This window comes from Sturnus vulgaris, chromosome 2 (genome assembly GCF_052056855.1).
Source record: "Sturnus vulgaris isolate bStuVul1 chromosome 2, bStuVul1.hap1, whole genome shotgun sequence".
Classification (NCBI taxonomy): Eukaryota; Metazoa; Chordata; class Aves; order Passeriformes; family Sturnidae; genus Sturnus; species Sturnus vulgaris.
Window position 1 is genome coordinate 58,716,177 of NC_142244.1, and position 61,249 is coordinate 58,777,425.

Consider the following 61,249-nt stretch of genomic DNA (forward strand, 5'->3'; position numbering starts at 1 on the left):
TTAAGGTGGGTAGCTAGAGAGCTCTGTCCACATCTCTTTCCCCCCTGGCTGTGTGCCTCCTACTCAGACTTGCTTGCTGGAGGTGTCTGCTCCTTGCTGTTGACAATATTAGGCTCCTAATTCAGATTAAGCTTCACTTAGGGTGTTGACCTTGGGCCCTGGTCCAGCTCACACAGGACATGTTTGGCTTTCTGGGCTGCAAGTGCACATTACTGGGTCATGTTGAGCTTCTCCTCTCAACCAACACCCCAAGTCCTTCTCCTCAGGGCTGCTCTCAGTCCACTCTCTTCCCAGCCTTACTTGTCCTTAGGGCTGCCCTGACCTTTGTGGGGGACCTTGCCCTTGCTGAACTTAATGATTTTCACACTGATCCATCTCTCAAGCCTGTCAAGGTCCCTCTGGATAGCATTTGTCAGGTACAGAGTGGTTGTCACAAAGTAGAAGATGTGCACTGTGGTGAACTCTGCTCCAGCATATTCCAGAATGAATACCAAGCAGCTGGAGCGACACAACTGAAGAGTCACTGCCTGTGCCACTTCTCTTTGCCCACTCCAAACCTCTCAGTCTCCCATCAGTGGGATGCAGCAGCTTGAAATCTGCAGAGGGAGAATTCCTGGAAATCTTGGCTCTTGCCTTGCCCTGCCCTGAAGCTTGTCCCAGCAGCCCTACTTTTGCTTGCCAGGCATTTGTATAAATAGGATTAACATCCACAGTTAGACTTAGCTAGGTTGCAAATTACACAGGCTATCAAGGCTTGTGCTTCAGGGCATACACTGATTACCATCGGAGGGGCAAAAATGAGTTTTTCCAATAACAGAATATTGCATGATTGACTGGGAACATTACAGGGCAGAGTGGATTAGCCTTTGCCATCAGTATCAGTTATATGTCATTACCACATCAAAGCACCAGCCCGCTCCCATTCGGGCAGCTGGGTCTCAAGGAGTAGGGCTGGTTGTTAAACCCGACACAGATTTTGAAGCTGTTCATAAAATGTGCCTCCAGCAAGCTCTGCTCCCTGCTTCTGCTTGCCTGCCTCCTGGGCTGCACACCTTCCACTGCTCAGAGGAGCCTGCCCACCTCTCCTTTGCTTCCTGGGGTTTCCTGGCTCAGGTGGGATCACCGTGCATCAGCAGATCTGGAATCACTGCAATAGGAGGCTGGGAGGCACCTTCACTTACAGGTGTGCTGACACCATCCTCATGGTGTTTCCAGAGGCTCGCAAGAGGAATTGAAGTCTCTTTTACCTTTCTATTATGGATGAACAGCTTTTCCCACTTTCAGATAATTTCATTTCCTTCATCTTGGCAGCAAATGATTGTCTCATTTAAATGGAAGAGCTAGAACTGACAGAAAATCTAAAATAAGAAATATAATTAGCAGCAAAACTTTTAATTCTCCTTTCTAAGCCATTTCTAAATGTGTTAGTGCTTATTTATTGAACCTGGCATGGCATCTAGACAGCTCCTTTTAGTGCTAATAGGGTTGATTACTGGGTTGAATACTACAGTTTTGAGGAAATGGCTGCTCAGTATTCAGAGATGCCAAGTTCCCTCGACACAGAAATACCCACCTTTCTTTACAGAAAATGTGTTTTATTCAGCACAAATATATTAAAATAAGGCTATCACAGGAGCCACAGATGTCACAGATGTCATGCCAGCAGCCCATACACGAGGTGTGTGGCTGTGAGATGCCAGGGCTCGGCCTTTCTGGGCTAAAAACTCCTTCCAGCTTGGGCAGGACAGTGCCAGCCTTTGTGGTGGGAACTGGGCTGGGGTTTGCTCCAGATCATTGGCTTGGCTCTGGTACCAGGGGCACCCTGGGAGTGGCAGGACTCCCGACAGTGATCCACGGGGAGATTTGGAGAGAAGGATTAGGGGAGAGAGCAAACAACCAGAGAAGAGGAGGAAGAGGAGGAGGAAGAGGAGGCTGCCTGTTTCCCCAGGTTACAGTCGAGATCTGGGGTTTCCTACCCTCGCCCACTTGCAGTTCACACTGAAATCCAAGACTCTTGTCTTCCATCCAGAGCCAAACAGAGCAGGGTCTCCTTCCTGAGTGAAATCTGGGGACAAGAAATGTGGGTGGGGATTTTTTTCCCCATAACAGTTATTATCAGAGTACTTGCTTCTGTGTGTGTAATGGACCTTTTTGTGTTCCCTCTCCTGCAGATCAATCAACAGGACAGATGGCTGATTGTCCTCCTGTTCCAATGTATATCATCATTACTCCTTTGGAGCTGCTGCAAAATAGCACAGGTGTCAATAAAAATAGAATTTGGTCTTTCATCTACTTTAATTTAGGCTTTCTAGGTGAAAATAGTAGATTTTCAGAAAATAAGCCTCACCTTCACATTACTGAGCATGTGATGTCAACACAAGGCTGCTTGGGTGATGCAGCAGCCTCCAGAAGCAGGGCAGGCTCCTAAAATCTGAGAGTGTCAAGCCAGCCTGGCTTGATAAACTTTGCCATTGGCCTGCCAAGTGCAGTAAGATGACCCTGATCTGGGGAACAGAGATACTTGAGCTCAGGAATTTCTCCCTGGGTGTGATTATCTTGTAATAGCCACTATTTCTTATTCTCATTTCTAGCTGGGAAGGAGGTGCAGAGTGAGTTTACTGGTTTGTGTCCACCAGCTTGTAAACTGCCAAGGCATGGCTTTTGAGGCAACCTTGGAAAAGTGCACAGGAACACAAATGTCTCTCATTAAGGCACTGAGATTTCAACCAGAAGAGTCACTTGCATTGTCAGTGCAGCATCCAAGAGTTTGTTTTTAATTTACTGGAGGAAAATTGAGCAAATCACTCAGGTTTGGATTGGCCATTAGAGCCACTGCTGCAGTTTTCTTTCCTCCATCTCTTGCTGCTCATACCCAGGCATTCTCTTTCAGTAGTGCCTTGGAGCAATAAACCCAGGGTGACCCAGGCCAAAGTGAGATGCACATGAGAGGCCTGCATGGAGAACAAGGTTGCATCCCTTGGTTACCTGCTGCATTCCAGAACAACTTGGCCTCCAGCTGAGAAGCCTTGTCCATGCAGATGAAGACTTCTTTGGGAGCAAAAGGAAAACAGGATGCATCTGCCTGTGGGTCTTGGTGGAAGACTTTTTAAGGTGCAAATTGTGGCTGATGTAGGAACAGTGACAGGTAAGAGCACCAGACACTTCAGGCTTCATTTCAGCCATTCCCCTTAGTGAGATGCATGGCCTGGTGTGAAATGAAGGACAGAGGGATGACCAAAAATGGTCAGCCCTAAAGTACACCTGGCCCAGCATTCTACCTTGGATGAGACCCAGCAGATGCTCAGGAAGTAATACAAAAATAGAGCAAACGTTTGTTTTTACTTCCCAGAATACTTTCCATTTCCCCAGTGGTCTGTGACTCAGGAACCTCCTGAACTCTGCAGATGCCATCTCTGCATTTAACAGCCCTTGATGGGTTCCTCTTCTATCGATCAGCTTACACCCTATTGAACCAACACAAACTTTAAACATCCACTGCACCCTGTGGCAAGGAGTGCCACATCCAAAAATCCCCTCTGTTTATTTTGAACTTGTCACTTGATAGTTTTCTTTGATGTTCACTCTCTTCCTTTGAAGAGCACTGAATAATATGAACAGCTGTTCCCCAGTCACATCACTCTTCCTTTCACAAAACTCGGTCATATTTCTTCTTCAGTCATTTTTTCCTCCAAGATAAAAAGTCTTAATCTATTCAGTCATTCCCTGAATGGAGGCCCTTTTGTGCTTTTGATCATCTTCAATTGCCTTCCTCTGTAACTTTTCTATTTCTTCTGTATCATATTTGAGATCAGTGAATCAGGACTGCACAATGGCATTCAGGAGAACGGAGTCCATGGATTTGTACAGCAGCATAATGATTTCCCCTGTTTTGGTCTCTCCTCCTTTCCTAATAATTCCTAGTTTTCTGTTTGCTTTTTTGATTGCTACTGAGTCTTGAGCTGACATTTGCATAGAGTTATCTATTATAACCTGAAGATTTTGTTCCCGAGTGGAAACAGCCAGCTTGGAGCCCATTATTTTGTATGTAAAGCAAGGATTGTCTTTTCCCATGCACATCACTTTACATTTATCTACATCAGATTTTATTTTTGATTTTATTACCCTTTCATTCAGTGCCACGAGGGTCTTTCTGAAACTATTCACAATCAGCCCTTTGCCTCAACCACCCTTAATATCATCAGCAAACTTCTCTCCCTGCTTGCTGCTATTTCAATATTATTTCTGAATATTTTGAAAGCATGGGACAATGTTTTGGCTAATTTAACAGCTACCTCTCTCAAATTTGAAATGCCAGCTCCCAGGAAGAGAGGAGAAATGCTACTTCCTGAGCTCTTGGGATGTCATGGAGAGCAGCTGGGGATAAATGGCATTGTGCCTAAGCAGCACTTCTACCTCTCTCCTTGCACAGATAGGATGGGCAGTGTTGGCCCTTGCTGGGATGTGTGTTTGCCCTGTACCAAACCAGCCTAAGATGGGCCCAAGCCCAAGGAGGTGAGCAGAAGCCCTGGGGCCCCAGGAATGGGCACAGAGTGGAAGCAATGGATGGTAAAGCCTTTTTCTGGGAAAACCTCTGCACACAGAGTTGTGCTGGGAACTCTTCCTCACAAAAACCAATCTGGGAGCCTGTCAAGCCTACCCAAGGGAGTCCAAAGCCAGACTCAGACAAGAAGCCTCTCTCCACGGGAGGAGAACACAAGGATATGGAACAGTCACTGCCCTCTGCCCAGGCAAGATGAGACCCCGCTCTGGTTGATTGGTGAGAAAAAACCAGAAATGAGCAGTGAGGAGCACTTTCCCAGTAGTGTGTTTTCCCTGGGAAGCAGCACCTTGCAGCACTGCCTGGCAGGGCATCAGTGTTGGGCAGCAACCACAGGGGCCCTGTTTTCTGCTGGGAGCATCCTTGTTTGGGGGAAGAGGCTGGACAGTTGTCACTGCCATTTATAGGCAAAAGGAGACTGAGCATCTCTCCAGCACCATTTGCCCTAAACCAGGACAGAGCATGAAATTAATTCATCTAGAAGAAAAAACAGGTGAGTATTCCTCATCCCTGTCCAGTGGCACTACTCAGAGCCACAGGGTCACACAGAATTTGTTTCCTTCTGCCCTCTGGTCCTAGTAAATTCATGCTGCAGCCTCTAGAGCCAGGCAGTGCAGGATTTGCCAGCTCTTTGGTGAGATACCTTTCAGGAAAGGCACAAGGCTTTCAGACAAATGTTCTGTGGAAGTGAGTTGATGCTCCTGCACCTCCGAGGGGAAAAAGAAATTGTCTCTTTTCTGATGATAGAGCAAAAATTGCTTCAAAGGGCAGAGGTTCTCCAATTTTAAGAGACTTAAGCTTGATCATCAGAAAACCAGAACCCTTTTGATGACAAAAGAAAAGAGCAGGCATCAGTGACTCAAGCACAAAGTGTTTCTTGAGCTGTGGGAACACTTTTGTCTCCTGGCAAAGAGATGTGTGTGCACATATAAGGGAAGACCGACTGGTTTCACAGAGCCAGGGAGCAAAACAGAAATTGAAGAGAAAGCCAGTGGCAGACCCACTGATATTGCAGCTGTCAGCCCCCTGCTCATCCCCATGGGGAAGGCACTCAGCTACCGAGGCAGGAGTCCTTATTTCCAAGCCAGCCTTTGGGCTCTGGCTGTGCACTGCCCACTCTGGCGACTGAAGCTGAGGACCAGCAAGTGACCAGGGCTCCTCCAGAGTGACACCAGGCTGAGTGCCTTCACCTCTTGTGTAAGGGTGAGGTTTGGGGCAGGAACTGTGTGGTGTGCCCAGTGCCAGCCCAGCACTAGTGACCCACAGCAGCATGGCTCACACATCTGCACAGCCCCGCTGCTCTCACAACGGGGATAAAATCAGCCCCTTCAGATCCTGTTACAAACTTTGCATTTCATTCTGGTCAGAGCTGGATGGTCTTTGCCTTCCTCTCTCGATGTGACGTTTTGAGGAGGAATGAGTAAAAAATAACAACTCTTCTCAGCACCAGAAAGGCAGATGTGGATCATACACAGGGCACAGCTTTTGTATAAGCAGCAGTGGCAGCAGCCTGTGTAACTCAGCCAGCACAAACCCACAGTGCCTGCAAATAAAGCTGGAGTAAGATGCAAAATGCACAGGTGCCATTCATTTGCCCTGGTGGCACCAGGGTTTGTTCTGTCAGCCAGCCCACCCAGCCCTGGACCACAGCTGGTGGACAGATAAGGAAAACCCATCTGGAAAGAAACCTGGGGAAAGATGGGCTGGGTTTAGGGGACAGGACTGATCACAGTAGAAGGCACCAAAATAGCTACTATAAATACTACAGAGAGGGAAAAGGCCCTCACTGCTTTTGAGCCATTATCATCCAATCACAGAATGGCAGCATGTTTTGGGTTGGAAGGGACATTAACGATCATGTTATTCCAATCATCTAATTCCAATCCCTTCGCCATGGGCAGGGACACCTTCCACTCCATCAGCTTGCTCAGGGCTCCATTCAGCCTGGCCTGGAACATTTCCAGTGATGGGGCATCCACAGCTTCTCTGGGCAATCTGCTCCAGGTGCTTCATCACCCTCACGATAAAGAATTTCCTCCTAACACCTAATCTAAACTCTCTTTAAAGAGAGAGAGTTTGAAGCCATTCCCCCTTGTTGTATCACTACATGCCCTTGTCAAAAGTTCCTTTCCAGCTCTCCTGAGCACCCTTTAGGTATTGGAAGGTTCTAGAAGGTGTCCCTGGAGCCTTCTCTTCCCCAGGCTGAATGACAGGCTGGAGACAGGCTCTCTCAGTCTGTCTTCATAGGAGAGGAGCTCCAGCCCTCTGATCATCTTTGTGGCCCTTCTCTGGAACAGGTCCATGTCTTTCCTGCTCTGAGAACCCCAGAGCTTGATGCAGGGTTCCAGGGGGGTCTCACAGAGCAGAGCAGAGCAGAGCAGAGCAGAGCAGAGCAGAGCAGAGGGGCAGATCCCATCCCTCATCCTGCTGCCCACACTGCTTTGGATGCAGCCCAGGACACAGCTGGCTTTCTGGGCAGCAAGTGCTCATTTCTGGGCCATGTTGTTGAGCTTCTTGTCAACCAACACCCCCAGATCCTTCTGCTTAGGGCTGCTCACAATCTATTCTCTGCTCGGGAAGCCCCCAGTCAGGAAAGAGGAGTGCTGACCGTGAATGTTTCCATTGCAAATGCTTTGCAAGTGCAGGCTATTTTACCTTCCAAAATGCAAATTTTCTAATTTCCCTTGAAGATTCTTCATATTAATGTTGTCTTGAAAACTGTATGTGTCTTGACTTCTAATGTAGTTTCTCGGGGTTTTCTTTCTAAAGAAGAGACAGAACCTGCTTTTTTTAAAAAATGTTTTTAAAGTTGTAAGCCTTTTAAAAATGCATAAAGCCTTTTTTTCCTCTCTTTTTCCACTTTCTCAGTGCTTCACAGGATGTTAAAAGAAGGCCAAATTCCCAAGTTGTCCACATTTTCATACGAAAAACAACTACAACTTTCCATTGAGCTGTTAAGAAGGAAGGGTAAACATGTCAACTGTGTTATGTGGGAGCAGAGATAATTAAATATAACCTACATTTCCTGACATTATATATATGCCTTTATGAGAACACTCTAGATCTACAGTGTCTGATCAGAAGGAACAGCCCAAGGAAAATGTGAGCCTGCCCATACTGTGTGAGCATGGCTGTAGCACAAGCTTCTTCTTGGCAAAAAGGGGCTGGAAGGGATCTCCCTCAGACCCCTGCAGCACGGCTCCTCTCTTCCCTGCCTGCTTCTCCTCTCCCTTCCCCAGCCAGACAGCATTGCAATTCCTGCCAGCATGCAAGAAAATTACCTGTGATTTATCACACAATCAATGATTTTGTCGGCTTTTTTATTTTGGACATAGAAGCACATTATACTGCTCTCCCACACTGAAATATAGGGGTAGCAAATCTGCCTGCCTGGGACTGTCTGTCTTTTTAGCCTCATAAAAAGCCTGAAAAATGAAAGCAGGAATAAAATCGTTAGTTTGTTGCTTTTTTGCTCCCTTCAATCCCTTACAAGAAGGAAGGAATTCTTAGCTATTCCACAGAGCCAAAGCCTGCACCTTCAGGTTATTAAATTGGTGCCTGAGCTATTGAAGTCACCCACTTCAAGCATACAAAATGCCTCCACCTGGGAGCTGCTGTGGGTCCCTGCCACAAACACAGCCTGAACAAGGTCCCTTTCTGCCAGTGAGAATTGGCTGCTGTATTAACAATGATCTCTCTGCTTTCCCCTCTCCTAGTTGCTCCCCATTCTTCCCAGAGAAGCAGGTGGTAATGCTGCTTATTTCTATTAGAAAGTATTAAACCCTGCTCCCTTGTAATGCTTGGAGCTAAGCCCTTAGCAGAGAAATGTTTCTATGTTCCTTGTCAGTACCTTGTAGGATAAATTACTTTTGTGACTGATGAAAAGAGGGCCCTTAGCAAATCATATCATCAGAGAGCAGCTAATAACATAGAATAAAAAGAGTTATCTTTGTATATGGAATGTGAAAACACAGAAGTGAAGGATGAGTTTTCCTCAGTTATTTGAAAGGGTTCAATTAAAGAGTAAGCAAACAAAAATACCCAAGGCAAGGTAGAAAGCAAAGAGTGTGATGGTCTGGCAGAGCTCTGGAGTTGGGACCAGCGGAGGGGGGGAAGAAGGCCTGGAACATCACATCCCCATCCCCTCTGTCCAGGCAGGCATCCCCACCACACTTCCACATGGAGCCTTAGGTGGCCACGATGGAAAAATGTGGGCTTGTTTCCTGCACCTGTGAGGGGAAGCTGCAGTAGAGCTGGTTTGCCTTAGGTCAACATTGCTGCTGGATTGTTTCTCATCTCCAGTGAGTGTTCCCCACTAAAGAATGACTTAGGTGACCAATTTCTGGCAGTCTAAGTTGTTATATGAGGTGAGTGATGACTTTAGTAAAAGCTGCAAGCATCTGAGCCATCAAATAATAATTTTTGACATCCCATTCCCAGTCGCCAAAGTTTCCCTTCAGAAAGCCCATATCTGGGGGAATCACTAAATCCCATCTCAATTTTACAAGTCCTCCCTGTGCTGAGGCTAATTAATGGACATCTTAAATGTCTAACCAGCTATTACAAATCATTTTAAATAGCTTTTGCAATAACGCTTCCATCAGACTCCTGCAGTCCTGCCGTTTGCCTGCAGACATGTTGGTGCTCCATCCATCACACAGCAGCCAGGTTTTACAGCCTGACACTGAGGAGATCCTGAGCAGCACTAAAACCATCGCTGACGTGCCACGAGTCTCTCCTGACCTCACAGGACCACATGTTTCCCATCAGTGCCAGCCACATGCCGGCTGCTGGCTCACCTCCGAGCTGGGGTGGCTGCTGCAACACACCCAGCCTCACCCAGCAGCTGCACATTTAGGGCAGTGCTAAGTGACCACTCTGATATTTGTGAATAGAATGTGATAGTTTTGATGGGAGGAAAAGAGGAAACTGACAGCTTCTCCTGCTTACAGACAGGCTCAGGCTTGCCCATGGCCAGTGCAACAACACGTCACAGATGCAGTTAGATTTTTTTTCCCTGTTGTTGTTTTCCGAGCTGTAGCACAAGGTAACACAGAGAGACCAAGCCACACTTGCAACTTCTTCATGCTTGGGCAGGAAAAACTCAATGCAACGCATGCTGTGAATGATAAAAGCTCCCTGTGTACCATAGCTCAAGGATGCTCCAGCACCCAGAGCCATCTACCCAGGCTGTCATGAGATGGGGAGCATCAATTTGAATTTGTGTGTGTAAATATGGGCTGCCTTTCCCTCTCCTCTGTAGTTTGGCAGGGCCATTTCCCATGCCCAGCCATACACACATGCATGGAAGGCCTCTTTTTAGGGACTTTCAGCTGTCGACGTGCAATAGGAAAAGAGGGATTGTGGAAAGATGACCGGGGTGAAAAAGACAATGGTGTGGAAAATACAGCTGCTACTCCCTGATGGAACATGGTCAGCATACCCAACCTTCCACGCACAACACAGCACAATCTAAGGGGGACTAAAGGGAGGGTGGAGTGGAGACACCACGGCCAGGCTCTGTTGAAATCCTTGCAGAGGAGGGAACTCAGTAGTACTTTCCAGCTGATAAGCCTCACAGCAGCTGAAAACCAAGGGAGATAAAGGAAGATATCCTGCTGTTGAATCAGCAGCCGTGGTGAAATCACTCTCCTTGGACTGGCACATGTCCCCATCACACAGGTCTCAGCTTTCTTGGGGTGTTGGCAGACCAGCCAAACACAAAGGCTTTGAGTTAATCTCTCCTTTTCACATGACAGGGACTTGCACACAGAGCCCATACTCCACCCAAGGGGTTTTTTTGCTCTTCAGGGATTCATGGTTCTCCAAGGGGCCATCCAATTCCTGTAGCATGCACTTAACCAAAGCAAAAAACTTAAAGAACAGCCCCTGACTTGATGCATCAGGTCCTAGAAGCAACTCTTGAATGAAAAAATGGAAGTTTGGTCCAATTGCAGACAAAATGTGGTACTTGGGACCAGGAAGTTGTTTGGTCTAAATTCACCCAGCTGTGTATTTGTCCCCAGGGCCACCCTGGGCCGATGTACTGGGATCTACTTGGGATGGGAAGGGGCCACCAGAAGCACTGATCTGGCCTCACTTCAACCAGCACTCTCACAGCCCTCCTTTCCAGTCTATCACCATGGAACAGAAAGGCCACATGATCATTAAATCAGAGATTTAGGATCAAATCAACTTACTGTTCCTCAGGCACAACTAGCTTGTCTGTTTCAATGTGGGGTCCCAGCTCCTGGTAAGTAATTGCTGTGATATCCCTGCCTGGCCGGCTCCTGCCTACCAGCTCCTCGGAGAGCAGCAAGGAAAGCACCCAGTGGAGATAAACCTGGGACTGCTGCATGGGACTGGTCACAAATTTTCATGCAGGAAAATCACTGTTTCGTTCAAAACCAAATTGCCTGCCTGTGTGACTCTTAATGAAATTCACTCCTGGGAAAGCATTAAGAGGAGTTGAAATGCTGTCACTGAAAGGTAAGAACAAGACTCACAAATCCATTTTGAAACACTGTTTCTTTTAAAAGCATTAATATTAAATGTCAATATAAGTGCAAAGCTTCTGATTTTATCTGAACAGCATTTCACTTAAACAGGCACGTGGGGAGAAGTACACCAAAATCCTTTGGTATTTGTTGTCACCCACTGAGGTTTCCCACCTCTGACTCTTAGAGGTGGAAATGCTGTTCTGGAAAGGGTTGAGCCCTGTTTGATGCCAGTGTGACTGCTAGTGTCCTTTACTAGAGGCAAACACAACTGATCAGCGCTGAAATCACATATTGCCCGTGCTTGGTTGGGGGCTGAGGTCTCAGGGGAGGATTCGAGTTGTCTTCCCTGGTGCAGGCACAGACCAAATGTTGCCAGCCCTCACAGCAATTCTCTGTACATAGTCACAGGCACATCACAAATGGAAACAATCTCTGTGGTGGCTGTTCAGGAGGGTGGCAGTGATCCAAGGCCCCAAGTGTGCAGAACCACAAAGCTCTGGCTACTGCTCTTTGACCTGTAAAATTCAGACTTCTCAGGACCATCTCCTCTGTTAGAAAAGAAGTCATCTTCCTTTTCCCACTACTTCTGGGCAGCCCATTCCCACCCGAGCTGACTCAAGTAGTGAGTTTAGCTCTTTGCTCTTCAGTCCCCTTGTACATGTGCTGGAAGAGGATCAGCTCCCAGGGGAAGCTATAGGGTTAGTGTGCTCCATGGGCATGAAGGGAAAGGGCCCCCATGGCACATTGCATGGTGAAAGGCTGGGTTACAAGAGATTCATGATGCTCTCCCACTTGGCCTCCCCTCAGTTTAGCATTTACATCCTCCCTTTGCACGGGCTCCCTTTGCAGGTGAAAGATCGAGAGAAAAGTCACCCACTTAGGTGGCCAGAAAGTGAAGAGGAGCTCCTCCTTCAGTCTAAAAACATCCAGCTCACGAGCCTGCTCTCCAATAATCAGTGCTGAAATACTTTTGGCAATCTCTTTCTCAGTGATACCACTCCTTGCATTTAGTTATCTTCTGCCTGCATGAAATACTGAAACACAAGAAATTAGTGCTCACAGCAAGCAGTCACATCAGCATTTCAGACCGACTTTTCCCTTATCAGGGTGGTAACAGTCACTTTGCAACAAAAATAAAGCTCCCTTCTTCAAGCTCACAATGCCCATCTGTAGACCAGGTCCTTGTTAGCAGGCTTGCCTCAGCTGACAGCATGTGATGGATCCCAGTCTGAGCAGCAGGGTTACACACCAAACACACAGTGCCTTGAAGCACACGGCTTCCATATTGCAGCTGAGGAACTGCAAATTTGGGAACTGGTTGTGCCAGGTGTGACCAACCAGCTTGCTTTGGCTCTCAGCCAGAGACACCTAGACTGGTGCAGAGGGGATGGCAAAGAGCAGCCTGGGCACAGGGAGCAGGGGCAATCCAAAAGAGGGAACACAAGGTGTCTCCTGGGTTTCTGGGCTCCAGCTGATGGCAATACCCATGGTTTAGTGGCATGGTTGGCCACCACTGTAAGGAACTATTATTTTTTCCTTTTGCTTTGTTTAGAGGTCTTTATACCAAAGACCTGACTTGCTCCACATATTGGCTTGGTTTTAGGGCTCAATGAGGATGAAAATGCACGAGTAGGAGAAAACAGCATTTGTGGATAGAGCTGGATCTACCTGCAGTCACCAGGATTTGCTTCAGCAGCACAGACTATTCCCCCTTTTCACATCCACATCACTTTGTCAATACCAAATATGGAGTTTGAGAAAAGAACTATTAAGATTTGCTTGGAAAACACAAGGCACAGCATATGATTTTGCTGCAGGCATCACTGTTGTCCAAAAGCTGGCCAGGCATTTGCCTCATTTACAAGATGCACTCCAAAGGACCAGACCCCTAGAGGAGGCTCCAAGTGACCAGGAAGCTCTAGTCACACATCACTGCCCCATAACTCTCAGACAGAAGCCAAATCCCACAGGGAAGGAGAGCTTTTACTTTGGTAGTTCATTCAAATGACATTGTGAAAACCAGAGGGTGAAGGGAAGCTTCATGCTGGCATTACAGGCAACAAACCACAAGCTTCTGCATGATGTGTTTTACACCACCAAGGGCCAGAAAAGCACCACGGGATAATGAGAAACTCTGAGTAGATGAGTCTGTGAGTAACCAGGCAAGAACAGTCATCAAACACAGTAATACTTGTGTTTTCTGCTGCCAGCTCCCAAGCTCTCTTAGTGAAAGCCAACTTAGTTAAAATATGTTCTTGCATTACAGTTATGGTTCACAGTTGTGGTTTCTTCCTTCTAACAAAACTGCAAGGAGAGAGACCATTTAGTCACACAAGACTGCTTGTCAGTAAAGAAAATACAAATTTACTTTTATTATAACCATGAAGAGGCATTAATTTAACAATTAGCTGTACATTCAGCACTCAGGTATACATCTGTGCCAAATAAACTCAATTCTCTTACTGCTAAAAAAAGAACACTTTTCAGCAAAGCACAACCTGTGCTTACAGGATGTTTATTGTCTCTGTATTACAGTTATCTTGACAGACAAGCCTCGGGATACAGAATAAAGCTTTACTCTTGGACCAAAATAGGAGGCAACATTTTTATTTAAAAAAATTAAAAACAGCAAGTTTCTAGTCAGGTAATATAAAGCATCTTAAATTAATCTTTTCAAAGTATTTACACTATTTGTAAACGTAAATATCTGAAACTGTACATGTTTAAACAAATGTTCATTTAGCAAACAGGCTGTATAAACTGATTGCTCTTCTAATCCTTCCACCAGTTGTCTGGGTACTCTAAGAGAGAAAAATGATCCCAAGCACAAGAGTGACTACTGCCATGGTTTACCCTTCACATCTCTTCTGTACAATGTCTGTATTAAGTCAGTCATAACTCTGCACAGTGACCATGCATTCTTTCTGAAAAACTTTATAAAAAACAAATATACATATATTACAATGCACTGGACATTATTTTACAGCCTGTATTTCTACATAAGTAAAGGGAAAGGGCAAGTTTTTCTCCTTGTTAGTTCCTTTACTTAATTTTTAAGGAGTCATGTAAGGTCCTATACGTACCATTCATGTATCTCAGCACCACTGCTGTAACACTTCTTGTGGTAGCTTTCAATCCTAACATCTTGCACTCCAGCCTTGTTATTTATAACAGGAAAATTATTAAATCAAAATACCACCGATGTGCAAGGAAATTTCTTCATATTCAAAAGTATAGAATGGGCTTTATAAATAAGTTAAAAATCTGCCACATCACCCACTACATTTTCATTTTGCAGTGCTGCACAATGAAGATTTTACACACCGAGACACCCTGAAGTGCTCATTCCATTAAGGGCCAGGAATTTGGCATCCAGCTTTGCACACTAATGCCCAATTAATGCTCACACAACAGCATGCACTGTTTACCAGTTACAAGTACTTATCTTCTCTTTACAATGCAGTTTTGACAGCTTTGCACATTGAGTTTCAGGCGTCCCCACATGCCCCAATTAGCACTTTCTCCATGGCACAACGGCTGTGCAAGTTCCAGATCCCGTTCCCACTTTAAACAATGTGACACCACCAACTTGGGAAAGGCAAAAAACCAACTCTGCCCTAAAATTAGGTAAAAAAAAAAATAGGTAGCTGAAAATCTCAATGCTAAGCACTGCTGTAAAGCATCTGAAAACCTGTGGTTCCCTCAGAATCAACAGAAATTATGTTGCACAGCTTGCTATTGCAAATCCCAAGGATCTGAGACTCTTCACATGGAGAAACGCTAGAGTATGACACTTCAGGTCAGACCTCACAGCTCCCAATCACAAGAGTGTAAGAAAGACAGCCCATCCAGTGTTTCAATAAACACTTTACATGTGGGAAATTCAGTTTTCCCAAGCAAGAACCTATGAATTATTTTCAAGCATGTGGCGGATTACCAGGATTTTCAGGGAAGTTAAAGAAAAACTCACAGCATGCCTGCTTAAGTCAAATTGTCATACCAATGTGGTCATCTCCCAAGTCTCACAAATATATATTGCTACTCTCATTTGATTCCCTGCATTGTATTTCCAGTGTCACTTTGAAAGTGTGACTTTCTATTGGGTATATCAAGGGAAAGCAAGAATGGTTTTTAAATTAAAAAAACAAGAAAGATTTTCAATTTTGAAAATATCTGGAAAAGGCAGTATTTGAGCTTCCATAAGAGTGATCAGCAAAGGGGTTTTGTTTTCTTCTGCTCATTGCTCAAGTCAATGAACAGGAAGACCTTTACCAATCAACAAACCTGTTCATTTTGGGTTTTTTCCCTAAAACAAGGTTACACAGTCTGGATAGTTTTGATGCAGACTGGACTGCAGAGTGAGATCCTTCGTTTACTTCAAGCAAATGTCTCTGCATTCCCTTCACTTCCTGGCATTTAACTGAAGGTTATTCCAAGCAACCTCACTGTTGGGCTACTTGGACATTGACAACAGTAAGTTCACCTGAAAGACAAAATTAAAGCCCACATTAGATAGAGCAGCCAAGTTTCAGAACTGATGTGTCATATTTTAACCTTTAAACAGGATTCCTAGGAAGCACATTAATCAGAAGACAGTTACAAAACAACAGCTAAAATTTCCACTCAAATGCCTACTCACAGGCTTTTTAAAATGCAACTGCTGACCATGCCGACCATTCCTTTCAGCAATCACAAACTACTGTGATAAACTTTCTAGGATAACTTCATGTGCTGTCAAGAAATTTCAAAAAACTGGCAAAAAATATTACCATTCACCTCAAATATCTGAAACAGATTTGGGATTCTTCACGGTACTTGTTTCCCATAGATTACAATATGGTTTCCCACACACTTCAGTTTGTAGGATAAGTGATCCTAAGGTTCATCAGATAAACAATTAGAGGAAACCACCTCCTCTAGGATAACCCCATTTCCTTATGGTGCATCACTCCCTCTCAGTGCTCCAGGACAGTTATCACACACTCCTGTGGCCACATGCACTGCAGGCAACATTCTCTAATCCATAAACTCAATTACCTCTTTAAATACTGGCATCCTGCGATAATCAAGATTCTATCCACATTCCCATGACTAGTAAGGTCAAAGCAATATTTTAAAAGCCTACTTGGTTTCTGACAGAGAATCCTAATACAGGGAATTCTTAACCCAAACTATCTCTCTGAGACTAAAGACCATGGAGGGTTGCACTTCCATAAACATCTGCACGTTTTCTTAATACAATTCAGTTTAAATACACTCTAGTAATTCATTCTTGTGCTTCCTAAATGAAAAAGGTGCTGCTTTTTGTATTTGTCAAAAGAAAGACTGCCTTCAAATGCACAAGTTTTTTAAAGGCGTATTCACTGGCTTTGATACCTTTCTAAGAAGACAAAGCTAGGAAATGGCAAGACTCTTCTACAGTGCTGTACAACTCAATCCCCAGCAACATCAATCACCACCTTGGTTTAAGAAAATCTATTAGACATTCATTAAAAAAACACAACCAAACAAAGTCCCCTCCTAGCTAAGAGTCTTAAGATCAGATAAAGCCCAAATTTTAATCATCCAGGATTAAAGGGGATAAGAAATAAATAATGATTCTGAACACTGGAAATATGAAAAATGAAAAAAATCAATGTTTACAAAAGCCAGTCACATGAAAGAGCAACTGATAAAATAGGGAGCTTCAATATATACCTGTTCCATTGAAGGACAAGCTATGATCTGGAGGTCTTCATTACTAAATTCTTCCTTCAACAGAGTATGGAGTTTCTGGAACATTTGCTGAATGTTATTCTTTTAAAGGAAAGAAGAAAAAAATCAATATTAAAAAACACAACATCCATCTTAAACATGAACCACAACAAACACGATGTACTCAGAATTGCTACTGAAGTGACCAGGTAGGGAGAAGCAGTCAAGCTTCAAGAACTTTACTAAAACAAGCCCCAAAACAGCTACAAGGAATCCATATTAGTTGTGAGATAAAAACTTCAGCTAAGATGTGCCAAAGTGAAACACTGAGTCCTAAAGACTTAACCTGGAAGCTTAAAACTCAAGCTTGGCTCTTCTGGGGGTTTACAGCAGGTTTTTCACTGAATCTGTATCATCATCTCTGCCTCTGGTGCTCCTGCCCATGCATAACTGACCAAAATCGACTGGTTGGTGTGAGAGAGAGTTAATTTTCCTTATGGTAGCTCATTTGGTGCCAAGTGGAAGATGTACACAAAAAAGAGCAGTAGTTACTTCCCTGTAACGTGTATTGCATAGTACAGGCAAGAGCAGTAGAGCTGTTTGGATTTGGCTTTTTTAAACTAAAGATATCACCCATGAAACATCTACAGGAAAACATGGCAGCAATACTCACCCTGACTGGCTTGAACAGAATTAATTCTGTATCTTTATTGGACAAGTATAAGGACATGCTTCGTAAAGTTGATGGCAACTTTGTTTTTATCGTCTTGTAAGTGGAAGAGACCAGATCGTTGATTTTTGCTGAAAGTAAAAGAAAATATGTTTACCAGGCTAAAATGGTGTGGACACACACATTTAGAGAGCTAGGGAATTACAGCTTGGAAATCCTTTTCAGGCCTGGATTTCTCCTGACTCTCAGGTCCATTCCCAGGCTGACAAGCTGACTACAGCTTCAGTTAGGGAGGAAGTCTCCCAGGGTGATAATATGGTGAAAAACAGAGTGGAATTCATAATAAAGATTAACACTTGGTGTCTTTCCCGTGGGATACATCCTGAGGTACTGTCCCAAGGATGTTTCTCCCAATTGTCCAATGAACTACTGTCCTGTCCTAGCTGCACATAACACACTTTAAATACGGGCTGTCTGTACAATAAAGTTGGCCTTTTTTCCCCAAAAGAGGTCCGTGTGTGTTGCTGTCCTTTCTCTCTGTTTGCAGTGCAGTAACCACAAAATGGAGTTCTGCTTGCTGAAACTACGCTCCAGAAAATCCCCTTGGCTCTCCTGGGGGAGATCATTACCACAGGTTTGAGTGAAAGGGAGAGAGGGGGCGCTGGGCTGTGCAGTGTCAAACTCATCACAGGACCAGCCGGCCAGATGCTTCCTTTCCCTGCAGAAAATGCACCCACCCCATTTCTGATGGCTAACACATCCTCCTGAGGTTTCCGAAATCACAGCCCTTCAACAGCAATGAAGTTCTACATAGAACTTAATTTCTTCCCAGAAAACTTATCTGGAAAAGAAACTGCTGGGAAACAGTGCTAATAAAGAGAACAGAATATCACAAATTCTCCTTACTGATCATAGGCCATGTCTGTGAGAGAAAAGGCTGCACAGAAATCTGGATTTCGAATTAACCAGAGAAGAATCCTCTGTTAGATAAGACTTTCTTTCTTTATTGCTATGAATTTTAATGATTTTACAAGATGATTGTTTTTAAAGGCCAGGGGAAAACTGTATTTTGTAGTTTTATGGTACTGAAGTTAATACCCTATGTGGGTTCCCCCCTTCAACTTCTGCCACATCTAAATTTTCTGCCTAGTCCCACTTCCCAGACAAATGACTCCAGGAAACAGCAGAAGCTCTGCTTCGATCTGCTTCTACACACATAATGATCTCCAAGCAAACACTAAAAATACTCTTGAAGAAGTGGGAGATGTTAAGTAGAAGCTCGAGTTACCCCTTGAGAGTGTCTGACCCATAGAGCAGCACTGAATTATGTATGAACATAGCTGGCTTTGCATCTTAAGAATATGATGCAACAGAAGGTTCCAATGTATGATTTGGAATAATCAGATTTTTTCACCCAGAAGCAGAACTTTGCATTGTGAAGAGCAAAACAACACAAGGAGCATCTAAAACTGCTCCAAATGTTCCTATGAAGCATTCAGATTTGAATTTTTAAAAAAGAGGGAAACAGATTCCATTTTTGCATAGAGACAGGAAAACTGAAAACAAAGTAAATACCAAATGTACAGATAATAAGGGCTTCAATGAGGATTCACTCTTTCCTACAAAGCAAAAGCTTTATCATAACATAATCAATTAATTCCTTAAGCACATTCTGTATGCAGTTGCAGAAATGCGATTTACATGAAAGAACAATCACAGCTTGAGAAACACTCAAAGGATTTCATCTACTGCACCAATTATATACATATTCTGAAGTTTTTCAGGTTTTTAGAGCTGGCTTAAGACTTTTCAAATTGCACACAGGCTAAAGTGGAAGCTAGGATTTGCAAGAAAAAGGTAGGCAGTTCTTATACGTAGAATTTTTCAAAATCAATTGCAGTCTCTCAGTCCAAGTTATTCTGACCACCTCTTCAGATTCCTACCAGTAATGTGAATATAAACCAAAGTAAATACCTGGTTGTGCCCAAGGTTGCTGTGAAAGGCTGTAATTGGGACCTCCTTGAGTAGCCATTGTTTTTAAAGCAGCTACCTAAAACAAGTAAAATCAATAAAATGATGTTTTTCAGTTGAGTTCCCAACAAAATGACCAAGTAAAAATTGCACAACTCTCTTAGATATTACAGTGTACAGAATCTCCACTACTTCTATGACCTGACTTAACAACACACAGGGGAGGCAGCCTGACAGAGATGCAATTCAAAATTACAACCATGATCAATTCTTGAAAGCAAAATTCAAAACAGGATTAAATTTACAAAGATGCTTAGGCACCTAAGGATACAAAACCTTAAAAGAGACTTATTCTTAAGCAGCTTAGTTAAACTCCCCAGACTCCCAATGAATCATTGAGATCACTCAGACAATCTATCAATCTCACCAGTTAACCATCTATATTTTAGGCATGCCACTGGCCCCTATCCCAGCATGACAGGCATGAGTAAATTTAATACTGTAATCTTCTAACTTCTCAAAAAGTCACCAGCTGGGATATCTGCAGTCCATGTAGTGATGTAGCCCCAGTTTCTGAGAGGTCATGTCACGTATTTTCAGGACCTAAGGTTCAGAATACATCCTGTTGTGAGGTTTTCTCAAGATACCTAGAAATCCTGACCTCTAGAGCAGGTTCTAGAAAGAAATGTATTGTATGTAACAAGACATCTAATACTCTAAGAACTCCCTCAAGAACACACATGACCCAAGACTGTTTTTGAAGGCTTACAAATGCATTCAAAGTAGTTCCTGCAAAAACAAAAGCTCCGGCCAACCTTCACACACCTGTTACAATTCAGGGAAAAATTAAAGCTTCTTGATCATAGAAAACACAAGGGCTGCTTTTAAAAACAAACTACGACATGTTCCTTTAACCCATTAATCTCAAAAATGCCTGGAAAATTGCTGTTGGAACTTAAAGGAAAGCACATTACCTTCAGCTAATCACACAGCACTAGCAGCTTGTCATATACCCAATTTAAATACCAATTCCCTTATCCTACCAGTACTTCAGTTATGTTAACAACCATACAACACATTTGTACCTTTGTCATGAACTCCTCCAGCTGTTCTATAAACTGTTTGGTTTGCTGCTGAATAAATTGCTCGCAAGCTGATTTCAGATGACGATCTACGTCTTTCTTGGAGTCAATATAATGTTCTCTGATTTCTGGAGTACCCTTGAACAGAGAATGACAATTCTCTTCTTTTTATTTGCCAGAGATCACCACACACTTAAATGACACAATTATTCTTAATGCAATAAGACTCTGTATTACCTCCAGTAAGAACTGTATCAAGGCGTTGTTGCTGTTTAGTCTAAAAAATCTTGAAACTGCCTTAGGATTCAGGATTTTAAATGCTGCATCTGTGAATCAGAAAATCACTCACACTGTAAGTAAATGCTACTCAGGAACTACAAACTCTAATCACTCGTTTATGCATTAAAAATGGCCCAGCATGAATGATTATGACTGTAACATTAATGATTCTAGCACTGCTCAGAGTGGATGCACAAGAGCACATGCACAGAAGCACACAAGGCTCAATTCACTACTTTTCAATGGCACCTATGGTACACCTGTACCTAACAGTTGCACAGTATAAACAGATAAATACATTACAAGAAACTGACATATTGTTGATATGAACTGCAGTGCTATGAGCATGGAAATTGTGTGAGCTCTCCTTTTTACTGGACCTCCAAGTGGAAGACTTTTACATAAGCTATTCAAGCATTTACAAACAATATGAAAGATTTGGCTCATACTGCCTGGGAAAACCAAGTATAGTTGCATGAAATGCCTTTGCACTGGCACTTTTTTTCCTCTGTGCTTAGGTGTTTTAGTTAGGACTAAACAACAAAACATCAAGGTTGATAAACATTCATGTTTATGTTCTCTACAGAAGTCTCAAGAAGGAAAAGCAACAATGTCTGTAATTAACATGATACTGAAAATACATCTATAATCTTAACAGAATGCTGTCAAGCTGAAATCCAGTCAAATTGGGAAAAAGAAAATTATTAGTTGCAGTATAGCTTTTTACCCTACTGTCAGCCATTTATCATCCTACACATCCATTTGCTTTTTTTTTTTCCATTTCAAAAGTAATTCTGTAGTCTGCATAAAAGTGGGGAGGGGAAAAGGGCATAAGAATAAAAGAAGTGCTCTCTGAGGCATTAAATAAAGAGAATACCAAATATATAGGTTTGTAGGTATTGCACTGAATTAAGAATCTGCACTCCTATGCAGTGAAAGGTGAACACAGAGCAAGATTATTTTTGTTCTCCGAATGTTTTACCAGCAATTTGAGAAATTCCAAAGATTTTACAAATTCTCGATTAGAATACTATGAGCTAATCCTTTTTCCCACTGAATTTTTCAGTTACATGAACCTTAATGGTATCCTTCTTCAGAGAAATTGGGCAAAAGCATGACTTTTACAGTAAGCAGTAAATTTGTAAATACCAAATTAAATCTTAAACCCGTGTGCAAGAAGTTTGGCTAGAGCACAGTAAAACTATTAGCCATGTTATTTTTCTTCTACAATTCATCCCAAATATAAAAGCCCTACTGGCCTATGCTACACCACAGTAAGAATTAAGCATAACATACATCTTTTCAACACCACTGCCACCACCACCCAATATTAAGAAAATGTTTTCCATTACTTACCACTACCACCTGCAAAGCACTGGCTGGCACAAAAATTTATTCCATTAAATGAAGATGGAGAAAAAACTTGTGTGTCAGCCAGGGCAAGACACCAAAAGGATATATTTGCCCTTTAACCTCCAGTCAACTAGAAACCACTCAACAGGTAGGAGGTTTCATTGATGTTCAAATGCAACAAGTGAAATGGTTAGTGTAAGAAATGCTTGCTTCAGAGTTAAGACTGCAGCATATTAGCAAGAAAGAGAAGTTATTTATTCAGCTTTCTCTTCTGGAATGGAAGGAAAGAAACTTGACATGCTTCCAATAATTTTTCCCATTGTCATTACAACCTGGAAAGTGCATGACAGTTCAATTCTGTATTGAGAGCTTTTTTCCTGAATTTTACAAGGGAACAACAGTAAAAGTTTCAAAAGCCATGACCATGGCCACTGCTTCTGTTTTCCTACAAGAGACATGCTTGCTACATAATGCCAATACTGTTTACTGAACTTGCAAAATAAGAAATCTTTCTCAAAACAAAAACCTCACCAAAAGGTTCAGCTCTAGCTAAGCTGACTACATATTGTTAAATTAACCTGCTAAGCAGCAGTAAGGAAAAATATTCCTTTAACAGTTAAGAAAAGAGGAAAGACATCTCTGTGCAATAGAAATGTAGATTACATAGCTGTTCTTAAAAAAAGACTGGAAAAATTAGTTAGGTCAGCAGTGAAAGTAGGCAAATGCATTTCATACAAAAATAAAGGATTTATTAGATACATCTTGAATTACCCTAAACAGGAGAATGGTTCTGGTTTTTTTCAGAGAAGCTAGGAACAAAGCAAGAGATTAGAAAAAGCATACAGGTCATTGCAAGTGAACATAAAATAAACCCAAAACTTTTGCTGGCACAAAGGGAGGACAATCCCATCCCATTCTGTAGCCAGCAACTGTTCAGTACCTCTAGTTTTCTTAAGGTCCAGGGAAATTTCCTTAATGGTGAAATCAGTGTGGAAAGGAGCAATTTGTTCACGAAGAATCAGAAGATGTTTTATTAAGAAAAGCTGTCCATCAACCTGGGTCTACAGCACAAGAGAAAGAACATGCATTACATGTTAAAAAAACCCCCAAGCAATTAAATGAAGAGCAAAAGTTTCAGCATTTCCACTTTTATTAGTTAACAAGCTTTTTCCATTAGTCTGTAGTGTCATTACCTACACTCTGGGATCAACAATTCCCACTTCTGTACTATTCCTAATACACTGCACAGCAGAAGCAGACCTTATTCCCATTTCTCAGAAGAATTAGATTACACAGCCATATTACTAAATGTCCTCATTAAGTAAAGGTATTCTCTATTTGAAAGATACAAATTTATTCTTCTTCAGAGAGAGGAATTATTTCATGTAATTCATATAATTTATAGTTGAAAAACATGAGGTTCTAAATTTGTTTTCATCATTACAATGACTAAATAAAGTTAATGTTCCTGTAATAACCTTGATTAACTGTGCTGTTCTGCAAAGGTCTTGCAATGCATTTTTCTCATGTCATTGAACACAAAGCTTAGTTAATTTCTAAACTTACAGAAAAGATACAAAGAGTAAAAGGCGGCCAAGTTCACAGCATCAAAATGATCAGCTTTGCATTGCTTGTTAGTTTAACTACATGCTTTATACTGTGTGCTGGTTTTGATTTTTAAAGTTCATTTCTCATAGAGGTAAAAGGAGGACGACTCTAGAATTCAAATTTGCTTTTGCAAGCTGGAGAAGAACTTTACTTAATACAATGTTAAATAAAACAGAAAAGAAGAAATCAGATTTAAATCTGCAGTTTCAACAAACAGAAATTTCACTAAAAATGAGTGACGGAAAGGGCTTCTTGACTTGTTTGGGTTTGGCTTTTTTTTTAATTCTTATATGCATCATTTCACCATATAACATTAAATTAACATGTATCAAGAAAGAAGTGGTAGAGATCCTAGCTCTGGGCCAACCTATTTAGGGTTCATTGTAGGATGAGATTCATCCTCTGCAATACTTTTAAGTCAATGCCGGCCAGGTACACAGTGCTGGAATTGGTATTTATCTGTAGAATTCTGAATCAGTTACACAGGAAATAGTTATCTGCTCAAGCTAAAGAGAAATGTGGCTTCAATTTATTTTTAAAGATGCTATATTTAACAGATATTTTTCAAAGGACACTCAAAAGAGATACTTTAAAACAGATCATTTCCAATCAGAACCAAAACCTCTTTCATTGCGAAATATTTACTGCTTATAAAAATACAACAATTTTAGCGTACTAAGAGGTTTTTTTAATTCACTTCCTGGCTGTTAGGAATTTTAAAATTACTACAGGATTTGAAGGAACTGTGACAGGAAAAAGAAAGTTTACTCCAATTACTTAAACACAGTTAAAGTTTAAATAACTTGATCAATCTGCACTGAATTCTGAGCAACTCATGAGATCAAACCTTTTGATAATACAGTTCTGAGAAAATACATAAAACTTGTTCCCAGTGAACATAAGTTAGAAAGATTTTTGAAAATTCAAACAATGAAGGCAGAGAAAAAGAGAAAAGAGTAACAGACAGTGAAAATAAATACAGAGAGCAAAGTCCTCTAGCAGAAATTTCTCTTTAGGCATCACCTCACTGAATTCCCATGAGTTAGAGCAGCCTGTAAACACGATTGTTACGATCTGTATTCCACCTTTTCAGACAGGCTAGCATATGAATCATTATCTTTGCCCTGCAATACATTAACCATAACTAAGAACCAGGAAATCCCTCAATCTCTAGGGGCAGAGCAACATGCTTTGACTAAGATTTTAACAGAATTCTGAATTGCTGCTTCATGACTTTAGATATACAAGGAGCTGGGGGCTGTGGAAATCATACCCAAAGCACAGATTCTGACCTTGTTTTTGCTGATGGAATCAGCAGCTCCCAGCAGCGACTGGATGCAGGCAGATAAGGCCTCTTGCGATAATCCCTGAAACACTGCCCTCTGCAGGGAAGAGGAAATCAGACCAACAAAAGAGGTGTTAGCAAAGCTTCGGCAAAATTTTAAGAGTTGCATTTTGTGAATGATGTGTTTACCAGTTTATAAAAGTCCAGATTAACTAGCTACAAACATGTTGGCTAAATGCAGTGACACAGGATGGAGCATTCACATACAAAAGCTTGCTACGAGCACTCAGGCTGGATGCAGATACTCACACAAGCATGCCCTGCTCACCCTGCAGCTCTGGATTGGCACCTGGGTGGCAACAATGGTCAGTGACACCTCACACATTCAGAGCCAACAGCATGAATGGTGTGTGCTGACCAGACACTTCTTCGCGTGTCAGGGTAACTACGTGTGCGTGCAAGCTACATCTCTAATAGACACGAGATCATTCGAGTGAGCTTAACCTCGGGCAGACTCAAATTACCTCACATTTGTGACAGCTTAGTAAACAAACACGACAGCTGCCATGGCCCAGGGGACACAGAGCAAGTCCTTAAGTGGCAGCAATATGATCCTACAGCTGAGCCAGCCATAGGAACACAGCTCGCCCCCACCAGCATTGCAACAGAGCACAGGAGAGCCCTGACTGCTCTCGACTTGCCAGCACCACTTCATTCATGTCTTCTCTATCTATAGGGTGCAGGCAAGGGATACCAATCCAACTACAGTGTCTCAGGGGAAAACTAAATTAACCTTTATGCAGACACACTGCAAATGAGCCTTGAAAACAGAGAAATCACCTCATTTACAAAGGTCTAGCTGAAAACGTGGCCAAATATTCATCTATCTTTAGTGGGATTGATATTTTAAGTAATAAAGCATTAGTACTTTCCAGCTTCTTTTTTAGCAATAGCATCTTGGCAGGAGTTTCATGTAACACCCATCAAAGATATTTTGAAATCCACTAAATCTATGTAATAAAGATACAACACATGCAGAAAAGCAAAAACACTTGCATTAGTTTCCTCAGAGACTTATCAGCCTTATATGCTGTTAAGTGAGCAACACAAGACTTATTCTAATGGGAAAGTCTTAAAATATGTGTTAAGCAAACACTGCTTTAGTTTCTGCTAGACAAGAAGACTTCCACCATCTTAAACTTTGGAAATGTGTTCCTACATTTTGGAACATGAAGAGATGCGCCACAAAAAAATTCAGAACATTTTCAAAATGTAGAAGCAGCAGAGTCATCATTTTTAAGATCAGAGACATCACACAAACACATTCACCCAGTAATTTCTACAATAAAATCATTCCCTGTAATTGACCCAGAACTTTCTATTTTTTCTTGTCCTATTCACTCCTCAGCTTTGGTGAGACCAGTATCTTGAACATCAGACACTAAATTATTTCTGAAACAGCAAAAGCAATAGATGTACAAATCAGTGCCATTTTAAAAATTCTAAAATATAAAACTGTCTTGGAAATTAATAACCTAAATTTGTCAGTTCACTTGTTTTACATAAAGATAGCAGCAGAAAGACTAAGAGGTTAGAGGCCAGTAATTGTCCATTCCTAGTTTATATTAAAATATTAAGACACATCTACACACTTTATAACTTCACCTAAAAAACTAGATAAAGAAATTTTTGCATACATCTATACATCTGTACAGCTTGGAGAGACACACTAGAGTCCTTCTGACAGTAGGATACCACATTCCATGCAGATCTGCAGGTGAAATCGTGCTCTGATGCCTGGGATTAAGGGATTCAGCTGAACCTGTTTAAAAGCAAAATATACACATGAAAAACTTGCCCATCTGTCCTTTCAACCAAAGGAGACTGTAATATCAACTGCATTTTAAACTCTCTACAGAGAAATATGACATTTTATTTTACCCAAACAAGTTTATTTTTTTTTCCTTCTGAGCAGGTCAGTATTAGATTTCTGATGTGAACAGAGCACAAGCCTGTGAAAGACATGAATTTGCTTTCAGGGATGGCCCAGCTCGACCTTTTTAATGAGTTAGTTTTACAGGCATGTCTCCAATGACACACACCTCCCACTCAACTAAAGAGCTGAAATGATCATCAGTTACTGCAAAAAGAATAGCACAGGAGAAAAGAGGAAAATGAAATGGTTAGAGATCATGGAATTATAGGAAATGTTTAGGGGAAAAAAAGGAAAAAAAATTATATTTTATTTTTTCATGCTTTCCTTTCTGCTGGGGATAATCCTATATGGATTAAACAGCTGCAGAAAATATAGAGTTTAAATATAATTTTAATAACTGCAAAAATAACAGCAAAACCAATTTTGCCATGAGGTTGCTGCAAACACAAAAAAGTGCTCCTCCTGGGTAAGCTTCATAATAATTCTGTTCAAAATGGATTTTCACAACATCTGACAGACATAAGTCTGTTTTCATTTTGTCCTTAAATCAAGCTGGGAAACAGCTGAGCCAATAGCATCAGAACTCCGATTTCAAATACCAACCATTTAAAAAAATTAAATTTTTTTTAGTTTCACTTACTGACGGAAAATGCACTTGTGTTTATGTGATCAGTGCAGAAATCATCTGAAATAATCCAGTAATATCTTTCTACCTTTTGCAACTATAAATTTATTGTCACAGTAATTAGAAAGCCTGTAAAAATCTTATGCTATCAGTTTGAGATTCCTAGGCCACTTATTAGTCATTTCAGCTACTCCTGCAGGTACTAAAATGGGAAAGAGGCACCTCTGACAGGAAAATAATCCCAATTATCTCAGACACATATCTTCAAATTATATCATACAGGTTCCTTCCATTTCCCGAGTGCAGGTGAGATTTACAGGACTTGCAAATTCCACACACCTGGGGTGAAGTACGACAAACTCCATTCTCAATGCGATTTTCTAGAAACACCTCTGCAGACCTTCCAAGCCAAAAGCAAGGAACTACCACGTAATCAAAAGGAATACAACAAACAAGTGATAAAGAGCTGAGAAAGATGCTTCTGGGGAAATAACACTTTGTTCATCACTCTGAACAATGATAAAATGAGAAATTCTTCATGGATCTTCGACAGTAATTTAAAAATTTACAACACTCAAATGACTGGCATCAGAACAGCCATTTTACGAAATTTTATTCCAGTTTGCTGTAATTTACAGATACGTGGGTCATATGTTTAAAATGTCAAGGAATAAATTCTGAATTATTGTAAATACCTATAATTTAAGAGACGTGCCTGACACACTGAATCACCTTTCCCATTTTAGCACAGCTTACAAACAAAAGCATCCTCAAGTACACATCTTGATGGCAGGGATAACTTTTCAGTGGAGAATACAAAAGCTCAGGTTTATACAAAGTATAATAGATGCTGTTGGCTGTAAAAGTAGTTGCTTCACATAATGGACTGCACTGGAAGCACAAAGAAATGGTATCAAAAGAACAAGATGAGGATGCTTCTCATAAAAAATACAAAACTAAAACTTTGAGACAAAGTTCACCTCTCAAAATCGCTTATGAATTTTTCTAGAAAAATAACTCTAAGATACATGCAAGTTTCTCACAGATGGTTCAAGTTAACACTCACATTCCATGAGCTCTATGCATTAATTTGACAATATGAGATGTATTTCATACCAGATTTAACTAAGCTGCAGGACTCGGGATCTTCTAGCCGGACATCTGAAAAGGAAGCTTCAGATGGCAGCTTCTTCTGTTCTTCTTTCAAACTCTGTGCAATTTGCTGCAAAGAAAGATATACAATAATATTTTAATATCACATAACAGTGCTTTGGTTACAACAGATAAAAGCATACTGAATTGCAAAAGAAATCAGCTACACTCAGTTGCCAGTGTTTCCAAGACATTTAGGAGAAACAGGCAGATGTTTGCAAAACAGTAGGAGAAATATTGCAATATAATAAAGATTCACAAATACCTATCTGTGTAAAGCACTATTCTTTCTATTTTGCCTGTTTTACTGATTTCACAATAATGACCTAATAAAGCCACCTAGATAGAAAAGTTCAAAATAGGGTAACCCAGCTCAACACTTACTTGGATTTTAAACAGATCATTTTCTGATGGCTTTATTTCCATACATGGTATGTGCAGATGGCCCAAAAGTACTCTCTAGTTTATTCCCTGCAGGAGTTCAACCAAAAGCTTTCCCCTACCATTACTCAACATTTCCACACTTCAACCTTTTCTACTACTTGGTCTGCTTCAAAGCAACAAAAGGCAGCAAGAATGGGCAAAGAACTGCATTAATATTTGAGCAGAACAGCCTAAGAAACATTTCTGCCCTGTGCTTTTAACATTTCAATAATTCATTTACTAAGACAGAAGTTCTCTCTAAATAGCAAGGTTCTGAGGTTTAAAAGCAACCAAGTAGCAAAATGAATCTCAAACCAGGCAAAAACTGAAGTCTTACAAGGACATATGAAGAGCAGCACAATTTCCCAATTTGGAACGAACTTTCTCTTCCTTAACTGAAGGGCCATAGGACCTTTGTTAGAAAAAAAAGGCCTCATATAGACCAAACAGCAGAATCACTTGCCTAAAGATGCTTATTAGTCCTTAAACTTTCAGTACAAATAGCATGACCAGTTTCTGGGTTTAAAATCCTATGGATATCCCACAAAATTGCCGAAGTACAAGCTGTAGCACAATAAGAGCTTTAGATGTGTATAAAGACAGTATCACAGCAACATGAGTTCACTACTGATAATTTTCTCACAATGTTTTGTCTGTTTGCAGGCAAGAATCGAGCACAGTAGGGTACAGTTATACAATGTTAATTTATTTCAGCCCACAGCAAAATACACATATTTTAGGTAGGTAGGTAGAGGGAAGAGAGAGAGAGAGAGGGTGAGAGACATAGATAGATAGCAAACTTCTGTATTTTTGACTGATTCTGCAGTCAAACAGCAGCTTCTCTACCAACTGGTCAGCTGGAAGTAAGGCCTACAATTTCCAGCTATTCTGGCAGCTAGATGGAAAGCAGAATAGAGCAATAAAATTTGGATCTTGCCAGTCCATGTTGGAAAGGCCATTCTCAGATACCTCAGTCCTTTGACAGTTTGGGCCTCCCATTATAAAGTGAATGGAAATAGTTATTTGGAAGAGGATTTTTACTATGCTTTTACTGCTTTCATGCAGTTGCAGCTTGTTCTAGTCAAAAACTCATTAAAGGTTTCTCATTGGCCATTTATTTATTTCTCTGAGTTTTTCATTCTGAAACTTTCATCAATATAGCATTAACCTTTTAAAGTAAGTAGAATCAGTTTGATCCATTTCAACAGGAACATTGACTCAAAAGGCTTGGAGTGACTAAAAATATGGTTAATACTGATAAGAACTTGAAAAAGGCTTCTAAAAGCCATTGCTAACATGGTAAATTATCTAAAGCAAGTCTCCTCTCACACTGCCTGAGCACAGGGTACACACATGTGTACCAAAAGCTAGCTGACCAGTAATTCTGAAAACAAACTCGCAGCTAGCTGGGACTGTCTAAAGCATCTCTTCAATTCCAGCTCAACTAGGAAATACATTGGGTACCTATCACTTAAGAATGTAAATAAAAATTCAGAAGCCTCAAGTTTTAATAACTGTGAGAACCATTGCCATTGCCACTAAGTTTGACAAAAAACGTTGACATCTAGTTTAAAGTCATAACAGCAGGTGTGAATTTAAAAATGCCAGTATCACTAAATATACCTAAGAACAGGAAAACCCAAGCTGCAAAGCACCGTGCTGCCCAACTGCATACACTGCATGTACAAAGTCAAGGACAACGAAAAAGCTGAGGCTGTACCTCCATCATTTCCAGCTTGTCAGGATAGGCGAGATCGCCTGGTGCAGGCTTGTAGCCCGTGATGTCAGTCTGAATGTAAATATGTGTCCTATAGACAAGGCGCTCTTGTACATCTTCCAACATCTGCTTGACACCAGCTGCAAATGCACCCAGTTGTTCAGCTGACAAAGGTAAGAAAAGGCACAAACTTGTTAATTACAAAACAAGCTTATAGAAACACAAGTTTGAAGTATCACATATAGGGCCATAAAAACCTGGCTTGCTGCAGAGGCAGTTGAGCTCCTTTTGGAACAGTGGCATGCAGACAAATTTGTGACAAACAAGGAATTTACTGAACTCCATCCTGCAGTTGCTTTGGCTCCCCAGATTTTCATTAGGTTATGAAAATGTAACCTCACACTGATGACATCAGATGCCTTATTAGAATTAAGGGTTCTAATTATTTCAAACCTGGGTCCATTAAGTGGAATTTTGGTGGGAGCAACAAAGCAAGGTGGCTTTGGTTCTATTACAGCCAATATCCATGGTGTGACTGCTGGGAGTTGTTAAAAACATATGAACCAAAGCAGCTCACATCAAACTAAAGAATTATTGTATCAGTCCAAATTTAAACAGTAGGAAGACTCTTCTTATAATAAGCCAAAAGATTAAGTCAGCAAGTTTTTGCTCATTCAGAGTTACAATTCTACTTCCAGGAAAGTGAACAATTCTTCATGATTACTGGCACAGCTTCAGTGACAAAGAGCTACACTGGGTGATATACCAGCTACCAAGGATGATTTCTGTTTATTGTGTGGTGCAATAACGACTGTGAAAGGATTCCATTGTACACTGGTCATACTATGAAATAAGACACCAGGTCGGCTCGCTCCTACGAGACTTTGAGCTCTGCAAACTTACAAAACTCCAAAATCTACACTGCTACTTAACTCCTCTGCTGAAGTTACAATTTCTAGTCTGGGAAACATGACATTAAGCAGAATTGAAAAAAAATCAGTTTGCATTCCTTTGTTTTATCATCATTATGAAGAAAGCTCTACACGGATGATGCATTAGCAGGGTCAAGTGAAGCAATTTGTTCATTTGAAAAGTTAATTTAAATCAACTCTGGTGCATTTGTACAATCTAAAAAAAAAAACATGAGTAACATCAGTACATTACTTTAAATGATGCTATGCACAGACCCAAAGATACAGACCTTCACTATAAATGAAAAAGCATAATTAATTTTACATGTCAAAGATGAGGTTAGAAGATTCATTAGGAAGAAGTAAGCATCTAGAATTTCTGACTATGCAATAAATAATTTTATCAGTTAAGAAGACACTTAAAAAAAATAATATTCATTATTACCATTGTTCTGTACATGATCCTCAAGCATCTCATTTTTGAGAATCCCACAGAGTTCAGAAAGTGTCTCTAAGTGAATGACATGGATGATCATTGGCCTCAGGACATCATACAATGAAAGACACAACTTCTCCAAGAGCTCACTATGAAGAAAAAATAAAACAAAGCAAAATACTTTCAGGATCTCCCAAAAGCAAAAGAAAATTTTATCACAAACATAGATTATTTTGTGGCAAAGATTTCTGAAAGGAGGTTGAGAAAACAACCGTCATAGAAGACTTTAGACATGACTGTTTAAAACAAACTCACTATTTCCTAGGAAAAGTTTTCCTTTTAAAAGATGTGGCATAGCAACTGCTTAACAATGGTATTACAGCTTTTAATTAATTTTAAAATAAAATTCTAAAAACCCAAACAAATCAAACAAAAAACCTACACATACCAAGTAACCACTCCAAAGAAAGATGCTGCAAACTGATTTACTTGGCTTCTGTGTAAAAAAAATGCTCCTGCTGAGCTCAGAATCATAACCCAAATTTTTCCTTGAGAAAAGGCTTATCTGATTCCAAGTACTCAACAGTGTATTAGAACCAGGAGCACACAAAGAGGGACACAGGAGGAGAAGCTTGGTAATGTTTTCTGTAATAGCCAGCAACACCTCAAAGCACACTTTCCAGTCTAACTGAAATTACAATATCAATGCGGTGACACACCAGAAATCCCATTTCAATTTATTTTTTTCTTTCACGTTCAAAGTGATGCATATCTTGGTTAAGACACCAACAGCACTCACTCTAGACGTTTTTGCCATTCTCAGGGCTCCCTTCACTAATCACATATTAGGCATTAATGCTATTGCCAGTTGCTGAAAATTCAAGTAATTTCTCAGTTAGAGTGGGAAATTTAAACAAAAGAACAATGAAGTAATCACAGTGTGATAAAGATACTGAGTTTATTGCACAATTTGTTTTTTCTAATTCACAAAGAATGTCTGTCAATGGGACACAGACTCTTCAGTTCCTCAGACAGGGAACAAAAATGCTCATGAAAGAACACTCAGAAGAATTATTTTGAATTCCTCTTCCTTTGCATCCTAGAGCACCATATGCAACTTAATAAAACAGTAACTCTCCATGTTAAAAGCAGAAACAAAAGAGAAAGTTTTACCAGCCCTATTATTAAATACAATACTCAACCTCAGATCTCTATTCTTGGGTAAAATTTTGGTAAACTCTTATCTCTACATAGACACCTGGCTCTACTGTCTTCAGAGCACCTTAGCACTGCAGAAAAGAAAATGACGCTGTGTATTATGGTAAGGGAAACCTAATAAAGTAGCTACTATTTTACTATTTGAAACATTTTTTTAAATTATTTTCTTTAGATGTAGGCAGAAAAAAAAAGAGAAGAAAGTTCTTAGGAAATGAGGTAATTACATTCCAACAAAATTGTAAAGAAATCAGAAGTCTGTTCTCATCCTTGGTGTGAATAGCAACAAAACTTCTGGCTGAACAACATTTTGCACTGATTTCAATTAGGGATGTTTACTCCAGGATTTGGACTGAGAAAGCTAAACTGATTCTTAAGCAAATTTATTTCAGTCACCACATTCTGAGCATGCCCCACACGAGGCCACAGCTCCTCAGAAAAGACTGCTCCTACTCGAGCACTGGTTTATCTCTAGTGAGGCTTTATGCAGTTTTGATTTTCCTTTAGCTTTGAAGGATGGAAAGGGTAGCAGGCAGTCTTTTTTTCAGGTTACATACTTGTTCAATCAAGCTGCACTCAATTTAAGGCATTGCAACACTCAAAACCAGTGTCTCAGTTACATTAATAGGAATACACTTTAGTTAGAAACTTCATAGCAAGGGAACATGATCTACCCAAATTTCAAAATCAAGTATCTTTACTAAAACATACCAAAAAAACTGGAGGAGGGGCATAAACTATTCAATTGTTTTACTATTACAGGTCTGTTGTCAAAAACTTAACAATACTTTTACAGTGCAATTACTGGGTGAAGCAACAACTTGTCCCTTTTTTAGGTTTAGGCAGAGGAGACTGGGACACTGTTGTCATCAGGCATTCACTACCCTGCCTTCTGTTCAGCTCAAATACAAGCAACATGCAAATATTCCTTGACAGTAAGGGCAGCTTATTAAATCCTTCTGAAAAATAGCTGGAGTGCATCAGCCTAGTTTCAGACAAAGCAAATAAAAGCACTTGTGCCACAGACTGTGCAAAAGAGGCTGTACAAAAACAGCTGAGAGCTGTAGACTTCTACAGCTATTTTCAAAGAACCTGAGTATCTTTAACTCTTGTAGACTATCTACAGAGCATTTGCAAAGATGGAGAATGGGAACCATAAGCTTTGCTTGAAGAAAAAAGAAAACACAAGAACATAAAATTCTGATGCTTAAAGTGATTAAGCTGTATTTTTATCTTGCCAATTCTTACCAAACCACTTGAACACAGCGCTGTTTGCTAGATAACATTGTATGCTACATCACAACACACTAAATAAAACATGCAGTAAAACAAAACCAGCATGTACCACCTACTCCAGTTTTGGTGTTGGTTTTGTGAAGAACTCATTGTAAAGCTGGTGTTCATCCTGGCATACATGGACCATAAAGGCACAACCACTTCGTACCTGCATTCACAGAAATACAAATTCTTGATTATTAAATTCTTTTCCTTGCATGAGTATCACAAAAGATATTACAGGTATTATTACTATATATTATATATCATGTTGTGATTATTACAGTCGTGATTAAACTGAAGCTTTGTAAAATTCAAAAGTAATGAGATGAACTCTAAGACTAGGGGCTGAAAAGATGTTACTAGCCAAATAAAAGCTCACTGTACAACTTCTGTCCCTTTTTTGTTTCTGAAATTTAAGTAACCACATTTTATACTTCTTTTTTATCCTCCTCCCTCTTTGTGAGGTTTTTAACAGGGTGAAGCTCTTAAAGAAATAAAACACGTATGGCTTGAAAATATTAGTAGAACGTTAATGATTCAAACTCACAGACAACAGTAACAATTCTGCATGTAAATGACTGAATTAAATTAGTTCGTTTTACCTGGGGGAGAGGGGATTAAAACATAACAAAACTCACATAACACATGACTACTTCACCTACCAGAGCACAATGATCTCTGTTATTCTGACTGGTTAATTCTGTAACAGTGCTAGCGATACTTGGACCAAGTAAAAGCTCCCGCTGGTCGAGGTAACATTGATGGATTTCATTGAGAACTTGCTGATACCTGGCCAAGAAATTAAAACAGTAACTGCATCCTGAAGATCATTTTCTGGCACACATAAAATGCGTTCTAATACCCTCGATGTAATTTCGATAGGTCGACGTAATTTCAATTTTTAAATCTTTCCTTTAAACATATAATGTGTGTAACAGTACTTAAACAATAGTAAATATTTTCAAAACTAAAAACTGTTGAAGAAAAGATATGTAGACATACTCACTCTGGCATTTTTTCAGATCTTTGCTCTACTTGTTCAATAAGAGTCTACTCAAAAAAAAAAAGAGGGAGAAAGAAGTATTATCAGTAAATCACATTTTTGTAGTAATTGGAAAAGAGTTTGTAGTATTTTTCCATGGATACAATATGCAATCTTTGGACATTCACACTTGCACAGTATGCAATCCTTGCATTCACACTAATAAATTCAAGCCTCATTTTCAAAACTTCCTTTTTAAAAGTTAGTTACCAGCTACTTACTCTGACTTTGGGAGCAGCTGCTCTGAATTTCACATAAAACAGAGTGAAGGCATTGTCAGGATTTGGCACGGCTGAAGGATCCTGAAAGAAGAGATGAGTAATTGGTTAAAAAGCAAAATACTATATTTGGCCACTAGTATATAATGGCTGAGATAATTAGCCTCTAAAACAGGGTATTGGCTCTTCATGCTTATGCTTCCAGTGGAACAGCTCTTTGCCACTTCCCACCAACAAAGGCATGCTGGTCTCAGAACTCAAAGTCAGACAGAAGAATAAAACCCAATCCAAAAGTTTCATCCAACAGCCTCTACAGGAAAAGGAACATTTTCAGTAATTATGACATTCTCCATTAGAGAAAATTTTCTCTGGACCTGCCAGAGTAGTACTGATTGCTGGTCCCTAATATGTAGTATTAAAATGGAACAAATTTTCCTTTTATCTGCTGGTCCCAAGGCAGAGAAGCTAAGTTTCGGCTTGTATTCAAGCTCCAACAAGATTATCAAATCTTGAAGCAGCTCCCCCTACAGCTCCCCAGCTCAGCAGGGCAGACAGTTTGAACTTAGACAAATTCTAGCACTAACAAAGCAGAGCAGAGACCCAACTTACACACCAAGCTTTCTTCCCCTTATCCCTACTGAAGTGAGAGAGATGGTCTTCTTTAGAAACACGATGAGGACAGGAAAACACCATCCCCACCTCCTATTTTCATCCCTGTGAGCAACCTCATCATCCTTCTACAAACATACATCAAAACCTCTACTCACATGTGTGCACCACTAAAGAACATCTCAGTCCCTTTCCAGTCCTGACAGTCTTGTTCTGTTGCATTAAGAAAACTCAACACTTGATCACGACTGAAAAATACTGATCCAGTACTGCACTTTTAGCAGTAGGAGCCATTTGATGCTTCAAAATATACAAAATATCCACATAACCCCCCTGTACATGGGAAGGAAAAGGTCATTCAACTCTTAAAAGACATATCCTTCCTGACTTTAAAACTCCTAAGCAGCAATTCAAATCCAGAAATTAGGTTACACACTTCTTTCTCTAGATATGCTCATTACCAGATGTTAAATTTTGTTTAAATTCAGCTCAGTCAGAGCAATCCATTGGCATCAAACCAAGCTATGATACCTTTTTGTAAAATAAAACCTAGTTTTGTACCAAACTCAAAAAACATTCAATGCCACTTAACCAAGATCTTCACTCCAGGAGTACCCTTTCACAACTTTCCATGAACACTGCCTAAAATTCCCTTCTTTCAGGTGTGCCAGTTCTCAATTCTAGCATCTTTCAATTTCACTGATTATCCCTCAGGACACTCAGTTTGCCTGCAATAGAACTGAGCACAAGGTACACAACAATTATTTGGAGAAAGAGTCAAAGTGTGTAGGAAGAGACATTCCTCTCTCCTTTCTGCTCTGCCAGAATATTGCAGCATGAGACTATCAACATTTTAATGAGACCAGAAAACTTCCTTGCTCACATTTATGCCTAAATCTCACTGGAGTGAGTGGGTGTAAACACCTGGGACAGCATGTCTCTTCCCTGGGACACTCTAGCATCACTGTCAACATTTTAAAATGAAACAAGAAATACTGGCAAAACTAATAGGAACCTGGCAAAATTGTTATCTGAAGCTACACAAACCACTGCAGAATAAATGAACATTTATATAACCAAGAGCACCCAAGAATACTTACTGCAAGGTAACACTGAAATGATCACGGCATGAGCTCATAGTTTTACTTTACAATTACCATTCTATAACACCCAGCTCCTGTATAGTTTTTTTGCAAGTATTCCCTTCAGTGTCTCTCTATCTCCAAAGCAAACCATCTCCAAAACAAAACAACACCAAACCTCTATTTCTCTTGTGTACCTTCCTCATTTGGCAACAGACCAACAGCCAGTCTGGAGCTCCAGTGCACACTCTGGTTCAGGAGAGCAAACTGTCTGGCCATCTGGTGTCTCTAACACAGTCTTTCATCCACCCCTGGCCTTCACTAGCTTATTGCTCACCTACTTCAATTCACCAACTTCGCCTTCTTCAATTTCCATCATTTTCTAATTATTACTACTTTTACATCTTTTGGATCACTAGGTCCTTGTCATATTTTGCTGAGTATTGGACAACCTACACAAAGACCATAGCACTAATCTATTTTCACAAAAAACTGCTGACACATCCCATTCTCAAAAAAAAGAAAGAACTGTTTGATGTTACAACAGACATTTCAGTACAGCTCCACTTCCCACTTACTGATTCACCTTACCCTTTTCATTAACTGGGTTGTGAGGTTCTGTAGTGTATTCACAGTGTATGTCTTGATAAGGTGCATAGCTTTAGAAAGGCATTGTTTAAACTTTGTCAAATATACAGGATAGTCTTTAAAATTTGGCTGAAAGAAAGAAAATAAATCCATTTTAAATAGAAATAGTGAGAGTCAAAAATTTATCAAAACTTAAAATACTAATAAAACTAGCTAGCTTGTACAAACTAAAAGTAGTATTTTACAAAAATTAAGCAGAATAATAAGTATATTCAATAAAAATTTCTTAAGTTTATAAAACACCATCCTTAACTTCTTCCTGTATTTGGCAGAGAAAACTTTTTATAGGAGAAAAAAAACCATTAAAAAAGTATGAACATATAGTTGTGACTATTTAACTAAAATTAATACAGAATGACTTACATGTGATGAAATATATGCAATACAATCATCAAGCTTAGCCAGCATGGGAATGAATCCTTCACTGTTCACAGACAGCGTAGGGGAATTCAGTTTCTTTGGAAAACAAGACAAGGCATCATTGTAAGGAACCTAAGTACATTATTGGTGGTGACTAAGTTCAAAAGATCGATACACTTTCATTTTCTAAGACTATTAACGATGACACAATACTTACAGTGTTGATGTTTTCCAGTTCATTAAAGTAAGAAAGTTTCTGCTGGATGTTTTCAGCCAGGTCAACAAGTTCTGACTATTAAAGAAACAATAAATGAAAGAAAATAATCAACCAACCAAGTAGCTTAAATATATATATATATATATATACACATACGTATATAAAATTATTAAGCTTCCCTTTCAGCTCTCAGCACACATCATTGTTAAATAGCTCCAAGTAACTTGAAACTAATTAAGCACAACAAAAGATGCAGAATACAACAGTGCTCTCTTGCTCTCTCTTACCAGAGAGTGACACATTATTTTCAGTAGTGTATTTAAAATAATATATACTACAGGTTTGTCAGTGTTCCACAGACAATGCCGTTACAAACAGCAATGCTGCCATCGGTATTATGGAGAATTGTAGCAATCCTGTATTTCAGGACTGGAGTCTTAAAAAGTTCTCTCTTATCCAGTCTGACTATAAAAAAATATTCACTGTTGCAGAAGTTCATCAGGAAAAACAAAACATATGGGAAATAAGGTCCCAACTTTAGGGATCAAAATACTTCTGCAAGTGATATGAATTATTAATTCCAACGCATTTGCCCTTGTCAGGCATCAGTTACAAAAGCTGCCCTCAGCTAGCTTTCTTCATTAAAGCATATACTGACATAAACTGAACGTTTTACTGCAGAGCTTGACACTCTAGCTGCAGGTGAAACACACCCAAAAAATTAGGTCCAAAGCAAATGGATGGATTGTTACGACTGCTCACATGTTTTCCCAGCCTAAGAAAAAGAAACTTTCATTTAAGATGTCTTAGCAGCTCCCAGTAATCCTTCCACTAAAGATTACCTGCTCTTTCAAAAGCTGTTCACAGGCCTCATGCAGGGTTCCTGTCTTTGTGGACACAAAAAGATACTGTTTTTGCAGTGACTCCAGGTGCTGAAGGGCACTATTCACATCATTCAAGATAGCATCACACTGCTCCTGAAAGCCAGACAAGTAATCCCTCATCTGTCTAGAAAAAAGAGAATCAACAGATAACAGAAGTAAAATTTCCCTTTCTGTATTTGCAAATCCAGCTGCCTGCAGGGACACTGCCACCATTTTTCTCTCCCTAGGAATAAGAGATCACTTGCATCACGCAAGACTGCACAATAAGCAGATGTTTCATCACCTCAGAAACAACAGAGCTGAAGGGTCTGGAATATCCACTTCATTTCCCTGACATTCCTTATAGCAAGCCTACCTAGAAAGCAGCAGCTTGCACCACAGCTGGTCTGCAGAGTGTGAATACTGTCTAAATGGGCAGCACAAACACAGTGACTTCTACAGGCAGCCAAATTCTACCTGCCTTGCTCCCAACAGGGGTGTTAATTTGGGTCTCTTCTATATAATTTTCAGTTTCCATTTAGAAATTACTTTTTTTCTCCTGAAGTAGCTGAAATTATCTAGAGGATTCAAAATTTACTGTGAGGATTGAAAGAGGCTTAAATGAAATAGATCCAGTGTCTAATGTCACCAGATTTGTCTAAGGCTCAATGCCTTAGTTATCTAAATGATAACTAAATGTTATGTCAAGCATTCAGCTTATCAAAAGCATATTAAAAATTAATTGCTCTTGGATATCAGCTAAAACTTCTGAGTTCTACTTTACAACTTACAAAGCTGCAAGTAAAACAATTCCCTGTATCCATGTTCAACAGGCAAAGAACTTATTTATTTTCCTCTGTACCTTTGGCCTCCTGCAGACAGTAGCATACTGGCCATCCTACAAACCACTGTGCATCCATGGCACACCTGAGCGCAACATTATGAACATGTTAACTGACAAAGTGTAAGCCTGCTACTCCTTTTAGGTTCTTAATGATCCGATCATGGGATCAGTATATGCCTCACCCTCAGCTTTTAAGAAAAGTCACGTCCTCAAATGTCAGAGCAAAAAAGAAAGAAACAGCCCAAAGAAATGCAGAGGAAAAACAGAAAAGGGAACACAGCAGCATCTCTTTGTGGCCAAGGGAAAGTTTGTGAAGTCTCAAAACACAATCCAGTTTCCTTAAAAGCCACCAGCAGGTCTAGCTAAACCATTCAGTTGTACTTCAGACTCCCAAGGAGAAACTGTCAAAAGTCAGTGGGAAGGGATTCTTCTGAGCCTGATGGGAAAGTCAGTTACACAAAAAACAGATGAGAACGGCAAGACTCAAAACTGGAGTTGAGCAAAGTGTCAAGGAAGGCAGGGAATGCAGATACAGAATGACAACCATAGTCACTGGTGAGCCAAATAGTGAGAACAGAAATGACCACCAGACACCTCTGCTTACAGTCTCGCCCTCAGAGGATGCAATTCCCAAGAGCAACAACAATTGAAAAATCATAGGAAAGCTCTTAGATTGCCTTTGTCTAACAGCCCTGTCTGTAAGCCAAAACTAATTTCCATCTGTCTAAATATACTGGGCAGCTCAGAAGGAAACCTGCATCCCCTTTAACTTCTCTGCCACCTGGGCAACGGCCTTTGGGAGTGAGGTGCCTTGGAAAGCTTCAGCTGCTCCAACACATTCCCCATTCCCCGCCAGCTGAATGTGAACACGTGCTAACATTTATGGACAAGATGAAGTCCTTCAAGGGTGGAACTGCTTATAGTGAAAAGAACTGAGGAAGAGCACGTACCTATACTTGGCACCTTCATCTTGATCCATCTGTGTTTGCACCTGAGCAAACCAGGAGAAGAACTAGAAGAGATTTTATGGTGTGAACAATATAGATATCACATGCAATCAATTAAAAAAAATCAAATCTATGATCTATGAAATGAAGATGAGCTTTTGTTAAAAACAGAGCTGTTTCAGAATTCAGTTATTAATCTAGGAAACAATTTCCTCACTGTGGGTCCCCTTCCAACTGAAATATTCTATTCTATCCCTTCACTGAGTTAAAATGAGACAGACTGAATTTCATCTGGCTTTATTTGCACAAGAATAAGGGTACCACATTAGACAGTGGGGATTCTTCTACTTCAAGAGCAACACCACTTTACTGAAGGGATGCCTTACTCTCACATTAGATTCATACTCCAAATGCAAAAAGTACCTGTCACTTCAGAGCTAAGATTTCAGTGATGTTTTCCCCCCTATATATCTTGAAAACAGCCCAAAAGATTTAGCAAACCCACCAAAAGCTAAGCGAGACACACAGAAACTAAGAGAATTCTCTGACTATTACTGCATCTTGGAGGTCATTCACCTACCTGCTGTGCTGTTTCAATTCTTTCATCCTCCATCCCTAGTGTTGCAAATCCCTTCAAAAGGACATCCTCCGTGGATTCTGGCACCGCAGCTGTCAGCAGAACAGGCAGCGACTGGGACGTCAGGCTGCACAAGTCCTCAATGGGGAGCTGCTCACAAAACACCACAAACTTTGGTCAGACAACTCCCTGAGAATTCGCATGTGCAGCTCAACTACAAAGCAACCCAAAGCAGTAAGATGAGAACATTTTTACAGGCATCTACTCTGGAAGAAAAAAATGCAATGGACATTTTATCTATCAATATGATAATCACAGAATCATTAAGTTTAGAAAAAAACTCTGAGATCACCGAGTCCAACCATTACACCAACAACTATAACATCCATACATTTAGAAACACTACACATTAACTGTCAGGTTTTTTGCCAGACATTCAAGAAAAATTCAATACAAGAAGACAAAGAATAACTCTGCTGAACAGGAATTATTTTTTAGCCACAATTATTTTGTTTATGCAAGAAAAACATGGAAAAAATTAGATTGAAATCAATTGTATTTAAATATGACCAGACACTATTAATTAACCAATATAGAAGAAATTAATTCAAGAAGGAAAGTACTGTTATATACACTTAACTAATATATATACTTAACTAACCCTCTTTAATTGCATGATGATGAACTGTATGTTTTCTGAGAACATCAATAATATAAAACCAGAAAACACTGCTTACCTGAAAAATTGATGTCTCTTTAGAAAACCACTCACTTAGTAAACTATTCCCTGCCTGGTAATACTAGTCCAACAAAAAAAGAACCATCAGAGTTTCAGCTATTTGAGAAAAAACAGATTGTCATACATTGCCCAACTTCCACACAACTCTCCACCCTGTCCTCCAAAACACCAGCGGGGGAGCCAGGGCTTCTCTTGTGTCTAATACCAAGGGAAATGTGAATCCATCAGAGCTTGCTGTTTCAGTACAGCTGAGACACCACTATCCCAATTACCTAAAGAACTCAATGTCTTGGCTTTGCTGTTGTCCTCACTGGCAAACAGAGAACCTGCTTTGTTGCAAAGCTGGTTTAGATCCTTAGTAACATCCTCTGATAGCAGGACATCCTTCTACAATCACTTTGGATGCCTGCCAATATTTACTTTTTGCCTACTGCTCACACAAAAAAAAAAAGAAACCAGGAAGGAGTAAATGAAAAAGGCACATTTGAGGAAAGAATTGCTTTACACTCTCCCTTTTGCAGCTCTGAGCTTTCGACACTTGCTGAGAGCAAGCTTTGTTGATTTTATGGCGCTGTATCTTGCACCACAATCCTGTTTAAATACAAACCCTCTCCTGTAAAGTGCAGTTATGAATGCAAACATTCTATTCCACCTCTCTTTGCAGACAAGGGAGTGCCCATAGTCACCTTATCAGAGTTTGGAATTTTATACAGTGGGAGACCACGTCCTCTATGGTGCTGACAAATTATGAAGCTTTTTACCACTATTCCTGGCTTTCCTCAGTCCGTCCGTAAGCCTGCAATTCGTACCAGGAAATAACGTTGGCGCCAGCAGCTATGCATTGGTAAAAATCAATTTAAGAGGACCACAAAAATGAGCTCCACGAGTAAAGTTCCCAACTTCAAGAGGACAAATGCTGGTGGACTGAGGGAAGCAGCGAGGGCAGGCAGAGAAAACCCATGGATTATCAGGGGAAAGCTCCCACCGCTGCCTACAAACCCCTGCCTGCAGGGGCGGGCGGGTGGCAAGAGGCTCCGCGGGAAAGCTCCCGGAAAAGCGAGCTCTCCCGAGGGACGGGGGGACGCTGGGGACGCGGCTGTGGGCACGACCCAGAACGCAAAACGCTGCTGAGCCCCGCTAAAGTCCGGGAGCGGCCGCGGCCTCGCAGGCCCAGCCGGTCTGGGCCGTCACCCCGTCCGCCTGGCGACGTGGCACGGCGGCCGCTCCCGCCCTCCTCCCGCCCTCCGCCCCTCCGGGCCGGGCAGCGCCGCCGCCTCACCTCGGCAGGCACCGGCAGGTTCTCGGCCGCCGCCTTCAGCTCCAGCACCGAGTCGGTCTGGCGGTCGCTGAGAGGTGCGGTGGGCTGCGGGCGGCGGTCCCAGAGGCTGAGGCGGTCCCGCACGTCCCTGCCCGCGGGCGGCGGCTCCGCGGACGGCGGCTCCAGCATGCTGCCGGCGGCGGGACGGGCGGCCGGGCCGGGACGGGCCGGGAGCGGCGCCGGGAGCGCGGCGGAACGCCCGGAGCGGGGCGGCGCTTCCGGGGGAGGCTCGGAGCGGGCAGCGCCGCGTCGCGTGGCAGCGGCGTCATGGGCAGGAGCACAGAAGTGCGTCATGAGGGGCGGGCGGCCGGCAGGGAGCCCCCTGGCGGCTGGGAGGAGCGCGGGCGGAGGCGGCACCCCGACGTCCCCAGGTGTATCCATAGGATCACAGACTCGACTGGAGAAGACTCAGATCGTCGAGGCCAGCCTGTGACCGAACGTCAGCATGACAGCTAGACCATGGCACTGAATGTCACATCCAGTCATTCCTTTAACACCTCCAGGGACAGTGACTCCACTGCATCCTTCGGCAGCCCATTCCAGTTTTTTTCTGAAAAGAAATTCCCCCCATGTCCAACCTATACCTCCCCTGGTGCAGCTTGAGGATTTGTCCTCTCATCCTGTCGCTGGATTCCAGGGAGAAGAGACCGACGCCACCTGGCCACAGCCTCCTTTCAGGCAGTTTTAGAAGTGATAAGGGCCCCCCTGAGCCTCCTTTTCTCCAGGCTGCACCCCCCCAGCTCTCCCAGCCCCTCCTCATAGGATCTGTGCTCCAGACCCTTCCCTAGCTCCACTGCCCTTCCCTGGACACACTCCAGCAGCTCAATGTCCTTTCCCAGGCTGCGGGGCCCAGAACTAGACAGAGCACTTGAAATGCAGCTTCACCAGTGCTGAGTACAGGGGCACAATCCCTGCCCTGTCCTGCTGGCCACACTGTTGCTGATACAGGCCAGGATGCCATTGGCCTTCTTGGCCACCTGGGCACACTCTGGCTCAGAGTCTCAGCTGAGATCCTGAACTACTGTTTCACTGTTTTGTTGCCTTTGGGGCTTAGCAGTCAATTGCAGTCCATCTTGTCCAGCTATCCCTCCACAGATTAACTGGTGCAGAGCAGTTACTGTCACTCCAAACTAGCCGATTCCTCATTCCTCTCAGAGTTAGTCCATGACATTGACCTACCACACATGATCTCAAAAAACCCATTCTGGTTAGAAGCATGATAAACTTACTCTGTTGCTACACAAAACTAAGCTGATTGAGCAGTTTCTGTAACAGGGGGGGAAATGGTCTTGCTGTTTAAGATACCAAAAACCTGTGGTCAGTGCCTGTTATTCAGCCACAAGTCACAGGAACACAAGCTTTTAACTACAAGCAACTTTAGTATCTATGCCTTGACTAAATAACTGACAACATGGAACAGTTCAATGCCAGCAACAACTTTCCTTTGTTAAGTACCTTGAAGTATTTAGAACTGCTTTCAGTTTTGAAGTTTCAAGTCACACACTTTATATTTTAATGCTTTTAATAGGCTTGAAAATAAAGTAAAACATACACTTTGCTTACATAGCATACAAAAATATTTACAATATTTTTTTATTAAAGGACAGAAACAGTTGTAAGAGAAAACACTGCACATCAGCATACCCCTATATATAGAAAATGTTTTACCTTAGGAAAGAAAGTGCCTTGTGCATTTAAAAAAAAAAAAAAAAATCTATTTGTGAATTCAAAATTATTAATTTTAAGTGATTATAGTAATTTTGATATTGCAATGAAACTTCTTTAAGTGGAATGCATGATTCTATGAAAAATGTGTAAAAGATTAATACAAGACCACAAAAATCCAAAGCTATGGATCCTGCTTTGATGCCCTCTGTAAAAACACAGAAGATGCATCCTACAACTTCCTTCTCACATACTCCTTTTCCCCGGAATTCAACAATATCACTTAAGAAGCTTGATATAACTGTTGAGTTAATGGCCTGAAGTTTTGATATACCTTTAATCCTAAAGGTAATATTTATAAAAGCTGTGCTTGATTTCTACATCAAGTGTTTCCTTGCATGTAACAGCAACTTGAGCCTCTTTGGTATATGAAAGTGTTCACTAGTTGTGGACTTGGGTGTCTTTTAAAGAAAGAAAGCAGTCTTCATAGTAGATTCACTTTTGTAGGGGTTGGTTCTTGTCACACAGGCACCCACATGACAGAGCCTGATTGCTCAGTGTAAAACAGTCAGTAACCAATTTTCCAAGGATGGAAAGTTTCTTTGCAAGATCAGCAGATGGGCATGAACTTGTTTGAACTTCATTCCTATTCGCAATTTCCATATGAATATGTTGAAATCAAGAATTATACATTGGAAGAAAAAAACCCCAACACTTTCTTCGAGCTATGCAAAACTGTCAACTGTAGCAACCACACTTGCTAATGAAGCTGGATTATTCCCAGAAAACTATGCAGATATCTCAGGATAACATAGGAAAGCTTCAAAACCAGAAACAGATTTTATACTGCAGTAGTTATTTTGCCAACCTGAAAGCCAGCAAAAATGTCTTGTGACACTTCCAGTTAAATGGAAGCTTTAAGCTATTACAATCAAATTGTATACATTTCTGGAAGCAGGAAAAGCCCAGCTCCTTGGTTCTGCTTATCTTCCCTTACAGAAATACTTTTTTCCTTTACAGAAATATTTTTCTTTCCCTTCCTTTATGGAAATATATGGAAACACAGAAGAAAAAAAAAAACTGTTCTTTGACTCTTATAAAAGACTATGCTTTGAGACTCAGATGCATGAAGTTGCATTGCAGATCTTTACATTCAAGAACATTGAAATAGTTGACAGAAGGTATTCCACCATGTTTGGTTCGGTCTGAAAAACAGTGCACATCATCCACGCAATCACGTGCACCAACCATGGTTACAGGAGCCAGTTTGCCTTGAAATCTCTTCCAGGTTCTTCTCAGTAAGTCTTGCAGTCACCTCTTCCTTTGGCCAGCAGCTCAAGACAACTCGCACATTGCTCTAAACTCAGCCAGTACATTAACAAAATTCTGTACTCTCAGAATGTCAGGCATCCAATTTTTTCAGCTGTTCATATGTCAGAAAGAACTGGCACAGCTGATTAAGGAAAACTGTTTCCTGTTCATGCAGTGAAAACTGGTCACTTCACTGCTGAAGGTCAGCTGCATCTGTGTGCAGCTGTGTTCCACTCCTTGTTCCTTCCTATGCCATGCTGCAGGTCAGCCACTTTTTTACACAATGCTAGGTAGAACAATGAAACTTGCTTTAAGGCTGGTGATGCAAATTGCTTTCCCCATCTCTCATCCTCAGGATCTTAAACCCAGGACTGAGTAGGCAGGACAATACTTCAAAAGCCCTTTAGAGTCTTTACTCATTTAGCTTTGATGGGCTAAAGGAGGTTTGTTTATTGTAAAAAACATTTCTACCAACCCACTTCCCAGGGCTCTGATCAGCTGGCTCTTGAATCAAAGCCAAAATCGTGAGACTAAGATTGCATCAGTAACTGCCCCCAGTTTCCCTAGTTCTGGAAATAGCTCCCATTCCTAATTTACCTGGTCAACTTTGATTAAAAATAGGCTCATAACAAAGAAAATGGACAGGTATGAAATTGGAAGAACATAAAATTATTTTCCAAGATCATATTTTAGTATTGACTCTGTGTGAATCAAAAATTCAATCTGATGGGAAGCAGTTGACTAAAAATAACCTGTCAACTGCACAATTTTCCATTCATAAAACAAAGGGAATATCTGTGCTGATATGACACTTCCCATGCTGAGTAATTCTGCAAAAAGCAATACTTGCTATTGTATGGCTAACTTAGTAGTTTTGCACACCTGTGGAAAGGATACAATGATATTCCAAGGACCAAGTCTTAACCAGTTTGGCCAAAACCCTTTATACAGAGCAAAAAAACCTTCATTCTTCCACGTCTAGGAAAAAAACAAAAACAACAAAAAAACCAAACACATAACAAGAACAGATTTATTATTTTTAGTGAGAAATCCAGACAGTATCTCAGCTAACAAGACTGTGCCAGAGAAGGGGGTCGTTTAGTCCTGTAACCTTAAATTTATTGTCTGACAGGACAAAGAAATATATTTCATTAGATGGAAACTTGCAGTTCACATTTGGTAGTCCCTTGAAATCTGCTGCATGTAAACCTGTAGCTAGTATTCGGCAGTCTTGAAATATTTCAGTTTTCTTTATGGACCTCAAAGAATTTCACTGGACAATGTAACTTGGACTGTTCAGTCAACATGTGGACAGCAACAGCTTGCTATCCATTCTTCTCCATGTAAAAGGCCACTATGGTCCCACCTCATACCAGAATTCAAAATCAGAGGCTGACCTTGCCTCTGGCTGTACTAGGATTTCCATTATGCAGTAAGCAACATAGAAAACCATCTGTTCCAGAAGATCTTGTTCTTCAAAGACTGACCTAAGAAATTATAATTTCCTGTCAGCCTGACATAATATAAAGTTGAGCCAGAGAGACAGTGCTGCTGAGAGCCTTCCTCTCCTCATCCAAGCACCCAAAGGAAGTAAGGTTCTGCAGCAGACACTTTCTTCCTGGCTTTCTGTCAAGACTAGATACTTTTCACACTTGAGTGCATTACTGACAGCATAGTACTTTTAAGCACTATAGCAAAAGGCATATCTAAGTTATTAGGGAAAACAGAACAATTTTGAGCTCTACAGCAAAACCATTGCTTGGTGGCAGCAGTTTCTATTTATGATGATACATGAACTACTTACCTGTAACAAGCAATCCAAAGTGCCCTTGTAGGCTGAGTGTCCCCCATGTTGATGGCTTTTCTGATTCATCATGCGTGTTCTTACAACATCAACTGGGTTGGATGCAAGGGCTCCAGCCAATCCACAAAGAAAACTGGAACTAGTAAAAGAAGGGATTAATGAAATGAGATCTACCATACAGATGTACAAGAATTTCCCCTTCCCAGGAAACACACAATAATAAAGACTGTTTAAATGCTTTTAGTGAAAAAATTAAATCAGCTAACGGATGTGAAAAGTTACTTTTCATTTACAATTAAAACATAATTTTGAAAATTTGGTATACAGCCCTTACATACAGTGTGCTTGAAAACATGTTGGTGCCCCAGGGAACAATATTTGACTGTAAATTTCTTCTAACCTCAATTTGCACAGCTGAATGATTCAGACCACCCACAAAACAAATTTCCATATTTCAAAAGAAAGCTAGATCCAAATGCTAAATAAAGTTAGCTTCCACGCTACCATTTGAGATGCTATTACACTAAAAATTATAAACACATCAGAAGTATATTTACATCTAGAGAGATGATAAAAAAAAAAAAATCAAGATACTCATCTCCCCTGTAGCAAGAACTAACCAATCATGAGCTATACAACCAGTTACAGAAACTTACAGGAAGTGAGTATATACTGTATCTCCCATATAGCCAGACATAATTATGTGCTTCTTGGTAAGGTCATACACTGGCAGCTCCACTCCAACAACAATAGCAGCTCTCTGTGCTGTCAGTGATACCCCCTGGCAAGAGAAAGGATATAGATGATGTTTAAAGTCAACCTTTGTGCACTGTTAGGAGAGCCAAGCTCTTATAATACAAAGCAAAACACCACAGATATTTTAAGAACGTTGCAAATTCCAAAAGGCTAATTAGTAGAAGTCTTAGATGTACATGCTCCAAAAAACACAAATTTGAAATAACAGCTACATCTCTTCTCCACACAGAAAGAAAATAACTTGAAGGATCTGAAGTTGCCAATCTCTGCTTAACGTCTAAATTCTTGCATCAACAGTCAGCTAAAACCTCAAAACCAGTGTTTCTTCGCTGCTAGCTGAAAAACTGACAAAGTAAGGAGGATGAACATAAAACTGGAGATCAAGAAACTTCGTGAGAAAAGCACACTAATAGAAAACCATTCCTATTGTGCAGCTGTTTCAAAACAATTGTCCATTTTGGCTCTTCAGTTGTTATACAATCATTGACTATAATTGGCTTAAGAGACAACCTGTAAGACTGAATATGAGAATTCCTGAGCTAGAGGGGATGCTCAGTCTTTCCTTCCAAATGTTCTTTAGCATGTTTTAAGAAAGACAGAGCATACAGATTGAGAGGTGCAAAGGGTTGTTGAACTACTCCTAGAGCCAGTCACCCTAATTGAATCCTACATTTGTCTTCCCTCTCCTAAGTGGCAGCTAATCCTCACACACAAGGCTAGCCACAATCCTTCACCAAAAAGCACTGAGACACCAGCAGTGAAGCAGTAAGGACAAATGGCAGACATTACATCCTCCATATTTCAGCTGAAAACACTGTAGGAATACATGATATTCAATTGAGAAAAGAAGTGTAGTTGAAATTTAAGATGTTAAAAAAAACTTGCCTTCCATAATCCTTTAGCACCTTCCTTTTGGTAGATCTCTATGAAGTTGCCCATCATTCCTCCTTGAATCATTCTACCTTGAGCTTGCATTCTAATCTGAGATTCATTCGAAGATACAATTAAAAGATAAATACAACAAATAAAATAATGAAAGTAGATTAAACTATTAAGTTACAATTGCAAGTAGTAAAGTCAATTTCTCTTTGAGTATAAAAGCAAGAGCTGACATTAACATAACTATAGCTCGATCGTTTGCCTTAACTATCCAAATGCAGCTGCTAATTTTGAACAAGTATGTGGTAGAATTCTTAGCTGCATTAAGTCACTTCTATTTTTGTATGGGTACACCGCTCCATTTAGATAAGACTGGCAGATGGGCTCTGCAGGATGTCCTTTACAGTGTTCTGACAGGAACATGTTGAAATGAAAAGTTAAAAAGATTAATGTTTCAGCCACTGAGAACCATGGCCTTCAACTCTGTCGATTTGTAAGAACATCCTTAGGAACCTGCCAAGGTAACTTCCAAGTACAAGCTGGCAACAAGTGACTTGGTAGTGAACATAATTTTAGGAAGTAACTAATTGAAGCCACACTTGAAATACAAGCTTATGTTTGAAATGCCACTACATAACCACACTAGCACTATGAAGGATTAAGCTTTTTAGTAGTTTCAGAAGAACATAGAGAGTTTTCTTGACTTCCTTTTCATTAGGAGCAGCTGTGCAAGTCATAAGCTCCAGTTTTATAAGATAAATACCATCAACCCTTTCAAGTAACTGACTATGATTAAGCTAATATATTCTTAAAGAGGTGATTGTTTCACTAATTCACTTTAAATGACTGATGCTGGAATGCCATTTCCGTGGAACATGGGTTTGTAGAGCCTCTACATTGTTAAGGAATCATACAGTACAAGTAGCATTCACTGGAACTCTTGCCTCTGAATCGATCTTCACCTATTTTGAGCTCTAGAAATATCCAAGTGTAACAGTGTTACCAAGAAGTACAGACAAAATATGCACTGTGGCTTCCACACAAACACTATAGCATCAAAGCTATTCGCCCCCCACACTCAGAAAAATGTGGATCTAACTACCTCCCCAGCCTTCACCTTCCTCATGCATACTTCCAAATGTTTACTATGGACCAAAAGAAGGTTCCAAGAATTCATGATATTACTGATTTTTAGAAGTTAGGAGATGAGAATAAATAGGGTTACAAAACAAATCCTGTATTCATCAGGAGACTCTGTTTTTACTTCAGGAGAGAACAAAAATTCAAGACAAGCTCTATATAATTACCTTTAAGACGTCTGTAGGGTTGGCGATAGATGATGAGATTACTCCCGAAAGAACACCACACAGAACATTCATCATGAGAGTTTCATCTATTTCACAAAAAGAGTTCAGCTGCAGATTCACAAAGCTTAAGACACATTAGAACAGGATGATGCCTCCCCTCATTTAACCAGAGACTGCCAGTTATAGAAGCCATAAATCCTGCTCTGACGAGTTACCCTTGCTGACTAACTTTGTTGTAACTGGTATAAGGAACATCTTCTCAGTAGGCTTGTTCAAATGCTACAGTAAAATATCAAACAGAAACAAATCAGCTTCAAGCAAATCAGTCCTTAATTAAATAGAAAATAACCACTCACCTTCTGGATGCTCAACAAACATTCTTTTTAAGCTCTGGTAAGTCCCTATTTTTATAGTTCCATATGAAGCTTGTCGGAGCATTGCAGGTGCAATCCTGTAAAAACAAGCAGCAATAGTGTTTACACTCAAGATTTCAAACTCATCAGAAAATTCTTCCTAGTGCAGAGATATCTAACACAAAAAGGTTTGTTCATTTAAATCAACAATTTAAACTCACTATAAACAAAACAAGCTTTGGAACTGTTTAGGTTTTGGTTTTTGGTTTTTTTTTTTTTTTAATAGAGCCTGCAAGAACATGAATGAACTGTGAAGGGACTATTATTATTAGACCATGCTTCAGCTTGTAATCTATAAAATAGCTGGCAGTCATGCCTGAAATGCAGTTCCCACACCATCCTGCACGTTTTGAAGAAAAGCATGCTCATCTACAGACAAAGGTAAATTCAATTTTAATTCTGAGAGATGGAACAACCATAGCAGCACTGTAGAGAATAACCTTATTCTTAGCTATTTTGTTTCATGTTGTTTGCTTCATGGTTTTGTTGTTTGAGTTTTTTAATCAAATATTAAATGCTATGGCAGTGTGCAGCACTAGAAGTATCTAAGATGGGTCTTCCAACTTCCAGATTAAGGCTAGGCAAATACTTTGTAATCCTGAAACCCCAAAATTCACATACAATAGGCTTATACTGATATCAATAGACTGTTCATAAGCCATTGCTGCAACTCAGTTAATCTTACCCAGAGTATAAGGCTTTCAATCCTTCTTCTCTGCATATTCTGACCAGTGCATGCAACATTCCACGGTAGCGGATTTCTTTGTATTTGGCATCGTTAACTTGACCTTGAACCTGGAGACGTGTTTTGGTCAGATCAATGGGGAAAGTACCTTAAAGGAAAACCAATGAGAAAATTAATGAAGTGCCTACCTAACAAAAGACAACAGAGAACATCGTACAAGAAACAGCACCATTTATTGTATATTATAATATATTAAAGTATTCTCATGGGAAAGAAGCCTTTCTTACCAAGACTTTCTTCTAAAGGATTGGCATTTTATCACCTTGTTCCTTCTAAAGGCCTACCAGAGGCCCTGCCTACCTCCTATGTTTACATTCCACATTCAGTATATTTTCAGGCAGCACAGCATTGCCTGGTTGTAGGCAGCCACACTGAACAAGACTCTACAATCCCAATCAAGCACTGCATCTGCACATGTATTCCTACCAACACCTTTGAAGAGGACATCACTGAAGGCAAATAAACTTTGTAAGACATGCTATACAGATTCTGGCCTAGTATCTGAAAATGCAATAGCAGCAGTATCTATTTCTGTTACTGCTTTCCTGTAGCCTACTGCTATGTTATGTTCAATTCATATTCTCCATGCTCCTCTTATAAATGGATTCAGAAACTGTATCCATCCAGGAAAAGGACCACCTCAACATTCCATACTCACCTAAGCACTAACAGAATCAGGATTAACTACAAGTCAAATGAGGCTTACCAGACAAGTAAAGCTTTAACCGTTTGTCTTCCTTAAAAGCTTTTGGCATTATTTGCCATATTCAGTCAAGTCAAATAATGACAGGTTTCAAACTCAAGTTTGCACAAAGCTCCTAAGTAGAAATCCTTCCCATCCCTGGAATCATTCAAAGTCAGATTGGACAAGGCTTGACCAACCTGGTCTAATTGAAGATGACCCTGCACAAAGCAGGAGGGTTGGACCAGGTGACCTTCCAACCCAAACTACTCTATGAAAACAAAATAGTAGTTTTTAAGTGTAATTTTATACAGCATCTAAATCATTAGACAGACCTCACATGCAAGCCCACCACATGCCCAACCATGTCCTGTTACAGTGAAAACCCAGATTTCCTTTATTTTCAGGTACATGAATTTCAGATACAACTTTACAAAGATGTTGCTATTTTAGGTTTGCCTTTAGAGCAGGCTTAAAACATCAGATGCACTACAGCACTTATTCTGTGTCACTCGCTATTGAATTCAAGTGTTCAAATCTAAGCAGCCCCTTACGTTCAAGAAAAGATAATTTTAACTGCAACATAGATTCTCAGTAAAGCAAAGAGAAAAATTTAAGAGCATAACTTGTCTACTGCAACAAAGCAGAAGCTGTATCCATGTATGACCACTGTCTAGGAACAGATCAAACAAACACCAAATAATAAAACTCAGAGGCAAAATATGTATAAAAAGACTCACCAGGGATGAGAGTTTACAGACACAAGTGTTCTGACATTGCAACAGAGATCAGAGCAACTCTTCAGTCAGCATAAAGCAAAAAACTAGGCTGCAGACCACCATGTATTACTCTGTCACTGGCAGCATGGAACCAAACATGTTTTTCATAGAGACAATCAATAAAGAAAATTATGTCAACAGTTAAAGCAAACGTTTACCACATTCTGCAGTGATTGATGCTAAACCTCCATAGATAAAGGGCTTCCAGTTCAGTGCTGGCATTATTGGTTCCTCTTTCTGTGAAAGAGAAAGATTTAACACTATTGTAAGTACATGTCATAAATATACATGCTAACACTTAGTAAAAACGTTGTGCCTAATCCATTTAAAATGGGCCTTTCAAACCGGAGTAAAGAGTTAAAAAAGCATGTAAGACCTTTGACAATCAGAAGAAAGACAGGAATATCTAGAAAGACATCTGGGTTCAAATCAGTGTCTGCTATGTATTTGGGCCACCACTCTCTTCCCCATGAAAGGTTAAAGCATTTTGTCTCCCAGGCACAATGTTAAGGAGCACTGCAGTGAATAGCCTCCAAGGATTTTTACCAAGCTGAACTAGTTCGACTACATCCTGTGGTCATTACAAAACTTCCTTTTTTTCTAGTTACCAACATTTCACTTGAACCAAGCTGGTGCACTTGGACAGAAAGTAAGGGTGCATACACCATTTTGCTTCTATTCAGACCTATTTCTGCTACCAGTGGTCACAATATTCATTCTTGTGAATGTTACATGAAAATTGTGTCAACTAAGTGAATCTGACAAAGTTACTAGAATTCATAATTAACTATACAATATGCTTTTCAAGATCTTAAAGTAATCCAATTATATTAGAAAGCAGATAAGAACTTCAAAATCAAACTAGTCCAGCCAATACAAGATAGCCCTTCCCATAACCAAGCATGTGTCTCAACATCTTATTTTTCCCCCTTCCTCAAAACAGAAATACTTTTCATTCCCTATTTTCTGTAGTATCCCCCAAGCACTGAATTCTACAGGTATTTTTGCCAATTAATTTTATGGGAATATTGTACTTGAAAGTACTTCCCTTGGCACTTACAATCCCTGTTATTCTCCCCTGCTTAATCACCCATAGTGCCTTAACTAGAAAATGTCACAAATACACCAGTTACTTAGCCCTGCCTTTTGTACAGCTGAACCTTCTTTAGTCACTTCCTCTAGAAATGCCAATAACCCAGCACCTAAATGAATTTTCAGAGGTGCAGACACTCAGCAGGTCTGAACAGTTTCTGCTGCTCTAGTTTTCCTTTTATCATCTTTAGTTCGTTATGAGTTACCTGGTCTTCTGACACATGAGGAAAAGAAAGAAGCTCAAATCACAATTTCACATACTCAACACCTACATGCACAGAAATCCATCTTACTCTTTTGACTGCTGCAAAAAACACCACTGATGGGGAAAAAAACAAAACAAAAACCAAAGAAAAGGCAACTAAGGTCACCTCACAATACTGCTAGAAAAAGTGCAGTACAGAGGTCTGGACACATGGGCTTAGCCCATGCCAGCTTTTCAATATGAAGGAGGCAGAGCCACACGGATACGACTCTGTATCACAGGGAGGGCAGTTCTAGCTCCATGTTCCTCATAATTCTGTTCTGCCATGATTAATGGCAGATCATTTAATTAACAGAGACAAAGCCAAGCATAGTGTGCACACTATCTGCTACATACCTGATCTTTACTACTCCAAAACTTATCAGAACTGATAGTTAAGCCCCTCTAGCATATTAAAACAAGTTTTCATCTATAACAAATACTGTAACACTAATAAAACTAATAGATCCTTTTTCTGTTTGTTTCATATTACACTCTGCCGAGGCAATGAAGGCTACTCACTTTTTCTATGTAATTCTGGTCAAAAAAAGTTTTCAATTTGCACACAGATTTACAAGTATTAGTTGAAGCTACAAAATATAAAAAGGATACTCTAATGCAAAAACTTTAAAACTCTTCCTTTGACAGATCCCGAAGTGAAGGTCAAGGTCTGTACATCTGAAAAGGCTTTCAAGTCTCATCTCCTGCCAGTATGCTAAACTAACCATATGAATCGTTCAGCTTCTAACCTCCAGCCCCCTTCTTCTAGATTTCCATACTTTAGGAAGAAGTATGAAGAAGAAGAAAAAATAGAGCAAAGAGGGAGAGTTTTTCTCAGAAAAAAAAAAAAAAATTTAAAAAGACACACCAGCCAGTAATTCCGCCCCATGACCTCAGGTGTCTCATTTCCTGCTTATGTTCCAAATTCTTGGTTTGCTTCTTAGTCAGAACTTCTTCCCTATATCAATAAAAATAGTAAGTGTTTCCTCAGAAGAATTCTGCATCAGCTGAGCAGGCGGCAAACTAGTTAAAAAGAAAGTCCAGACATCGTTAAAGAAAAAATTAAGGTCTTCACTTTTACTAGAAAGATACTGTCTTTACAAAACATACATTGCCATACCCTGCACATCAATGATGACAGAGTGGATACTCGATCCTAAGGACATTAGGTTGAATTAAAAGAACAAATCACTTGATTTGCTCGATATTTCCCCGACGGGGAACAGGCTTGAAAAGTCACACATCGAATTACATATTAGCTGAAAACATCGCTAGAGTATTAAGCACACAGCACACTCGAGCTTATAGTAGTTTTAACTAATTAAAACAGATTCGGGTCTATGAACGCAGCAACTGTATAAACTACACACGAAAAATTATCTCCCGCCCTCCAGGACTTGAGGGCGGCAGCAGCAGCAGCAGCCAGCCCCACTCACCGCCGAGCCCTGCCCGAGCGCCCAGTCCCGCCGCGCCGATCCCGCCGATCCCAAATCCCAGCGCCGCTCCCCGCGGCGGCTTTTGGGGAGCGGGGGGCTCCGCCCCGAGGCGGGCTGGCCCGAGGGGCCGAGCCAGGAGCGGGTGTGGAAGGGGTGGGTGCAAAGCCGCAGTTGGTTTGAAGGGCCCGTCGAGCCGGTGTCGTTATCCGGGGCAAAGATTAACCACGCTGACCTTGCAGTCAGAGGTGTCCCCTCGCCGCTGGCCTTGGGAGGCTGCTGGGCTGGCGGGGCAGGCTGGCATTTTCCATTAGCATTCCTGAACCAGGAGAATGGAGCGGCTGTGTCCGTGTTTCAGCTCTCCCCGGTTAACGAGCAGGTCACTCGTCCCGCACGATTTCTCCTCGTCATTCTCTATAAAGACACTGATTTTGCCCTTCTGTTTATCATCCTAATGGGCGCCTGTGCTGCCAGCGACACCGCAGCAGTGCCCGGGCTGAGCTTTCCTGAGGCGGCACAGGAACTTTTATCCACCTGCTGTGTGGAGGAACAGAAAGGGGCAGGGTGGGCTCAAATAGTTACTTTGCTCTTTAAAACACCCTCTTCAGTATTTTTGGCAGAACGATGACACGGGTGATTCAGTAGTCATAGTGGCGTTACACAGTTCTGTGCCGTTCTAACTATGTTCCTTTGCATTACCGGGGCAGAAATTACGGATTCAGTATAAATGCTTTACATTGCTTTGTTAACGCGCATCCAGTGCCTGTCCAGAAGGAAAGGGAGTATCCAAAAGGGCACGACTCAGCCGCTGTACAAGTGGCAGCGAGTAGTGCGTGAAGACTGGATGAGAACCAGAACTAGTCTGCTCCAGAGCCCAGGGCTCCTTGTGAAATAGTTGGAATCAGCTCTTTTGCTGCCCCTAAAGGCAGAGCGTTCTGGCAACTCGGTGCTTTCTGTTTGTGTCTGAAGAGCTGCCAGGAGTGCTTGTAAGGACCTACCCTCACGGTGCAGCCCTGCTGCCGCTGTCAGTCCGCTGCCCTGCAGGCGGATGCCATGCCTTACTCCGGAAAGGGCAAAATATCCTGCGGGACTGCTCCCCGCGCCAATCTCAGGGCAAGGCTGGAGGCTGAGAACCTTTATTTGAGCTTACTGGCTGGTGGAGAAAAGGGGGTAACAGCCGCTCAGCCCTCATTAAGAAGCTGTGTGTGGCTTTGTATGCAATCCTCGATAAAGCATAAGGAATCCAAAATTTGGGTTCCAGTATGCCGTAAGTGCTTCATACAATGAAAATAGTTCTCTAAAGCAATCCAAGTCTGTTACAGACTTCCCACAAATTTTACATTTCAGTTATTAAAGAATGAGTAGCCTACAGAGCTCATGCTATAATCACAGCGTTGCAAAGTTGTCTTTGCAAGTGGGCCTCACAGAACACAGCTACAAACTCTCACCTCAGAACTGGTATTCACATTCTAACCCCCTCTTGGAACTCCTAGTAACTGGATAGTACTTTACAAGTTTTATATCTACAGTAAGTAGTAGTATGGTCTTACTTGACATAAACTTTGAATGGCTCCTTTCTTTTTGCACAGAGACTATTTGGACTGATTCTAACATTGAGTGACTTTGCACTTTGGTGCAGCTGCTTCGGTTTTCTGACTTCTCAAATTTCTGCTTCCTTTTAAGAAGGACTTTAGTTCCACTCTGATCTTGAGTTGGGCAGCTCCTTTTGCAGGCAGATGGGGGTTTTTTTTACCTATCATGAAAATCAGTTCCTGCTCACATGTTATATCTTGCACCCAATCACATTTCTTAAGTACCTAGTTGCTTATTCTCAACTGTGTACTTCTGAATACAGAAGAATTCAGGTTGACTTTTGTTACCACTAGTGACTTTTGCATGGGTCCTCTGAATAACATCTTCTATTGCATTCTCAACCCAATTCATACTACATGAGGTATGTAATGCTTTTGTCAACAGACAGTGGATTACTTTTGGCAAGCTGCCTTGAGCCTTGCATCTGCGTCACATCAGCATTGACTTAGGTGCTCAGCATCTTTCCACATGTGCTACTGATTACACAGTCTTACAACAGCTTTATCCAAGCACCAGTTTTTTCCCAATGGGCTGTTTAGGGCTACAGTTTAATTAATTAATTCCCAGATCCCTAAACTTACTGCTCTTAAATTTCCTCACACAGTTTTTGTTTCTTTTTTTAAGCAAAAGAATACAGCCCTACAACAGGGAGCTCTGCTTTTTGTGCATTCATTCCTGTTACGCTATTTTCACTGATGCTTAAAATGGAAAATCATTTCACTTCTGGTCTCTACAGTGAAGACAGTTTTGCCAAATCTCCTACTGCTTAAATGAATGGTTAGTGGAGAGACATGGGTGGTTACAAGTATTGTTCAAACTGCCTTGTGGTTTTATTGCTAACTGTAACCCTGGAGAGTTACCTTTTTCCCTTGGAAACGTCCATGATTATTAGTTACATAATTGATTTGCAGTTTTCGTGTTCCTTTGGCTGTGTGCTGAAAGCAAGTCTAGGACATGGGAGTCAAGTACTCCCTGCCCTGCCACAGCCTCCTCACCTTCAGTTGTTTGCACTTTCTCTCTGAAGAGCATTTCATCTGACCCTCGGTCATACAGCAGATGACTTCATTAGAAAAACAGACACTCTGTAAAATTGGCATTTGTAAAAATGCAAGGCACAATAGATAGTACTTCCATTGTGTTTGCCAGGGGCAAAGCCTCAGCCTGGGACACCACATCCAGCTATGTGTGGTGCATTTCAGGAGGGCTGTAGAGAAGAGTTAGGAAAATAAGCCTAGGAATGCAAAACACAATCTGTAAGGGAACATTGAAAGGAATAGTCTTTAAAAAAGATTAGGATAACATAATCTTCAAGACTGAAAGTTATCCATAAAGAGGAACTTAATTGACTGTTCTCTCCCACTTGTATTAGACATAGAACAGACTTTCTAATGGTGTGGACAGAGCTAGATGAGACTGACTGTGGAGTTTGCAGTACCTTCATCATCACAAACTTTTTAGAATTGTTAAACAGCTGTTTTTCAGACATAATTCAATCTGGATTACCCAGCCCAAGCACTGGGATGGACTCTCAAGGATCTTTCCAGTCCTTTTTTTCTGTAATTATTCAATGACAGCTAACTGCACATGTCATATACAATGACAAGACAACTGAAGTTTCTAACTTAGTAACAGAAGCTACTGTGCAGAGGTCAAGGAGAAAGGAAAGTGAAATCAGGAGTAACAGTAAATGTTATTTTGTAGTCTTTTTTGTAATAAATATTTTTTTTATAGTATGTTTTGGGCTCTGCTATTGGCAGGAGCCAAAGGTCTTTACTGTGTCATTGTTTTGTGGATATAAAAGGGTCATGCTGTTTGTTTTTAGTGGGTAAAGGGTGAAGGAACGGAGGGCAGTTCCATGCTTTGAGGTTGAAGGAACTTAGGACAGTCCCAGGCTTTGAGTGGATGAGAGTCACACAGCATAAGGTCCCTGCAAAGGCAGTTCTAGTAAATGTAAAATTGTAAACCAAACAAAATTTTCTGAAAGTGTTGCAATCTTGCAGCAGGTCCTGGGAAATCGATTTGTTTTCTTTTCTGAGACTCCATACAGAGGTAATAACTCCTATGTACGTCACAGTGTTGTGCTTGATGTTATTTGAATGAGCACATGAAAAGCTGCTAAAGTTGTTCAGATAGAAAGGCACTATAGGAGGCTTTTCATTATACAAAATACTTTCTGACCTCAACAGGTGATCCTCTGGATCCTTGCTAAATAAAGATCAGTCACAGTTGCTTCACAGAGGCTTTTGTTCAACATTGCACTGCACTAAACAAGTAGCAACTGGAAGAAACAATGCCAATCTAAATGCTGGTAGAGGCAACACAAGGAAAACCAAACATTTTTCTGTGTCCTACTAAAACCCAGACAGAATATGGTGTAAAAAACAGCCTA

General features: G+C 40.8%; 2 protein-coding genes across 2 annotated transcripts; both read right to left on the reverse strand.

Moving 5' to 3' along the window:
• Window positions 1-13,399: 13,399 nt before the first annotated feature.
• Window positions 13,400-44,314, reverse strand: COG3 (component of oligomeric golgi complex 3). Its single transcript, XM_014868801.2, has 23 exons — window positions 44,119-44,314; window positions 42,104-42,250; window positions 41,527-41,588; window positions 39,712-39,877; window positions 38,870-38,944; window positions 38,656-38,748; window positions 38,236-38,361; window positions 35,957-36,037; window positions 35,700-35,743; window positions 35,356-35,482; window positions 34,768-34,859; window positions 32,210-32,349; window positions 30,857-31,017; window positions 28,678-28,783; window positions 26,698-26,822; window positions 25,008-25,097; window positions 23,048-23,168; window positions 20,713-20,801; window positions 20,479-20,613; window positions 19,397-19,472; window positions 17,426-17,553; window positions 16,756-16,854; window positions 13,400-15,541 (listed from the first exon to the last, which is right to left on the reverse strand). The coding sequence occupies exons 1-23, from the start codon at window positions 44,284-44,286 to the stop codon at window positions 15,512-15,514; spliced, it is 2,481 nt and encodes an 826-aa protein (XP_014724287.2). The 5' UTR covers window positions 44,287-44,314; the 3' UTR covers window positions 13,400-15,511.
• Window positions 44,315-45,661: 1,347 nt separating this feature from the next.
• On the reverse strand, window positions 45,662-57,392 carry SLC25A30 (solute carrier family 25 member 30). The gene is made up of 11 exons (XM_014868798.2): window positions 57,271-57,392; window positions 56,703-56,792; window positions 54,657-54,735; window positions 52,978-53,125; window positions 52,236-52,330; window positions 51,880-51,965; window positions 50,579-50,674; window positions 49,594-49,718; window positions 48,938-49,076; window positions 48,031-48,111; window positions 45,662-47,266 (listed from the first exon to the last, which is right to left on the reverse strand). Exons 2-11 carry the CDS (start codon window positions 56,721-56,723, stop codon window positions 47,225-47,227), a joined length of 912 nt encoding a protein of 303 aa, XP_014724284.1. The 5' UTR covers window positions 56,724-56,792; window positions 57,271-57,392; the 3' UTR covers window positions 45,662-47,224.
• Between the last annotated feature and the right edge of the window lie 3,857 nt (window positions 57,393-61,249).

What these genes read in the sequence shown, in the direction of transcription:
- COG3 (XM_014868801.2), bottom strand. Translation starts at nt 44,286, where the DNA reads ATGCTGGAGCCGCCGTCCGCGGAGCCGCCGCCCGCGGGCAGGGACGTG. An exon ending in TTGCATATATTTCATCACAT is followed by an intron (nt 38,362 to 38,655) that starts GTAAGTCATTCT and finishes TCTTTCTTTCAG; the next exon opens with CCAAATTTTAAAGACTATCC. An exon ending in CTTGTCCTTCAATGGAACAG is followed by an intron (nt 15,542 to 16,755) that starts GTATATATTGAA and finishes TTTGTCTTTCAG; the next exon opens with GTGAACTTACTGTTGTCAAT.
- SLC25A30 (XM_014868798.2), bottom strand. Translation starts at nt 56,723, where the DNA reads ATGGGGCGGAATTACTGGCTG. An exon ending in TGGGGCGGAATTACTGGCTG is followed by an intron (nt 54,736 to 56,702) that starts GTGTGTCTTTTT and finishes TCTCTTTCACAG; the next exon opens with AAAGAGGAACCAATAATGCC. An exon ending in TTGAAAGCCTTATACTCTGG is followed by an intron (nt 52,331 to 52,977) that starts GTAAGATTAACT and finishes TTGTTTTTACAG; the next exon opens with GATTGCACCTGCAATGCTCC.